Source organism: Colias eurytheme, chromosome 12 (assembly GCF_061535395.1).
Source record: "Colias eurytheme isolate Ceu_HAF_F1 chromosome 12, ilColEury1 Martin Lab GWU primary, whole genome shotgun sequence".
NCBI classification, from domain to species: Eukaryota; Metazoa; Arthropoda; class Insecta; order Lepidoptera; family Pieridae; genus Colias; species Colias eurytheme.
Window position 1 is genome coordinate 1,491,453 of NC_142991.1, and position 61,438 is coordinate 1,552,890.

Here is a 61,438-nt window from a genome sequence, read left to right on the forward strand (position 1 = left end):
ATAATAATACATATGAATATCAAAATTATACTTTAACGTTATGTACATACAGTTCATATTGCACTAATTAATTTAGTTGAAGAATACATGCGTCAATAATGTACATCTTACTCATATTATCTCCTAAATTATAATAATTATGGGTATATTTTTGAATATCCATTCATCATCGCTTCATACCACAGAATCAGACATAATCTCAAAAGAAGTAAATAAAACAATTATTAAAACACAACTTTCAATTAAATCAAAGTAAATAGGTTAAAAAAAGTTAATCGTTTTTTTAATAAATTAATGTAAAACTTTAATTTCGTGTCTAAATAAAAACTAGCAACACTTAACATTGGTAAAAATGTTGCAAATTGCAATATAACAAATAATTTATGATAGGAAGTTTTACCTATGTTAAATTAAATAATACATTGGGTGTGAAAACAGTATGGCGTTGTTCCAAATAAAGAATTTCGTTTTCCCTGTTTATTTCAAAAACACTAATATAAAACCGAATTACGAAAAAAAAAATATTTGATATCAGACCGCGCTTTCAACCACCACAATATTATATATTTACTTACACAATTTATTTTATGCTATCTAAGCATAATATTTTATTACCAAATCTATTGTAATAAACGCACATACAGAACAATTTCTCGATAAATATTTTCACTCTGCAGACACATGCATTTTCTCATTCAAAATTTTTTTTTTATTGGAACACCCATCGATATTTTGGCGCCAATCAAAGGCCAATCACGACGTAGAGACCATAGAGTAATAAACTTCTTTAACATACCACCTACTTGGTTATACATATTTTATATGTCTTATTTTTTAATATTATGTACAGTCACGGTCAAAAGAGGTTTTATTTTAATTTCAAAAAAAAAAAAACTTTTAGGAAAACGTATAATATAGTAAAATAAAAACGCTAATATTATCGTGACAAACTAAGAACCCTGGTCCCTTTCAACAGACTTTGTACGTTATATCACATTTTTTATAAAAAATATCGAAATGAACTAAAATGAAATGATTTCTAAAAATTTTTGAGACGAAACATAATGAAATGGATAAGTGCTACAACAATACAATAATTATATTTTCAAATAAAGTAAATCAATTACACAAAATAATTTATTTAATCTCTATATCTCGCTACCCTACACTCCAGAAAAATTTCTAATTCTGCCTCTTTTGACTATGACAAATTTTGGCAACAATATTAATACTACTCGTCGTACAATTTTCGAAAATATCACTAATTTGTTATTATCTTTAACAGTACATTATTATCCATTTATATACATGCAAATATTTCATACACGTCACGGCCATAAAGGAAAAGCATACAGATTAAAAATATAGCATGCAGTTCTCACTCAGATTTGTCAAGGATTTTATCGTGACGAAGACTCGATTGCACATAAGAATAGATATTTTTCGAGATAAAGAGATAATACACAGAAGTATGGATTAATGATAATCTTATCAACTGTGACAGTTATGCATTATTTTTAGAAACCGCCAAAAACAACGATTACTACGTCAGTCAAAGGCGTTTATTGATACAGCCAAGTCAATCAATTCAGTTGATTTTTCTATACTCATAGATGGACACGGGCTATAAAAAAACAATAATGTAACGCTTGAATTACTATTACTGCTATAGTTTTAATACTGGTCCTTGGACTAAATATGTCGCGATTCTATATTTTAATTTAACCTTTTACGTTTTAGTGGTCCGATTAGAAGCGATAAGCTGATAACGTTGTTTAATCTTTAGGCCCGATACAATTTACATTATTCACATAACACTTTACTATCTACCGGTGATCGCTTCTCGGTACTCAAGTTTATCGTATTCATGTTTTTGGTATCATGCCCATTATAGGTATCTATATGTTATTAATAATTGGTCATCTTATCTAGGTCCGGTTTGAAAGGCAAAGAAAATTCAAAAAATGTTAGTAAAAAGTAGAAATTCGCATAAATACGTCCTAAACTTAGATACAGATGGGTTATTCAATGACTTATTGCATTTAGAGACATTAAATGATAACTCAAACCATTCTTTATATTATGAAACTATTTAGATAAGCATTTCTTCAAACTCGTTACCATTTCTGAACGCATGATCGAAAAGTAATAAAAAATATTAAAACGAATCAATAAGAAAATGTTATCTGCAACAATTTAAAAGTAATTCGTAAAACCTTTCTTCATTATATTACGGCATACACATATTTATGTGGCGTCGCACTGTTTGCTTTGGAACAATTCCAACATATAAATACATAAAAAATATTTCTGAAATCAAACAACACGAGACAAAACGATTGTGGGTAACGAACTCGCTTTTTTATTCAATTGTTGGAATTCTTTTGTTTTTTTTCCAAATAGATCTCAGGAAAAATCTTATTTTTGATTTACGCAATTATTATTTACGCGAACATCTAAATAGTTTTCACTGTGAAATAGGGAATAAGTGAATTATTGTGTAGATACTTACAATTTTATTACTATTTCGATTTAGACGCATAGTTCTGTACGCATCTATACTTATGTTCTTTTGAAAATATTGCATACTATTAAAATAGACAATCTGTTACAATATTATGTTGTTAGTCGTTTTAAAGAAAACAACAATTCGCCGCATAACAAAAAAATCTCTGCTTACATAAACAAAAACAAATTGTCTATGGTGCCCATAGTCACACATCGACTCCTTTGTTCACGCATATACGTCACAGATTTAAAAACAAAACAAAAGCCATTTCACACGCGTAATACGTTTAGTTATGGCTCATTGAGTTCACGTGACCATGTTTATTACAAGAGTGAAATCGTAAAATGTTACTGAATTAACGAAATGCCTGCCCTTGCGTGTTCCGTTAGGGAAATGGCGGGTATTTTCATAACAGAGTATGTACTTGCGTTTGCGGCGCGCGTACATTTGTAAACATTTGTCGGTTGACATTTTTCGGTACGCGAAAACAATTTTTGGAGGAATGCAGACAATGATAACATTCATTATGTGATAGGATAGAAACAAATGTCATAAGTAAAGTTATTTTGTTTTTTTTTTTCTAACTCAAAACCGCCAACAAACAGTCAAACTTATGAAAATATTAAAACGCGAATTAATTAATAACACCGTTCACCACTAGAAAAAAACATTATGATCAATGAGAAGACAAAATCGAATGATTTCCTTTGTGATCAACACAAGGGACCTATCACAAGGTTTGCTTTTCAGTTTGCTTTAGCAAATTGTCACTTTTACAGCTTCGTTGTCATTTTAAAGTTAAAACTAATTTCAACTCGTATAAGCCACCCATATTTTTTATCTATAGTCCATCTTCATACCAAATCAGTGACTAGCCAGATTCTATTTACAAATTCCCAGATTATTACATTATTAGAATATTACTCAATGATAAAACTGAAATATTATTCAACATAGAGACTACAATAAAACGTCTACAAGTGGATACATAGCATAACAATCGATGTTCTTCAGATAAGAATATCCAAATCTTACAAATTTACGATTTTATTGACCCGTTGTGTCAGCCGTATTCGATGGAATAATTTATAGCTAATATTTTCGTTTCGCTTACTACGCAGAATTATTTTCAAACTACGACCGTATTTTCCTTTCAATGTATGTTGTTTGAATTGGGCCGATTTTAATAGCGATAACTAAGAATAAAATTTATTTTAGAGTAGCAAATATTATTTATCCAGCTTAGTGGCAATTAAGTCTTCGTCTAAAATTCCACACAAATACTAAGATTTTAAACCTTAAAACTGAGACATTAAATCGCATTGTTACTTGCAACTCATACGACAAACAATAATTGCATTGCACTCGCACATCATAACACATTAGACAGCTGACCAGCAGAACAGCCAAAGCCCAAAACTTAAAAAAAAAACTAAACGTCAAAAGTGACAGCTGTCATCCGAGCTCCAGCGTTTTCCCGCCACAGACTAAACATAATATCACAGTTCACACATATGTCTCTATCGGGGCGAAGCACCCCGGGGCGCGTCCCTAGCTGTCGGCGCTCTCCACCTCCGAGGTGTGGGCCGTGGGCTAGCTGGACGAGCTGCTGGACGTCGACAGCGTGTCCCTGCCGAGTTCGGCCGCCATGATGGCGATCGTGAGCTCCTTGCGCGCCTTCTGCACCACCCACACCATGAGCGTGATACCGATTAGTATCTGAAAATTGGAAGGATGACACGTTAGTTTTAAAACATAAATATTAAATAGCTAGGTAGCATCTTGATCTTATGTTTGTTTTACTTTACTTGTATACAATTCATCAAGTAAAGGACTATAAAAATCAGTCCAGTGTCTTTCAACATTTCCCCTATTTCCTAAACAAGATGTAAAGTGTAAACAAAATAACTACACTCAAAAATAATGATATGTGTTATGCAGCTTTCATGTAAGGTAATAATAATTTAAATATAATAGAAATTCAAATAATTAACACTGTATATAATTTAAAATGGACGACCCACTACAATTAATTTATTATTCCATTTTTATTAGTCCAGAAACATCTAGAGTTAACGATGACGCATTACAATTATATAGCAATATTTTTTAATTACGAAATCGTATAGCAGATAGTTTTATCCGTAAATCATCAGTGCAAATCGGTAACAATATCATCAGGGCACGACTGATAAGAGTTATCAGTTGGCAATACGAAGATATATCAAATGCGCATCGAAGGATACATTTGTACTACAAGACGATAACAACAATGTAAATCAGATTAATATTAAGTGATTTAAAACGAAATTTGATTTAATTACTAAGAATTCCAAGCCATGTAATAAAAAAGCATGATGAAATACAGCCAAAGATAACGCCTGTGTCGTTAACATTATTCCTATGAAAGGGTGTAAAAATTACTTATCACATTCACACCCTTTTTATCCTTTTTTGATGTTTTGATAATGTTAAGATTAACGACATTCCTACAAAAATATCAACCATGCTCTATGAATATTCTTTCTACATATTTCCACACTCCACCTGCCAGTATTTAATTAATGGTGTACCAGCTTGTTAATGAGGACTTCCTAAGACTCTATAATATTATGGTATTCATAATATAGTCATGCAGTTTAATAAAAGAGTAAAGGAAACAAGGCAAATATAGCCTTCGGTTGACAACTGCCAAAGGAGATTTGCCATGTCCGCTATAATCTTCTTTCTTATATATAAAAACTAGCGACCCGCCCCGGCTTCGCACGGGTGCAATGCTGATACTAAATACACTACAGAAAAACTGTGAACGTTGTATATAAAAACATTACGGCCCGCTCCGGCTTCGCACGGGTATAAAATAGATAGCCGGGCGGCCGGCCGGTACCGCCGCAAAGGCTACGTCCCGCAATTTTTAAATCTGTAATATCTTCGAAAATATTCACTTAAATCATACGGTGTAAAGGGCCATATAGATCTATATTAAATGAACAATGTATTCAAGGTATTTAATTGGTTAAGGATTAATGCTGTATTGGTTAAAATCGCATCGAAAATTTGCCATTATTTGTCGTAAAAAGTAAATGACAAAAAAAAGTTATTGTGGGTTATCCATAAGAGATAGACATATACCATCGCGGACTTTTCTTTAGACCTTTTCAATGTGTATAATATTTAGTACATTATTTTGATAAAACTCGTAGGCCTCAGCCTGCGTTTGCAATGTAAGCGGAAAAAATGTAATTTTTTACGACATCACATTAGAAACCTCAAAAATAACAGTACTTTTCCACTATTTAATGGATGTTATTATACATATAAACCTTCCTCTTGAATCACTCTATCTATTAAAAAAAACCGCATCAAAATCCGTTGAGTAGTTTCAAAGATTTAAGCGTACAAAGGGACATAGGGACATAGGGACATAGGGACAGGGAAAGCGACTTTGTTTTATACTATGTAGTGATGAATCACAAAATGTGTTGGTAAGCGCATAACTCGAGAACGGCTGAACCGATTTCGATAATTATTTTTTAATTTTTTATTATATTACTTGAAGTACGAGGATGGTTTTTATGTAGAGAAAACGTAAATATGTACCACGGGCGAAGCCGGGGCGGACCGCTAGTATAAATATATAGACACTATCTATTATTGATTGACAAGATTATGAGTAATGAGTAAAAAATACGTTTGTTATAATGTATTTTAGTATTAGACACTAACCAATACTCAAGAGAATTCTAAACATATTTTATCAACTGAAAAGGTATGGGTAATACCGTACGAGTCATTGACTCTCATTTATCGGTTTTTATCACACTACCAAAATGACCATGATCTTAAAAGTGTACATGAATGCCTCTCCCTTTTTGCCACGCTTCTGTTAGCTTCACCTGTATATTTATTTGTATGTAACCTTTAGACTCGATTTTGGCCCACGTTAAACGGCCAAATTTCATTCAAACTTACACTTAATAATTGCATGAGTTTAAGCGTGTCTATTTCTTTAACTATATCTATACTAATATTAAGCTGAAGAGTTTGTTTGTTTGTTTGAACACGCTAATCTGAGGAACTACTGGTCCGATTTGAAAAATTATTTCAGTGTTAGATAGCCCATTTATCGAGGAAGGCTAAGGGTTATATATCATCACGCTAAGACCAACAGAAACGAGCTACGTGGGTGAAACCGCGGGGCGCAGCTAGTTATTATATATCAACTCTTCAAAACTTGCTTGGTCTGATAAACAGAATATAATATGTATAGGTGACTTTCCAACTAACAACTTTCTAAGAACAAACCACTTGATAACATTAAAAGGACCTTAACGAATGACGTATAGTGGCTGGCACACTGATTGAATGCAAGACATTGACACCAATTGCTTTTTATTGTCGCATTTGCCTTTTGTATACAATTGAATTTGGCCAAACGGTTTATGTGTAGGTATGTAGTATGAACGGAAAACTCAATTGGTTCAGACGTTAGACATACTTACGTAAAATTCTTTCTGCTTTTTTTCGGATTTTTAGGGACTTTAATATTTTGTGTTCTTGACTCTTGTTTGATCTATTTTTTTAACTAAACTTTTCCTTTGAGGAATTTCTCTCTGCTGAATTTCTCTCTATATGAATCGAACATTTTTCGACTAATGAAGATAGAGCGTTAAAAATAGAAAAAGACTATTGAAATCTAAAAATAAAGTTGTAGTTAACGAAGTTATTTCTAGAGTTCAGTTCGTCAGAAATAGATTTTACATTAACATCGCAATTTCTTTTTAGGCATCAAAAATATTTCGAATTTTTATGAAAATCATAATATTAAACAGCAGTGTTATTAATTACTTAAAATCACAGGTATAAGCATTCCCCCATGGACAGAATTAGAGGCAATATTTTACTGTTTTTATTAGGGTATTAATTTTTATTATGTTGAAGTTGACCACACGCAAGCTTATTTTTCTTTGTTTTGTGAAAGTAGTGAGTACTGTGGGGAATTATAATTGTTCATACTTCGTACTAATGGGAAGTAAGTATTTGAATTTAAGGCGACCGAAAGAGAAAATACATTTAGAATTTGAGTCTTATTCAGTCTTAATTAATTTGAGTTATAGGTACATAAAAAGAAGATTACATAAAAAAAGAAACAAATTTAATAACCTTTTTATATTTTGACGTCAATGCAAAAAAACAATGAATAATTAAAGATCAATCATAAGATCAAGGATCCATTCCTCGTTATGCCAACAAACAAAAGCTAATTAATAAAAATAAACTGGTTTCAAGTCTGGTTTCCAAGACGGATCACCTAAAATTAGGATCGGAAATTGGCTTACTCTAAAATGCAGACTGGACCAGCGATTTAAATTATCCACAAAAAGCAATGGACATTTAATTGGAAGAAGCATCTGACGGCGTTAAACGCTGGTCGTATATAATTTATACCATCGCGGTTTATTGACTTAGCTATACTGTGCTATAAGCAGACGTTTATTAGATGATCCTAGAACCAAGAAACAGTTAGTCATTTTAGTATAGAAATCTAAAGGGAGAAAGGATCAGAACAGCATGAACTCCTACTGAAAATCACATTACGGGTATGCAGTATGCACCAAATATGTGGATATTTCTACTATAATTAAAAAATTATCATATATTACACCCTACCTATCAAATTGAAATTGTTTATGTAGACAATTGTGAAAGTATATATAGTTAGTGCAACAGACCAAACCCTAAAGAAAGGCTTCCCCTATCTTCATAATACTAGAGCATAGCACCTTATTGCTAAGTATTGCAAAGCTTATATAGGTACAATTCCCTGTTAAATCCAGACTTCACTTGAAATTGAGTTTATTCTAGTAACTGTCAACTCATATCTGGATGAAACAACTATTTAATGGCTGGGTTTATGACGTTGGCCTATAGTTGCAATAACACACCTGCAGATTAGTCAGATTAGATAAATTTTATTGCAGTAAGTATCGTCTTTATCATTACCTCTAATAATGGAGCTCCGATTTTCATGAGCTATTTTATTGTCATAGAAATGGCTGTATGGGTCATCAAGTAAGTAATACAAGGAGCCCATTAACATTCATAGCCAAGCGACCTTCTTCGGGTATAGGTATAGGGATGATTGATCTTGTGAAAATGGTAAGCTGATGAAGGATCTTCAGACCACTATTCATATTATCCGCCGCAATAGTACAGATAAAGATACAGGTATCTTTTAATATATACAATTCTGGTGTCGTGGTGTTTGTAGTTAAACTCCTCCGAAACAGCTTGACCGCTTCTCATGAAATTTTGAGTGCATATCGGGTAGGTCTGACACGGACGATTCATCTATTTTTCATACTCCTAAAAGGTAAGAGTAAGGCAGAACAATATTTGCCGGGACAACTAGTCATAATATAGAAACCGAGCTTGAAAATTAGGGTTATACTTTCACGCATTTAATAGCAAGACTATAAATAAGCCTTACCCTCATTTCTTCGTCCTTCAACATGTTGTATAAGTATAAATGATGAATATTAATGTATGTATTTATTTCTATACTAATACGAATTGCTAATTATAACCAAAGAAAACATAGAAATACTGTTACTGAACCTGAAGTTATAGACGGTTCGAGAGTGGAACTTTCTCAGTTCGAGTGAATCCATAAATAGAATTGCCTTTTGTTTTAAAATAGAAATGGACCCTGGATTCATTTAACTTCAATTTTATTATTTGCGAGATAAAATAAAATTGAATGGATTAATGTCTGAATTATTTAACGACAAAGCTATTGCTTTACTTCTTACTTTCTCACTTAGTATTCGTTTTTTATATCTTTTTACAAACTTTGATAATTTTTAAACTCTTGTGAGGCAGTCAGATCTTCAAGACACTGCTCAATATCAAAACCGGAACCTAATAAACTTATCCAGACTATAAATGCGATTTTGTATTATTTATGTGTCACGTTTCACTTCGCAACGAAGCTGTATTAGATTGACGTGATTCTATGGAAATTTTACGGTCAGTAAGTGCCTTAGTTTACTATTTATGCAAATATGCAAATCGAGGAAAGGCACTGGCAGAAGCATATTAAATATTAATAAATAATTAAAGACTTTTTTATCGATTTAAATTCTTTACTAGCCTTGCAACGCGGGTTCATCCCCGTCGTACATGATGTTATATAGCCAACAACCTTCCTCAATAAATGAACTACATATTTAAAATTTATATATTTTTTCAATTCGAATTAGTAGTTCCTGAGATTAGCGCGTTCAAACACTCAACCCTCAAGCATCATATTTGGTATAAATTCTTTATAGTATCAAGTACAGTTCCGTAGTAATACATCCGAGACCATACATTACAAACCAAAGTACCAATAAACGATATTATCTTTCATTAGCACTGCGGTTTAAGCTATTTTCAGCAAACCGCATTACATTGGGAACATTTCGCGGAAATCCGTATGAGAATAGCTTTTTGGGAAATTCTCACCTGAAAGGTTTTATTGTCGTCTCTGTATAACTAGGGCACACTTTGTGAGAATTTTAAACGGTTAAAGATTAATCTTCATACAGTATTGCACAAATTAATCCTATTAAAGTATTAACACTATAGCCTAAGCTTCAGTATCGATCGGAATAGATTTTACTGGCTAAGACCAGTCAAAGTAACGTTTTTATTCACCATATTCTATTTTTGGGCAATAACTTGAATATGATATGAAGTGAAACCTCGAGGGGTGCATTAATATACATTATTTCATATACGAATAGACAAAGACTGAGACAGTCTGTCTGTGATTCTAATGTAACTGTTTATCCATAAGATATATCATCTTTATTAATAACTTTTTGTCATTCTGTTTAGTGGGTCTTATCTCGACAAAAACACCTGAACAAGCTTTAGTGGGATTTTGGGTGATAAATGGCAAAGGTTACTTTTACTTCATCATGTCAAAATATCAACGAGATCATAAGTTGCAACAAAACACCAAAAAAGCTGCTTCTCACTACGCACGGACCCAGACCCGACTTTTAACCGTTATAGGTACTGTGATACTAATCACTACATAGTATAAAACAAAGTCGCTTTCCCTGTCCCTATGTCCCTATGTCCCTTTGTACGCTTAAATCTTTGAAACTACGCAACGGATTTTGATGCGGTTTTTTTTAATAGATAGAGTGATTCAAGAGGAAGGTTTATATGTATAATAACATCCATTAAATAGTGGAGAAGTACTGTTATTTTTGAGGTTTCTAATGTGATGTCGTAAAAAAATACATTTTCTCCGCTTACATTGCAAACGCAGGCTGAACCCTACGAGTTTTATCAAAATAATGTACTAAGTATTATACACATTGAAAAGTTCTAAAGAAAAGTCCGCGATGGTATATGTCTATCTCTTATGGATAACCCACAATTACTTTTTTTTGTCATTTACTTTTTACGACAAATAATGGCTAATTTTCGATGCGATTTTAACTAATACAGCATTAATCCTTAACCAATTAAATACCTTGAATACATTGTTCATTTAATATAGATCTATATGGCCCTTTACATCGTTTGATTTAAGTGAATATTTACGAAGATATTACAGATTTAAAAATTGCGGGACGTAGCGTTTGCGGCGGTACCGGCCGCGCGGCCGCCCGGCTATCGGGCGAGTCGAGCGGGCCGCTATGTTTTTAATTTTATATACAACGTTCACAGTTTTTCTGTAGTGTATTTTGTATCAGCATTGCACCCGTGCGAAGCCGGGGCGGGTCGCTAGTCACTAAATAAAACACAACCCTGTACCTGAAAAGCGAACACCACGTATCCCGTGACGTGCGACTCGTGCAGCACGTCGTGCATCGACCGCAATGTTGAGCCGAGGTACACGTTGATCACTTGCGCCGGGAGCAGACCCAGCAATGTAGCTATGTGGTAGCCGCAGCCGCGGACGTCGCTCACCTGGTGAGGAAAAATAAGGAATATTGAAGAATAATGTAAATATATTTTCTATTCTATTGTGCATTCAAAAATATTGATGTCATGTATAGTTTTGTATAACAGACTATCTATAATTCTAAACAAATTATGGGAGAATCAATTTCATTGGTCAGCTTTGGTTCGATGTCATTTAGGCAAAGTAGTGAATTAGATTGTATTAATACTAAAAATACTTTTATTATACATCGGTCGCATTTTTCTTAGAAAATTCATAAGTATTTGTAAACGAAATGTGACTAAATCTGCTACAAATTACTTTCCCTATTAAACTAAGTAACATTATCTTTATATCGCATATCGTGAAGACGAGGCAACTTTATATACTGTAGTGTTTAGTTTATCTGTTTACCTTTGTTATTATAATAATTATTAATTATTATCTGCATGCAAACACAGCAGAACCCATACTGTTTCAATCGAAATAAGCGTATCCAAAGATAGCGCAATCTTCGAGATAAAAACAAATCGAGGCAATTAATTACGACAATTTTCAGATAAACCAGATTTTTATGGATGAAACTTTTCAGTCGTGGTAATAAAGACGTTCACTTCATTGGCCGTAAATCTTAGCCTTGTGGCAAGGTGCCATGCAATAAAACACCAGGACAGACTGCCAATATTTACTTAATAATGTATTTTTTATGAAATCGTATAAGAAAATAACGTTAACTTTCATAATTCCTAGATAAACACCTACTGAAAATATAGTTTTCATCGGAAGTAATTTTATACAGCCCACGGATAAATAACTTCGGACAGACACAAAAACAAACAAGGTAATTAAGTATTTCAAAACAGTGTTACGACTTACGACTGAGATTTAAGAAATGTTTACGAACTACAAATTCAATGAATCAACACCATATCCCAGCACTGCAGGAACTTAAATGTTATTTGCCACCAAATAGTTTTCGTTAAAATATATTTTAAGACCCTTTTTGCTTATAATGCAAAATGGTTTCCGAAAACTTTCCACAAATACTTTTCTTGAGTAGTTTAAGGGCTCTGATGCACTCCGCCAAGTTTTGCCTCCGTTTTCACAAGTCAAGGTCTACTTTAAACTTTAAAGCCTACATTCAACGGCACTCATGCTCTTAATAATAGATCAGTTGATGATGCAACTTCTGAGGCTATCTAAAGATACCCTGTAGCATAGTATAAAGAGAGAAGTATGTTATCTTTGAACAAAAGTACATCGCGCCGTTTGTATGTACGCGGAGCGCTTGGCCACGCCCCCGTCCATGTACGTACGCACGCACACAACGCCGCTCGGTTCCTTCTCATGGACTGTACTCGTCCATGAGAAGGAACCGAGCCGTGTTCCTTCTCGGGCCGTGCCATTTCGGTGAGCGGTCGGTGTTTGATTATACAATTATTTGAAATATCAATGTGACAAGTGACAACCTTGCGCCTCGCGAGTTTAGGTACCGTGCGCTCCTAAACGCCGGGAGTTGGCCTACTTCTCTCTTTATACTATGCCTGTAGTGTGCACTCAGCGTGAAATGTTTATAGATTTTGAGATTGTACTCGTATGTGGGTGGTGCAAGACGAAATTTAAATGCGAGTAGTAACTGTAACTCATTTTCCGCTATTTATTGAAACGTCCATGTGGAAAATGTAAACAATTCTAAATTTAATTTGTTTTCCTGTGTTTCAAAAATTATTCCATCGCCGCGTCGGTTTAAGTTACCAAGATAAAAATAAATTGCGTTTGGTTGATTTCGGCGGTTTATATGTATTTACTTAATTGTGTAAAATATTTTGCTATTTGTTTGTGTTAAAAAATCAACCATAAAAATATTCTTTCAATTCTTTCTATAATAAAACATTTGTATCAGGACACAACCAAAACATATAATAGCACTTTTATCAGTCATATCATAATGAAGAAATTAATTAGAAATTAAAATCCTACCAATCAAACCAATGTACCCGCATTACGCAAACATTCCCTACATAGGAAGCAATCAAAGCAGTTAACATACCATCAAACTCGCGGTATCAAAACGCAAATATTTATAAACGTGATGCTTGTCCAATGGAAATGTCCAATATAACGCGGGTACACAAATAAAATGTTTATTTTACATCACTGCATACCGACCGACTCGTATAACGTACGTATGTTAAAAATACCGGACCAGTTTGTTTACTGCATTGATATCGAGTCTGTTTTAAACTGAGTTAAAAATGGACACTTAAATATCTGTACAGAAACACTAAAATCAGTGGACTTTCCGAAATAATACGGTAATAAACATATTCGTTATCTAATCCAAGGTTCAGTAATTGGACTTTAATTAAGATGAAAATAAATTCAATGAACTAAGTGGGACAGTAATTATACGAAAAAGGAAAAACTAGCGCAAGTTTAGCTTGAAGTGACCGCAGCATGTTTCTTGCATTACTGTATCACGATTCACGACCGTACATACATCAAATTAATTTGTAAGTAAAATAATGTACTAAATACAAAAAAATAATAATTCATTGCTTTTTAAATTGTTATACATAGTATCAAGTTTTGATTTATTTTACATTAAAAACTTTAGAATAACTTCTACCGTCTCGTAACATAGCGCACACCAGCCGTTTCTTTCTATAATCCTAACCGTAAGGCATCATTAGAGATCCAAATCAAAACGAGACAAACACGTCTTCAGTCCAGTCCCAGTGACATAATTGGGCATTACTCGAATCGCACAAACAAGGCCCCCGGGACGATTTAGGCAACCTATTTACGAAACCATGACCCACTTGCCTCTACGGGTATCACGTACTATCTCTGGCGCCAACAACGCTCAGACAATGCTAAATGAGCGACCGATAACGTTGTTTCACGTGCGAACTTTTTCTTGTTGACGCAGTGCAAGGCAGTTCAGAATGATATAAGTACCCAATCATATTATAAGCAAAAAGGTGATTAGGTTACCAATACAACATTCGATCTCAAAAAACGGCGCACTAACGCACATATGATTAGACGATAAAGTTGTTTATCGTGAGCGAAAAAGGGAAGATTGAAGTAACTATGTAGCTAATTAGTCACATTTCGACGTGCAACTCCCGGAGTGTCTTCTACAGTCTACTCTACTTCTAATCTACTTCTCACTCACTATACAATTGTGTACTTTTAACATTTGAACTACGTATCTATTGATCTACATTCACCTAGTCTATAGTTCTATACTCTATAGTTCTATACAATAGTGATGTTATGCTGAATAGTGTACCTAATTTTGTATAATTTAAGACATGGCTTTTGTCTGCGTGCTATTTTTATTCCTTTGTAATACTGTCCTATCTACATATTTGTGTTACTACATTATATGGATCGCGTAAATACCCAAGAATAACTATACTTCGGTATAGAGAAGACTACGTTAATCGCGATGATTAAGATTAATATGGCTGGTGAAAATACCGTCAAAATCATTACATAGGTAATAATAAATACCATAAAACAACAATAATTAGACACATCACAAAACTTATGATATTTTAACAGCCATATCAATTTAGTAGCCTTATCATCTAACTTCGTTCAATCAAATATTTTCAAATAATCCAATCAAATATTTTCAAGTAACCTAACCAAATATTTTATTCCGTTGCCACGCAACTTGCGCCTGAGCATTATCAATCGTGCCTACATATAATTTAGTGATATTGACACATTTATTAGCTGACACTAATATTAGGGGACTGTAACTGGTGTCATAATGTCACGAGGATATATGTAATATTATGTACATGCTTGTTTATTAGAGAGGATAAAATTGTTAACGCAAAATATTTCGTGGACATTGATTTATAGATTTATCATTATTGTTTTCTATTGCTTCTATTTAGTCTGGGATCTAGAGAAAGTGCAGGAAACTTTCTCAATAATAACAATTGCTCAATATAATAAGTACATATTTACTAAGTACAATTTCATGAGAATCGGTCCACCCGTTTCGGAGGAGTATGCAGACTAACATTGTGACACGAGAATTTTATATATAAGATACGTACCTAAATAGAACTTTTCCTTTTTTGAAGTCGGTTATAAAAGTGTTAATATATTTTCTATTTCAGTGTTACATATTTTAAAAATTTATGAGTTTTATAAATATAACGGTCGGGCTCGATATATCTATTAGTAACTGAATCATAAACTTCAGTTTTACATAAATATCAACGTGATGAAATATCGCATGTTTTACACTTTTATTAGCTTCACTTGTATGTTGGTATGTCTGTATGTAACCGATTTCTTTAGACTCGATTTTGACCTACTGATTAAATTCAAACTTTGTATACTTATCATGGATTGGTAACAATAGAATAATTTCATGAGTTTATGTTATTAAAGCGTGTTTTTTTTTATTTTTTTTTTTTGACCTACAAATTCTTTATTACTAGCTGTGCTCGGCGGTTTTACCCGCAGTGCTCCGCCCCTGTTGGTGTTAGCGAGATGATAATATAATATATCCTATAGCCTTCCTCGATAAATGGGCTATCTAAAGCTTTGGTCTGGTGATCATGACGCACAACGCTGAGGTATACGGTTTGCGTAGGGCATGCACCCGGGTTTACCCGGTTCCGAAAAACCCGGGTAAACCCGGGTTTTTTGATGATCTTGAGAACCGGGTCTGAATTATATGAAACCCGGTTCTCCCGGTTCCGACCGGTTTAATATTTTATTAAAATATAAAGTGTTATTTATATTTTGCTGCATTATTTTAACAAATTTATTCTATCTGGCAACGTCAGACTCACGTGCATCGCGAATTTTCGTGCCACGCCTCAAGCGTAGCTCTGATTGGTTGTCTAACCTTAGATGCTATAAGTTTCCTACCAAAAAAAATTTGGTGTATTACCAAAAAAAATGTGTGTGTGTGTACTAGTGTACACACGTAAGAACAGAAACTTCTTTATGACCTTATTTTTCAAAAAATAATTTACTATACTATGGAACTTTACAGAAATACGTCGAATCACGCGTGCGGTAGGGATAAGAAAAAGATGGCGCGTAACGGAAAAATGTGACACTAAATTTTTTCCAACCCCGATAAAGAAGTTAAACTTCAAAAAAAAATTAGGCTTCGAAAATGACAAAAATTAGGCTACTGAAACATTTTGATTAGATTTGTCGTGAATTTGAAAAACTGTTGATTTTACTGTTTCATATAATGATCCAGTCGTGTTTTTGTTTTTGGTGTCAAGCTGAAATTTATATCGAATACTCAAGTCTTCGGTCCCTTGATGCTGTGAAAAAGTCAAACTCACAAGCCAACGCATCAAAAGATACAGCCGTAAATGCTGAAAAATTTCGCAAATTTCGTCATTCGCATGGGACTCAAAACCTACAGGATACTCTCATACTCTCACACAGAGCCTTTAAATTTGGTAAAAGTAACGTCTTATATCACGCATAGATAAAGGAAAAATTGCTAGAAACATAAATTTTAAAGTTACAACATTATAAAAAATAGGTTTGTTCGGAGCCCTCGGAGCGCGTGTCCGACTCGCACTTGGCCGGTTTTTTGCTTTACAGTTTGCAGTTAATCAATAAGGTTTAAGTTTATATGTGATATTATGATAACAAGGTACTTTTATAAGACTGATAAATAAGGAGAAGTATTGAAATTTTGTTTCTTTATTAATTTAATAAAATAAGACACAAGCCGCGTAAAATAAAAGGCCCATCAGGTACTTTTACAGTCACTTTTGTTTAATTTCGTATTTTTTTCCGAGGTATTATAAAAGAACCGGGTAACCCGGTTCTACCCGGTTTTGAGCTCGATTTGGAACCGGGTTTCAGAAACTTGGAACCGGACTCGGTTCTGCATGCCCTAGGTTTGCGATGCCGGACACTCAATCATATGAAAAACGTCGACAATGTTCTCTTGTTCCGTCGCAGTATGCGTCAGCGGCGAAGGGCAAGCGCGGTGAGTGGGGAGGTGTACTCCCGCACAGCGCGGCGTCATTCTCGATTGAACGCTGCGGTGTGCGGGTATGCGTCACGGCATATATGAATGCGACAATATGAAAGTTTTCGTAGACAATAATAGAATTAGTTCGCAGCTATCCTTTTTTTGTATAAAAATAAAGACAAAAAACATAAAAGTTTGATAATTACAGCAAAATTGTTCATGTTCACGTCTACCTTGGTAGCTGCGGCAAAATCAACTGACCACCTCTCCGCAGGGAAGGTAAATGCTGCGTCGTGACGCTGCGTCGGGGCGCATACCTCAGCGTTGTGCGTCATGATCACCAGACCAAAGCTTTACACCGAAAGAATTTTTCAAATCGGACCAGTAGTTCTTGATATTAGCGCGTTCAAACAAACAAACAAACTCTTCAGCTTTATAATATTATAGTATAGATAGTATAGATTGTTCTGAATATAAAAATCTCTCCAATTATATTACTAGGTAACTAGGTAATAACAACATGACTCTCGAGCATGTATTTTTAACCTGTATAGTTTATTTATCTCTTTATGTGCAACTTTCCAACAAAACCTTAAACACCACTCTATACGTACTCAAGATTTTAATAGTCCCTCTGCATTTGCATCCAAATTATTGAGCTCATCAGCATTTCTTCTACTCAAGTTTTGCATAATGATGCACTCAACACAAAAGGTTCGTAGCTAATTAAAGCAATGTCTACAGTTCTACACCGTGTCCAATTTACTGAAGTGTCATAGACACGAGAGTTATATAAAAATAAAATACATTGTTTATTGTTATGAATAAATTTCCACTTTCCAAATCTAATCCACTGTTTTACTGAAACAAAGTTATAACTTATAAATATAATAAAAATCGAAACTCGCATTAAATACAACGTTATTACATAACATATTTATTTATATTAAAAGACAGGAAAACAGGTATTACATTGTCTAGTAAAAACATGCATCACTGCTTATTATCATTTTTACATATTATTACAATTTGATTTATTGCATCGTTTAGGTACGTACGTACTACGTACATTGTTATTTTCTCGTATTCCGAAAAAGGGAATTCCCATAGAAATCTAAATAACAAGACACTAGAAGTCGTAAGCGTGCGTGACCTTGTCGCCACTCAGGTGATTTGCACATCACCAGTGCATTCGTCACTGTTCAGTTGCTCTGGAGACGTATGAGTGTATACATGGTGTGTTTCAGCAATTCCCATTGCGGAAATTCTTCCACAAGTTGTAATTATACTTATAAAGGAATAATATTTCATCGGAAAATATTTTTTTTTTGAAATAATGCCGTTTTTCCTTAAAATTATAGAATATTTACAAGTATTACGAGTGTCACCATAGTAATCGAAATAACAATGAATGACACAGTCGACCATTCTTAATATCACGTTTGTTCGTATTGGAGCAAAAAGTCTCATATACTTAGCATGTTATTCTAAAATAAACCGTTAATTCGTGCGTTAGGATACATATTCAAAAGCTTAATTTAATAGATAAGTTAGTTTTCACTAAAATCAAGCTGTCCAATAAAAAGCATAGTTTACTTGTGTGTACTGTTTAGCTTTCGGTTTGAATGTGTTGATTTTGGCGACAGCGGTTTTCATACGAATTATGACATTATAGCACTTCTATGTGTCTTGTTATTTAGATTTCTATGGGAATTCCCTTTTGGCATATCGTATTACTTATTTTTTTCGTATTACAAAAAGGGGATTCCCGCTATCTCATTAGTCCACATTGATTTTAATTAATCTGCATTCGTTAATAGATAAGTCGCTTTTGGACTTTGGATTGTCAAATATTTGGGAACTAGTGTCATCCTCATTATAAATGTACCCTGTATTGATAAGCGTGAGTCCTTAGTCCGTTTTCTTATGGGCATGCTTGTATGGAAAGGTATACATTTTTGAGTAAAGCAATGAAATTTGGCTCGAATGTTGTACTCGTCCACCTAAGCCCAAATCGCCTGGTAGCCAGTGTCTAATCCCCGGCAGAAGGGAGGGAGGGGGGGTTATAGAACAGAGCGCCCGGCGCTCGGAAAAAAATTCTGGCGGATTCATTTGGCCCTTTGAGTCAAGTTTGGTGTCGTTATCAGGTAACTAGATGATGCCCGATTCATTCCCCATACCAGTTTTTTAGGGTTCCGTAGCAAAATATGACACAATCTTTAAAATAATAAACTTTTGGCAGTAGCAAAATCCAAACAAACCAGTATATTTTATATTTTTGTATGAAACTTGGTTTATAAAAAAATACTGTCTGAAAGGCCATTTCATGCAGATTATAAAAACATTATCATGTAACATATATCTTACCATTTTCAATGTGAAATAAATTATAGAAAGTACAGGAACGTTCGTCAGCGCAGCGTAGGGGACGGCTAATAGACCCGAAAAATAAGCAATAACATAAAACAAAAACCAGTCAAGTGCGAGTCTGACTCGCCCTGACTTATTTGTCCTACACCATGTTATCTTGTCTGGTAGGACCTGTTTAACTGATACACACACACTTTCGTCTTTATAATATTAGTGTGATTTTTAATCATCTTTAAATTATAAATGAAGTCAGGTAACATTGTTAAAAATAAAGATATATAATAATAGAACGTTTTTGTATTAATAATAATGACAACCACCTCCACAATTACATAATTCGGTACATTTGAGCTGGTGTATAAAACACTTCAATCTGGAATTGCAAGATTTCACGCACCGACATCTTATCAATTCAAAGCTTCTCTTGTCTTTTTATTTCAGATGGGCAAGGAATATTTTGATTTTTTTAGGTCCCTAAATATATACAGCCTGTAAAACTGCCCTTTAGGTGTGTTGTTTAAGGGCAGCTTCTGTGGGAGGCAAATTTTCGATTTGCCTGTCCGTTTTTGTTAAAAATTTGTTTGCGACCCTCATTTACTGTCACAGCGGGGTACAATGTGAAAAACAAACATTTACTTATAATAATTATAAAAAAATATAAGTTCTGGATAAGAGTATCCTTAAAATATCGTGACCGTCCTTAACTATCATGCATTGTAATCACAAACTTTTCAATTTCACTGTCTGCATATTTGCCACTGTAAAGTGCTTCGAATCCTCGTGTGCCATTCGGATATATGCCTTCCATACCTCAAATGCATATGTACCTATAGTTCTTTTAGACCTTCTAGCTTTGGAACACACGATATAGTAGTAGTAGCCAAAATAATGTTAAGAACAGTCGACAGATATGGCTAGTACAGAATATCATGTATTCCAAGCTAGAAGGTCTAAAAGAACTATAGGTACACATGCATTTGAGGTATGGAAGGCATATCCGAATGGCACACGAGGATTTGAAGCACTTTACAGTGGCAAATATGCAGACAGTGAAATTGAAAAGTTTGTGATTACAATGCATGATAGGTAAGGACGGTCACGATATTTTAAGGATACTCTTATCCAGAACTTATATTTTTTTATAATTATTATAAGTAAATGTTTGTTTTTCACATTGTACCCCGCTGTGACAGTAAATGAGGGTCGCAAACAAATTTTTAACAAAAACGGACAGGCAAATCGAAAATTAGCCTCCCACAGAAGCTGCCCTTAAACAACACACCTTAAGGGCAGTTTTACAGGCTGTATATATTTAGGGACCTAAAAAAATCAAAATATTCCTTGCCCATCTGAAATAAAAAGACAAGAGAAGCTTTGAATTGATAAGATGTCGGTGCGTGAAATCTTGCAATTCCAGATTGAAGTGTTTTATACACCAGCTCAAATGTACCGAATTATGTAATTGTGGAGGTGGTTGTCATTATTATTAATACAAAAACGTTCTATTATTATATATCTTTATTTTTAACAATGTTACCTGACTTCATTTATAATTTAAAGATGATTAAAAATCACACTAATATTATAAAGACGAAAGTGTGTGTGTATCAGTTAACCAGGTCCTACCAGACAAGATAACATGGTATAGGACAAATAAGTACGAAACACTCGATGGGCGAGTCAGACTCGCACTTGACTGGTTTTTGTTTTATGTTATTGCTTATTTTTCGGGTCTATTAGCCGTCCCCTACGCTGCGCTGACGAACGTTCCTGTACTTTCTATAATTTATTTCACATTGAAAATGGTAAGATATATGTTACATGATAATGTTTTTATAATCTGCATGAAATGGCCTTTCAGACAGTATTTTTTTATAAACCAAGTTTCATACAAAAATATAAAAATATACTGGTTTGTTTGGATTTTGCCACTGCCAAAAGTTTATTATTTTAAAGATTGTGTCATATTTTGCTACGGAACCCTAAAAAACTGGCATGGGGAATGAATCGGGCATCATCTAGTTACCTGATAACGACACCAAACTCGACTCAAAGGGCCAAATGAATCCGCCAGAATTTTTTTTCCGAGCGCCGGGCGCTCTGTTCTATAAGCCCCCCTCCCTCCCTTCTGCCGGGGAGTAGACACTGGCTACCAGGCGATTTGGGCTTAGGTGGACGAGTACAACATTCGTACCAAATGGCATTGCTTTACTCAAAAATGTATACCTTTTCCCATAAGAAAACGGACTACTTTCCCTTTTATGCGTATGATACGAATTTATAAACTTGTTTTTGTATAAAAATGTAGATTTGTAGAATGTACGTTTCATCTCAATAGTTACAATCTCAAAAGAAACCATATGACAGGTTACAAATATGGGCTAGGTACACAAATGCACTCCCTATTCCATCACCCTAAATTCATGGTAAACATTTGTTTAACATCGTTTAATCAACACGTCGCACAGTTGATAACGTATGTCCAAAAGTTTTCAGAGGAACAATACCACTCAATAAATGTTTACCATGAATATGAGGCTTTGACTGCAGTATGTTAAAAATGACAGCCTATATCGCGATCAACTGCACACCTAACCACCAAAGTTCTTCATAATTCAAGGCAATTGGCCCTATCATCAGTTGTTTGTTTTACAATCAATCACCCTTCGTTCCTCGTTCATCATACCTAATTTAAACGTTAAGGGGCCTGCGAACAACAAACGTTGGACAATTACACGGTACATTAATGGCAGGAAAATGCCAGACAATAATCTAAGACATGCGCTCATAAAACGCTGACGCAAACCAGTGTTTATATATGACATACTCTTAAGTTAACTATATTATTTGTAACCTGCACCTGCAAGTTAATCAAGGAAATACAGAGAATGGTTAAAATATACGCCACTTGTTTCATTGGTTGTTTCCGTGAGAAATTGTTGACTAGGAATTAGGATCCTGGAAATGGGCCTCTTTCTAAATAGACGCACTAAAAAAGTACGCGAGAATAGACCACTTCCTTACTATGTATTTCGATATCTCTGCTGCCCTAATTTTGATCTATATATGTATTACTAAGGTATTTACAATGACATTGTCCATTACACATGCATACAGCATATTATTCGTAGCATTCGGAACATTCCTTGACCTAAACCAAAACCTTGGTAGCGCCTTAGCCAAAACTCGGTAATTCGCAACCAAAACTAAAAATGCCGTTATCTCTCCCTAGTGATAGCATCGCCAGTCGTGACATGAATCGTTCCGTATAAATAATCTGACTATCGTTATACAAATAACAACTAACCTTGGCCTTGAATATGATGAATAGTGTTGAAGGATAAATATCCTTGATAAAGGTGCACGGTAGTTTTGAGACTTCCTTTTATTTGCATTAAAAGTTTCAACTGATGATTGGGTAGTATATGAGGCCTGTGAAGGCTTGCGTGGAAGACCCGACAATGATTCCAATAAACATTTATTTATGAACAAGCCTTTATATAGTAACGTAAAACCTAATAAGAAACCAACGGTAGCTACATTACTAACCAATAAGAAACCACAACCACTTAGAACCAATAATGAAAACTATATAGATGATAGATGAATCGCAGATATATAGGTCGAGATATAGGTATATATAACACTCAAGAAAATAATTCAATTTTAAAACAAGTGCGGTGAAAGAAGCACTTGAATGGTAACATAGAACTAGCAAATGACAGAGAAAGCTGCAAATTGCTCCCATGACAGAAGCCTTGCTCTTTAATAGATTGCGATGATGGATGACACGATTACTATGCAATATCGATGTTATGAGGTTATGTTTTGCGTCCCATATTCTGTTGCCTTGTCATTGCATTAATAACATTTTATATGGGGCAAACGTGCAAGTCATCTAGCAAGGGAATTAAACATTATCACTGACAACCCCAGAAGTATTTTGTTGAACCCCTGAAGTTTTCTAGCATGTGTTTGTATAAATTCTGTTCTTTATTGGCGATATCAATTAGTTCGAAAACCTTGAATGAGGAAGTCGATTCCAAAGCTGAGATAACTACATCTCCTACATAGCAACAATATTGGATCACCACAATTACATGGAACTTGAAAATATATTATCAGATTGCAAAGGCCTATCTTTCAATATCAGCAGGTACAAAAATAATCTGTTGCGATTATATAGAATCGTGGATAGATATAATACCTAGTATAAATTTGATCCTTTACTCGGTATTCTATCTTATCCGGTTATTATATGTATTATTATTTATTAGTCACTATATAGTATCATATATGCGGTATGTGTACATCAAATAATTTTTATCTTGTCAATATGAGGACATAACATAATACGTTATATATAATATTGTACATAATATCTACTCATATTATGAGTAGATAAATTAAAAACAATATTGGTCTAGAGTCGAGACTTTAGAAGCATAAGCACGTTAAGATTTGTATGGAATCGGATGTGTCAGTATTCATTATTCAAGAATAGTTAGTTACCTGTACATTATGCGCGCATAATTCTAAAACTAATTTTAAACAAAATTGGATACAGTATCCACATCTATGCATATGTTTACGAAGAAGTTTTATGTTGAAGTAGGTGATGACGATGAGTCTCCAACTTGTTAGACTGATACATAAAACACATTTGATAATGACTGACAAGCCTGAGCCAGTAATTATCGTATGTAAACGGAGGTTGCGATCTTCCAGTGTATTAGTGTAAGAAATACAAATAATCTTAAACATAGCAATAGGAATTCTAGAAAATAAAGATTTTTAACGAATTTTAAACGCGATTTATTCATTATAATATTATTAATTTATCCCGACGCACAGTCTCCTGGACATAATATACGTTCACAGGGAGACAGGACTTTAATTAATTGTTCTATAATTTTTGAATGTACAAAACGCCTAAAATAGAAAATAATTTGGAAAATCCAAAAGTGCACGCCTCATAATTTTTTTTAATAAATATTTATTAATTATTATTTTTGTTTATTTAATAACAATTAAACCACATCGAATCAGACCCTGAAAAATGAAAGGGTTCTATTCCTGAGCATACTCAAGCGTAAGAGAAAAAAAAAGACTCGATTAGTAAAGTATTTCGGTCGCTATCGTGTTAACAAGAAAAAGGATCCGCACATACAGACACACGGACGTCCAAGACAGAACTTTTTTAAACTGTTTTTTAACTAGTTTAAATAACAAAAATGACATCAAAAATATCATGAACGTTAAAAATAGTGTTTTTTCTTAATATGTGTGTGTATGTATTATCTTACAAGTGCAATGTATGATACATAAAGACATTTTAAGTTTGAAAAATCAGATGTTTTGCGCGAAGTGACAGTAGTACCCACCTCAACGCTTCGCTTATGAGGCGTGCAATAGGAATTCTCTACCAATATAGCACCATTGTATTGTTCAAGTGTGGGTATTTGTATACGTACGTGTGAGTATAATTAAAGCCTTTTATTAGTACGGCATTGCGTGCTTATAACAGTGCAAGCATATAATTTTAATGCTAATTTCTTTCCCCGAAGAGTTATATGCATTTCTACAAGGTTGCGGCGCCGTATATTTCTGTTCCAATTGGATTAAATGTTTTGTTTGAAACCAGTACGTAATCCTTTTAGCGCTTGAGTTCATAAAAAGGGGGCTTAGGTATGTTGGTATTTATGTTACCTACTTAAAAAAACATATGATGGAATCGCTAAGGTTCCTACTACTTTAAATACGAAAAGAAAATATTTAAACTTAAAATTGATAAAATACGTAATTCCGTACATGGGTCATTTTCAAAATATTTGTACGTCACGAAATTGTCAGTAAACTGTTTCGTTAGGAAATGTCAGGAAGTTGTAAAAGTAAGGCTGTATTCAGAATAAGGTAATATTACATATAAAAAAGTAAGAAGTCACTAGTTAAAAAAAAATATATTTTTAGTTACAAAATAATCAACAAACAATCAATTTTTATAATTCTCTGTTTGCTTTTCCTTTTCTTTTCTTCTATCATTAGCTTCTTTCCATTTTTGTCTTCGAGCTTCTTTTTCACTGTCATTAAGATCTGATATTTTTGTTTCACTTTCTCGAGGTGTTTTTTCCTTTTCTTTTCATATTTTTCAGGGTTTTGCTTTTTTAGTTTTTCAATGTATTTTTTTGCCGTTCGGCACCGGTTAGCGGCATTCTGAAACTAAAAAAAGCTGTTGGATATATGTATTTTAAATAAAAATAAAAACAAAAGTAAGCATCACTCGTGTGGGTGGAAAAGCGATCAACACTAAATGCAATAAGGCAAGCGTTATCCCATCAGAAACCACTTGTAAAATTGGAGGCCAAGACTCACTGATCCGCTTTCACTATAAAAAAGTTATCAGATCCCAGGAAAAGTCAAGTCCCTAAGCCCGACTTTACTAACCCTACATCATGGTTTAAAAAAGTATGGCCTGTAGTTACAAAAAAAATAATCTTGAGAGATTTATTGTTTTTCTCCTTTATTTTTATTCGTTACATTAATTTAACACACATTTTAATATCTTATTTTCATACTTTACACATGAGACCACAGCTTTACCGTCTACAATTTACTGACGTCAGTAAATGTCAAGAAATTGTTCGTCAGTAACATGTAAAAAATAACCTAAGAAATACTTTTACACAAAACATAATCACATTTACCATTAGATTGAAAGTGTAATCTATTACTCTAGTCATAATTTAAGTATATTAAAATTGCGGTAGGTGAATTCTTCAAAATGTACTTACTTTTGTTGAGAATACGTCGTTAGGAAATTGTAACTAAATTTTTTGCTCAGCACACTACAGGACTTCTTCCATGTCTGGACGACGAACAAAATGGCAGCGCGTTAATGTTACCTTACTTTTCGTGACATGACCAGTGTTGCCAATGATTAGAGTTAGATTCCTCTTCTTTGTGATATAAGAAGTTGTCAGTGTCACGAAATTGTAACGATTGATAGGGACATTTTTATAATATGTCATTCTTCGTTTATTTAAGGTAATTTAAATAGTTTAATCTATCAGATATACACTTCAAACATTGCTTTTTAATTATGATACAAAAAAATAGGAAGTTTCATACAAAAATTCTGATAAAAATATTGGTTTTCATTGTCGTCCACATAGGGGACAATAAAAAAATGTATGGAGCTTTTTTTGTTACTTTATTTTCACATTAAATTTATGTAAGAATTTGAATCGCAATTCATTGCTTTTTATCAGAAATGATATGCAGTATGCTTAAGTTTAGTCTGTAAAACGTTAACAATGATTTATTTCAGTCGTAACCATATTTTTTTCGAAGATTTTTTAGGGGGATAAACATTTTGTAGTAATGTACAATTATTTTGAAAACGACTCACATACCTACCTAACTACTTACATAATTTAATTTTTTTATTTAAAATTATTTATTTAATCTTCACAAAAAATACACAAGGTACTTCAAAACACAATAAAATTCTTTCTGTCTTTGTTTCCTCATTATCAATCAACAAAGATGAATTTCAATAAAATCAGTAGCATATCCATTGAGATTTACATAATATGGAGACGACACCGCCTACATCACTTATGTTCCGCTCAACATATGCCATATGGCGTATGTTGAGCGGTTTTTTTTAATGGTTTTAAAGTGAAACGCATCAAATATGCCTTCGTGTGTGTTACGATATTGCAAAAATAATACGGAAAAGTGCAAAGGAATAACTTTCATCGGTAAGTGTCTAACTAGATAATAATTTTTAAAACTTAGTTAGAGCAAAAAAATGGCGCACAGATTTTGTTCGTGTCTCCTCCATACGTAGTAATATTATCTCAATGAGCATATCAACAATACGACAGAATGTTTATAACAACAACACTGATTGCCATATGCATCAGTGAGCTTAATTACAACAAGCATTTACGACGCCCCATTTAAACTGATCAAGTAATTAACCTCTGCTACAATTACCCATTTACTCGTGTCAATTATAAACTCGAATTATTCTTTGTAATTCCCAAATCTTTAATTAAAAAATAACCATCATTTATTAAAAATGTTATTTTAATGTACACAACAATTTTATTGATAATTTATATTGGTAAAACTTTTTCATTTATAATATTTATTCTTAATAAGTAGGTACCCATTTTACTTTTTTATTTAACAATTAACATTGTGAAAGTATGTTGTATTTTTTTTACTAACTTTTAAAATATTATTGAATATATATTCTTATGTACTTCAATATGATTTCATAGTGCATACCTATCTTGTAATTGTGAATGGCTTTTAAGGAAAACTCACATTATAAAATTATTATAACATGAAACATGTTTAAATAGGTGTCCAATAAATAAATGAATATGTATTACATTTTTTATTATATCAAGTACTACCTATCCACCCATGTAGTCAGAGGAATTTCCCATTGAAAAAATATTTCAATGCAGTAGAAAGTAGTCTGTCTCACTTTACTCTCTACATTATCGTCTGACACAAAAAAAAATACATTAAAGAATCACTCTATTACAACATGAAAGAATGACAAACAAACAAACTTTCCTTTCATAATCTTAGTAAATATTGCCTCGGGAATAGTAAAAATTATATTAAGATGTTATATTTTATCATTTATGTACACAATATCAAATATGATGAATAATAATAACAAATGTAACTATGTTAAAGATTTTATCTTGTGTTATATTATAATATGTTGAACAATATTTATTTTGTCTATTAATGATGCAACAATAAACTGTTACTAATTATAACTTTCATTAATTGATAAATCTGAATATGTAATAATATATATTCATATAAATTAATTATTAAATGTTCATGTTGTAAAAAAATTTCAACAACCATTTTTAACTTTATTAGGAAACTGTGCCCGGCGGTTTCACCCGCGTTCGTCCACTCCTGTTGGTCTTAGCGTGATGATATTTAGCCTATAGCCTTCCTCGATAAATGGGCTATCTAACATCAAAAGAATTTTTCAAATCGGATCAGTAGTTCCTGAGGTTAGCGCGTTCAAACAAACAACTCTTCAGCTTTATAATATTAATATAGATTGCTTTACAGACATTTTAAATAATAAAAATCAAACTAATAAATAAAATATAAGATGCCCATTTCCATTTAAGATAATAATATGTCCTACAAAGAGATTCTTTTGTAAGAAAGTTATAGAAATTGAAATTACAGAACCAACTTATACTCAAATCTTTTCAAAGCCATGACATAAGAAAAAGCTTTTTATAAAAGAAATCTCATTGTTAATTCAAAATTTTGTCAATAATTGCCTGTAAAAATTTTATGTTTATCCTCAAAAGCAAACATATTATTTTTATCAAATCTCTGATTTGTTCTCAAAAACTGGTAATAAATCAAACAGTAATCTTATATGAAACACTATCAGTTTGAGGAAGATTTTTTGATTGATGTGAAACTTTAATAATGCTATGAAATCATTTGGTTTATATTTATCATATTCATGCATTCATCTTTATTATTATTAAAATAATAGGAAGAAATAAGGAGCTCTAAAAACTATGAATTCTATTGTTTTAAGTGAGTCCTGTAAATATAAAGTAAAGTTATACAAGACTAATATCTAATAAGAAAGTAGTAAAAAGTTAGAATAGAGATAGTAATTAAAATAATAATTAAATAAACTTAATATATGGGGATTATTTCATTTTCACATTAAACAATGTACAAGAGTAGAAAACAATAAAAGATTGTCCAATAGATAATACTATTGAGGCCTGTTAAAGGTCATTAAATAATTCAATTACTTATCAAGCACTATTAGAATGATATTAATTGGATTAAAAGAGACACTAGTAATCAAATGCTTATTTTGAATGTATGCATTATTATAACAATTTATAATATTGTAAATATTTTCACATGCCATTTAAATTTTAACACCTCATTCTGTGCTTTGTATTGGTTATCCCTAAGTCAATATGGAGATTCCTTTTGAGCCAAAAATAACAATAACAGTGGCAATAATAGTGTCACTACGATTTTTATAGCACATGCAATCAAAGCGACTTGTTTATCATTTTACAATCAATGTAGTGTTACGTACGCACATAGGTATTTGCGTTTAAAAACAATAGAGTATCAAAGTACTTACAGCGAATATCGTGTTCTGCAACCCAAATGGTATGGGCGTTAATCTCGCGAAAAACACTATCTTGAACGCTTGAGGACCTGAGATCACTTTGAGGAGAGCCCTCGCTGTATCGGACTTCAACAGTCGATCGAGAGGCAGATATGCTCTCAACATCTTGAGAGTAAAATGCGCCACGGCTACTCCGAAATTTGCACTCACTACGACGGTTCCTAAACCTTTCACGATACCGAACAAATAACCACTTGTTATTATCAACACTAAATATCCAATAGTCACTGGAAAACTAACTATTAAAAACAATCCCATAAATAGAAGGAATATTATTCTCGGATCCTGCGCGTCCACCCAATATAAAATTGTCTTTAAATACTCTTTGAAGAAGTATAATATTAAAACTAAACATGTTAATAGTATAATCGAAATAACAATGTTAACCAAGTAACTGTATGTGGTTCTATTATTTATTTTAGCCCAGAAACTTTTCTTTCGCGTTACCGCTGTCGGGTCGGCTTGGCCGTCTTCAATATTCACGATTTCCATTTTGAGCACGTTGTTCTATGATAATACTATGTTATTTATTTCATGAAGCACGTAAGGACAGCGAATAAAATAGAATATCATTCGCCATGGCCTAGTTTCACGACTGTTTATTTCAGCACGGGATAAAAATTTGAGATCGACCGTGAGCGTAACGTCCTCTGCCAACTCCGAGAATAATATTGAATAAAACGGGTTGACACTTGACAGATAACAAATCGACATTATTTAACGTCAAATGTATGTTTTGACATCCAGAGTTATGCCCAAAAATACCTATAAAATGTGCACATTATTTTAAAGGAAAAGCATTTCAAATGTTATAATATTTGTGTGGATGTAAAGGAAAATCAAGTTAAAATCAATAGGTATTACGCGACAAATTAGCATAATTATAAAATTATCCAACTAATAAAGACCAAAAAAGTATACCAAACTAGTGAATCATGCTTTAATCATGTAATAATAAAAAAAATTAAGCCTTGATTATACACTTTAATATACATAATGAGAAATTATCCCAAGATTATCCCGCTTTTAGCCAGACGCCACGCACATAACGACTTTGACAATCTGTCAAAGGCTCAATCTGTCTCGTGTCAAAATACTTATTTCTCGGTTCCTTGGACCACGGTGTGAAATCGAAAATTGGAGAAATAATATTTTCTCAACCTCTGCTGATGTAATACGCCAATCATCAGTAACGGCATAGCCGAATTAATTTAATTTCCTAACTATTTATTATTAATACCTAGTATTAAGTAGTTGAATAGTTCTCTACAAAAACTAACCATGCCACCGAAGAAAGCCAGTGGTGCTGGAGCCAGCAAGAAGACAGAACAAAAAAAGAAGGAGAAAGTTATTGAAGTAAGTACTATTTGTTGTTGATTTGTGTTGAATTTTGTTTCTCCTTTCTTATCGTTCCTGTTATACAGTTGTTACCTGGGGTATCCTAAAATGGGGGTATACAGCACAGGATACTATATGAAATTGAATCTATATACTTATATCTTATCTACTGAAATATAGGCTTTCATTCAGTTATAAAATTTACTAAATGGTCTGGCTGGATATTTCTACCCCGCACACTATGGGCTATGGCACTCAAATGTTTTTATAAATAGTGTTAAATCATTAGATAGATGTAATTAAAATTAATTTTTCAGGACAAGACCTTTGGTCTCAAAAACAAAAAAGGTGCAAAACAGCAAAAGTTTATTCAGCAAGTAGAAAAACAAGTAAAAAGTGGTGGTATTCACCCCGCGCAGCCTGTACAAGATAAAAAGAAGGAAAAGGAACAAAAACTGAAGGAGCAGAAGGAATTAGCAGCGCTATTCAAACCTGTACAGACTCAGAAAGTTGAGAAAGGTATGTGACCATATTTACCTTTTAAAAATAAAGTCTATTCTTATTGAAATCAAATATCTTTATTTTGCTCGCATGTGGTTAGATTAGCTTAGATTAGCTTAGATTAGATTAGATTAGCTCTTAGATTCTGTTAGATCTGATTTACAATATTCTATAAATATTATAGAAATCCCATAAATTCTGTATTTGTAAAAGCTGTACACAAGATTGTTTCTAAGATGAAACTGTTGTATGAATTTCACTTTATTCGTTAAATAATTTATTTAAATATCTCAAATGCAGTCCCTACCTATACTAAGTCAACTTCATTAATTCCTTTTTGCAGGTACTGACCCAAAATCAGTGGTATGTGCATTCTTCAAGCAAGGACAATGTGCAAAGGGTGATAGATGTAAATTCTCACACGACTTGACTATAGAAAGAAAGGTATATTATTTTATGTTCTTTTTTAAATTTATTTTGTAAAAGAACCCTCTTCTTCAAGTACACAAGGTAGTATGTGAATATAATCTTAACCTTTGGCTGACGTCCTGGTCTAAATGTAACTTTAACGCCGCAGTACCGTCTCATAGACGTTAAAAATTAAATTGAAATAAAATAATATAAATTAAACAATACTATACTGTAACGGTTTTACAAATTGATTCATACATGTTTTAGAACAATTAATTACAGATAAAATAAAACTACTGTCCTTAATTTAATAATAATCAACATTTATTCATGAATACACTATAATTGCTTAGGTAAATTTAGGAACTCTTTTTTTTTATAAATCTACTCATCAATCGACAAATGAACTTAAATAATCTTTACTTCTTTCTATTATAATTAAAAAATAACAAAAATAATTAGTCTTTCTTCAATAACAAAAAAAATGACAAGGCACATATTCGGTACATTTTCAACGTCGTAGTATACAGTCATTGCATATTTGAAGACAGCATGTAAGACACATTGGCTTTCTGCATTGATAACAATATTACTTTGTACTTCTTTTTAGGCGACTTGGACATATTGCAAACGTCTTCCGAGTTCCAGGTTCCAGATTAGCTTGGCTTTTAGCGACGGAGGAGGTTCAGGCATGTCGGTTGGTCCAATGCAGTGCCGGTGGAGAAGTTGATATTTCAACTGGGGTTCTTTCCCGTTTCCTTGGCATACTCCTAGCTAGCATAGGTGTTTGTGGCATACTCTTTGGTGCAGATTTCTTTTTTCTAGGCATTCTGCGAAATTGAATAAAATTAAAACCGATGTGACGTCAACGAGACCCTATGTGGCTACTTACGTAAACACAGAGGTGACGACCAAGAGACATGCTTAGTTTTTGTACATAAACACCGTACTTACGTCTGTGAGACGGCGATCGCTCCTGTGGGAACACCTGTGCACTCGGTGCGCTGGTGGCCGTGACTGGCGGCAACAAGATGGCGGGATGGAAAGGTAGCGGGAGGGATAACGCTGCACGTCACGTTATTTGAAAAATATTGTTATAATAAAAATAACGACGTCTGTGAGACGTATACCACGTCAGTTAAAGGTTAATATATATAAATCTCATGTTTGCAATCAATGGACTCCTAAACCACTTAACCGATTATAATAAAATTCGCACACCATGTGCAGTTCGATCCAACTTGAGAGATAGGATAGTTTAAACATGTAGGTACCACGGGCGAAGCCCGGGCGGACCGCTAGTGTCTATATAGGAATAGAAATTCATCTTACAAAACAACAAGATATATTGAAATTTTTTATAATGCTGATTTTACCTACATTCTGAACATACAAATGATATAGCCACATATTTTATTCGTTTTTTAAACCGTCTTTTAGGCCGAGAAGCGATCACTCTATGTGGATATGCGTGACGATGAAGACAACATGGATAACTGGGATGAAGACAAACTCAAGGAAGTGGTAGAGAAAAAACACGGAGAGGGCAACAAGCAGCGGCCTTCTACTGATATTGTATGTATATTTTTAATACTGTTGCTTTATTTAATATTGTGGGTACTTTTAAAAAAATATTCTAAACATATATTTATAACAAAAAATATTTCCTACAAGTAATATAAGTGAAGTCCCATGTCCCCTAGTGGGGTAAGGGGGCAGATGCAATATACATCTGTTTCACTGATCGATTTTCTTTAGGGACAAGTAGGTGATCAGCCTTCTGTGTCCTACCAGACCGAGACATTTTTTTTCTTCGTCTCCACCAGGAATCGAACCCAGGACCCCTTGGTTTTACGCTCACGCGTCAACCACTGTACCGAGGAGGCCGTCAAAAGTAATATGAAACCAGTTTATTTTTGTAATGTTAACTAGAATTGTGGGTATGTGAAAAAGTTGACAGTTGATGTTATTTCCTCTACATAATTTGATAATTATCAGCTGTATTTCAGTTATGTATGTCTTCATATATCTATGTTTCTTTATAGGGCTTAAAAATAAAAATAAAATTTCTTAATAAAAATTTTTTATTCCACAGATTTGCAAGCATTTCATTGATGCCGTCGAGAAATCGAAATACGGTTGGTTCTGGGAATGTCCAGCGGGCACCAAATGTATATACAGACACGCTTTACCTCCCGGCTTTGTGCTCAAACGGGACAAGAAGAAAATGGAAGAGAAGAAGAATGAGATATCTCTTGTCGATTTAATAGAAAGAGAGAGAGCGGCTCTTGGACCAAATCAAACTAAGATCACGCTGGAAACCTTCTTGGCGTGGAAGAAGAAGAAGATTAAAGAGAAACAGGTATATAGAAGGAGTTTTTGTTAAGATTTACTCTATAGAATTTCAATTTGCCATGTAGGGTAGTTTTTAACAGCTTAAAAGAGATAAAAACATAGTGTGTTTTGATCTTTACAGATTAAAATATTCCGTATACTGTATTAATTCATAAAGTCGAATGTTAATTGTATAGTCTAATATTTTCAATTTTGTATATTGCTGTTTTTTAATCGACGATGGTTGATCCAGCGTACTATTAATGCTACCAGACCATTTGATCAACTTCAAAGTACGTTGGACGATGCCGAAGATTGATGATTGATAGTAAATTTTCAAATTGCTCCTATAGTTTTATAGCCTACTAGCAGTCCGCCCCGGCTTCGCCCGTGGTACATATTTAGTATCCTATGTCCTTCTCCTGGCTCTAAACTACCTCCCTGCCAATTTTCAGCTAAATCGGTTCAGCCGTTCTTGAGTTATAAGTGGAGTAACTAACACGACTTTCTTTTATATGTATAGATTCAATTCAAGTAATTTTTCAAATTGCTCCTATAGTTTCATAGCCTATTCAAGCAAAAAATAGTATTGTTTAACAAATTAATATTAATTTCACAGGAACTACTCAACAAAGTGGAGGAACAACGCCGCAGTGACTACAAAGCGGGTCGAGCGGTTGGTCTTTCTGGACGAGAGATGTTCTCGTTTGACCCAGCGATGGCTGCTGATGCTGATGATGATGGGGACGAGGCGTTCGATCTTGGGAAGTTCCATGAGGATGAGGAGAAGGAGGAATATAGGAATATCGAGCTGGAGCTCATCGGGATGGAGGCTTGCGAGGTATGATATTAAAAGCTATTGTGAAATTTTGAGTAGATGGATTGTTTAGTATTGTTTGTATTTAAGGAAAATATTTGTTGAGCACTTCAAGCATAAATTTTGCATCATACAGCATATACATTTCTTATATATCATATATTTCTGGTAACAGCCTGAAATTTGGAGGTAATAACTCTGCACCATGTTGAGGCTTTATTAATAAGGTTACCATAATATAAAATAAAATATTGTCATGGCTGTAATAAAAAAAAGACGTGTGGCACTCGGGGACTGCCGCGGTAAAGCTATTGCATGCTATGCCTTCAAGCCACATCTCCGCGCCCGTCGGAGTGGGGAGCGTGAGGTTTTTCGTTACTAAATTTCTGGATTCGGTCCCCGCGCTCAAGGCCCGCGATAGAAGCTATGCAATAGCTTAACAAGAAAATAAATAGGTACTGAATATTAAAATGAAAGATCAAAAAAGTTAAAGCAGCTCTGTAATATAAGTTACACCACATGGCACATGCACGTTTGAATCAATAACTTTAATGAAAATGTAAAATTCCAGGTGGATGATTCAGGCACGAAAGCGACTGACGATAGGTTAGAAAAGCTAGGTAAAGATTTAGAAAATGGTGATGAAAAGCCACAAGAAGAAAATATGGGGGCTGTGCCAATTAATGAGAACCTCTTTCTCGCTGAGGACCTGGACGAGGAGCTAGAAAACCTGGACCTTGATGATTAACCTGTACAGATATTGTAATAAACTTGGTTTATAATGTGGGTGACTTTTATTTGGGTATTTTTGTACTGTGGTTGGTTAAAGTATGTACAAAGAGAAAGATTTAAGAGAGAAATATTTATAGAAATGAGAATACTAAATTTAACATGCATGGTCAATGGAATGATAGTATACAGAACATAGCTCAATGGCCTAAATTAAATCCGTTGTCGATGCTAAACTCGTATCGATGTTACAAGTAATTCAGGTAGGTGCAGTTTATTTATTATTGGTGTATAGCCAACTTTCTAATTATATTCTTAAAAAATACCTTTAGGCTTCTGTCGATATTGCATACGATAGCCATTTTCAAGCCTTATCACTTATTAGGATACCTATTCAAGGAGAAATTAAAACCAAATATAGTTTCGTAACAATAATTTTATTAATATACTTTAATACTAACAATATAGATTACGAAAAATAGTTTTCTTTTAAATATAAGCTTAATTTATAAAAGTGTAAAACAACAAACAACGTTTATAAAACTTTTAAAATTTATAGTTTAATAAAATATATTATTGTTTCCTTATTAAATAAATAACAATGTAAATATGGCAACATTTTCCTTAATATTAAGTGACTGTTTTCTACTTCTTGATAGTAAGCCATTCCGCGGGGTTCTCAATCGTTATTTTGTCGATTTGAGCTTGAGAGAAGCCTTTAGCTATCATTCGTGGTAGAATGTTATTAATTATATGGCAATATCCGTGACCTCCGAAATCAATCTGAAAAATAAATAGTAAATTGTTATAACCCGAGCATATAGAGAATAGATCTGAAGATGGCGTCCGCCCGCATGCGTTCTCGCTCACGCGTTGCAAAAAAACGCACTCCGAGTTATAGTTGCTTTTATTGATATTGTTGTTTTTGTTGAGTTTGTTATATTGTTTGCGTTATAATTGATTGCTATTTATTTTCGTTATTTTTTTTTACAAACTTTAAAAACAAATGGATGAACTCTCTATCTGCTCGGGTTATATAAGTAAAAACCTGTTCGCCGTGTTATGGTAAACTAATTATACCTATTTACTTAGTTCAGAAATGCCAGGACGCTTCAGTTCAGAAATGACAGGACGCATCATGTGCGTTTTAATTACCTCAATGAGCGTAACTCGTACATTATTTAAGGTACAACAAAAATAAACATAAGTACATACCAATCTATGTTTAGTGTGCACATCATGAGACATCAAGATTCTATTTTCCTTGCCATCATCAACCAATCCTTTAATCATGTTCATCCTTTGAGCATCCGAAGGCATATCAGTAGGAACATGTAATTGGTAGTATGACACTTCCACGCCGAATAAATCAAACTGGCAATATGTACCAAGTTCGGAAAACTCTGCGAGCTTGTCGAAATCAAGGAGCGTACCTGTAAAATGTAAGAGATTAATAAAATTAGTCATTTTAAAATGTAACCTATCTTACCAGAGAATGTTTCAGAATTATGGTCTTTAGAAATATGAATCAATAAAATCCAATATAGTTAGTTAATTTTTATTTAATTTAATTATTTCGTTAGATTCCCACTTTAGAGACTTAATATACTTACTAAAAACTATTAATTCAAACAAAATAGGTGCCTTTATACATTCGTTACGAAAATATATCTCTCTTTATTTTTTTATTTTTTTCAACTAGCAAACTTACGATCCAAATGAGACATGACAACTTTATCAATTTTCCCGCCAGATTCTGAGTAAATGCGGATAATTTCGAACGGCGCTTCCGGTTCTCTATGCGGGTGGAAACTAACACCGCAACCAATTTGTGCTTGAAGTTCTCCTGCTGCTTTTATTGCTTTTCTTTCGAAATCTGGAAGTATAAAATACGATTGAATAAAGTAGGTATGTAGAACATCTTTTTTTTGTTGATTCGTAAAAAAAATTAACAAACAGCCAAACAGCAATAACTTTTTTTGCATGAATTACTGAAATCGAAATTTTTTCAATAATCTGAATTTTCTTTATCAATATGTGACGCTTTCTGTAACTTTTGACTAACCTACTATATTTTTCATATTTTTATAAGAAAACATTAGGAAATGTTACAATTTTTTACAGCATAGTCAACTTCATAAGTGTTTACCTTTAATCGGCCAAACACTAGCAATCTCTCCCATAAAGCCAGTTTTTACTGTAGGATAGTCAACACAGCCTTCAGTCATCTCTTTCAGCATATGATTATACATATCTTCTGCAGTACTCCCCATAGTACTGTTGTTTTGCACATCAGCTATATAATAACCTGTACCAGCTACTATATGAACTTTGCTTTTTTCTGATAACTGCTTATAGAAATCAATGTCTCGTTTAATACCCTCTGTTGTGTTCTCAACTATTGTTCCTGTAGTGTGAAAATAGAGGTTGGTACTTACTACTTACTTACTTGAACTGGACAATTACCTTAAATTATCCAGCGATTACTCTGTTTATTCTAGAGAAGGTAATATAAATTTAGTTTTAATTATAATTTTATAACAATTCTAACACTATACTATGATATAAAGCCTTATCTATACTATACTAATATTAAAAAGCTGAAGAGTTTGTTTGTTTGTTTGAACGCGCTGGTCTCAGAAATTACTAGTCCAATTTGAAAAATTCGGGTTATGCGGGTGAAACCGCGCGGCACAGCTAGTTGATAATAAAGAACTAAATTTAATGGGAAGAAAAATAACTATACTTAGAAATGTAAAAAACTAAAAACTATGATTTACCTCCACCATACTTCTTATAAGCCAGTACATCATTTAACACTGCTTCCTTTGCCTTTAAATCATTGAATATTAAATTATTTTTAGAGCTATATGGATACTGCCTATGAAACCCCACATTTTCGAGACTAAAGCCAGTCTGAAATTTATCTGCAATTTCTTTTGGTGGCTCTTTATAGAAATGGGTGAACTCCATTGAAAGATGTTCATGTGTTAGAGTTCTGCCTAATGCACTGGGGTGTACATCCCCTAAAACTGAAAGAATACATACAGTATTAAATCAAAGCGAAATTAAAATATTCTGTAACATTTAATTCAATGAATAATATAAAAAAAACACTTAAATTGAAATGTGCATTTATTTTTAATTAATAGCATACTATAAATAGATAGAGTTCAATTTAAGTTTTGAACTTACCTGTTTGAATTATGGCACTCATTTTCTTGTTATTTATGATCAAAAAGCAATACGAATGAAAAATAAGATCGTTCCTAAGGAAGATGTTCTTCTGGGACTTACGAGATATAATTTTATCAGCTTGATAATAAAATCCCTGCAATATATCATTTGTTTATCTATTTAAATTATTTTACTCATAACTGATAGCAACTTGTTTTCCTATTATTTACATTATAACAAGCCTTGATTTCACAATTATTATTGTTTACATTGTTTACAGATGCCAACGCCAGCTGATCTATTTGACAATTGACAATATACTATCAGTGCAAATGTCAGAGTGATAAGACAGCTTTTTTATTCCAGAAAATTATGCATATGTCGGCCGTAGAAATTGGACACAAATGTTACATAAAGGTTACATATGTAATGTTTTCGAGTATTTTCATCAATATGAAGGATTCAAATTACCTATACGAAAAGATGAAACAAATTAGGTAACTTGCAATGTTAAGTATAAATAATAAATATGTAAATAAATTAGCCCACTAATCCCAGATAAACATATACTCACTGTGTCATAACCACAGCCCATAACTTACTAAAAAGTATACGCAAATGCCATGGTAACGTATAATTTGTTATAATCATACTATCGAAACAATAATAAGAGTTATTTCAGGATTAAAGTGATCTATTCAAAATGCCTATAATGGTTAAGGATTATACGTGGACACAAACTTTAAACACAGTCAATGTAAGGATTCCTCTGGACCCGGTGTACAGAAAAAGAGTTGATCTTTTTACCACCGATAAATACATAAAGGCGCATTTCAATCCATTTTTGTTTGAAGTGTTTTTGCAGCATGATATAGATAGTGCTAAAAGTAAATGTACACTACAAGACAACCTAATCATTTTTGATTTAAAAAAAAAAGAAGAACTTGATTGGGACGTGTTAGAAAAGACACTAAGCAAAAATGAAAAAGCGAAACTGCGTGAAGAAATTTTACTGGAATGTCAAGAAAAAGCTAAAGCAGCATCTGAGGAAAGGGCTATAAAGAAAAGTCAATTAGATAGATTTACTGTTCAACAAGCGATGGACATCGATAACAAGCAGCATAATCTGATGGATTCCCGAAGAGATGCGGAACGAAATAAAGCGATGGACGATTTGGAAAATTGGAGGCTCAACAACATTACAGACAACTTTCAGCAATGTAAAATTGAAAATTGTGCAAATAATACAAACAGAGGTGTATCAATAGTCGAGTTGCCTGATGAAGATGTCGTCCCAAAAGTCGAGAAAAAACCAGTAAAAAAACCAAGTCGACCGATCGTCAAAATACCGGTTAAAACTCCAGTCAAGTCTGAATACATTGAAAAGAAGAAAGACGAAGTAGCTAAACGTATATTACCAAAATTACGCGAGTCGGGACAAGTAGAGATTAAACATACGCCGAGGACGTTTCCTACGCCGAGTAGGGAATCGACCGCTCAAGAGGAAGAAGCTTGGTTGAAGAATATTACACAAGCTAGAAGAGCTATTGGTATATTATATTATCATACTTAAATATGTTGGTGAACAATTGTTAACTGTTAATGAATAATCGAGTAATGGCGCCGTTTCATTAGTCGATAGGGCCCGCATGCGGGGTGCGAGAGATTTCTGGAACGCGTGCCATAGGGCCAGCATTCGGGGAACCGTTTTCATTAGTCGATAGGGCCCGCATGCGGGGTGTAGGGAGAACCTCCATTTTACGTCGCCAGTTATTAACAAGAGTGGCACTGAAACAGACGTTCTTGTCATGGATCAACAATTAATGTTATGTGGAGCAATTTTTAGTGCCTGTGTCTTATTGAAGAAGAAACTATTAGCCTCACTGAAGAAAAAGAAAAAAAGGTTTTGGGTGCGAACTTTACTAAAAAATAGAAAGAGGCATGGCGCGTCAGAAACATTGTGTAAGGAGTTACAATTGGATTTGACTTAAGACCCGCAAGCTGTATATTGACCGATGAATTTCATTGGTCGATATCACGGTCGGTATTAAGCATGCGGGGAACTTGCTTTCATTGGTTGTTAACTCGCCTGCGGGGACTCCCCGTATGCTGTATACCGAACGAGTTAACGACTAATGAAACGGCGCCATAAAGTATTTAACACGTTAGTTGCTGCGATATTAATACAAAACGTGTCGCGTCTACCGACCGGCTAGGCGGATTTCGTGCACAGGCATATTGTATTTAATTCATTAAAATATATCCTATATTTCAGTATGATCAACTTTCAACAGGTTTCGTTTCCGAAGATTTACGTCCCGAAGAACAAGATCCGCAGTGGTGTAAGGAAAAAGGAGATGAGTTCTTTCGCAACGGCAACTATCTGGGCGCGATTAGCGCGTACACACACGGCATCACGTTGTCCGATAAACTACCAACTTTGTACGCAAATAGAGCGGCTACACACTTCGCTTTGGGAAACTTTAATAAATGTGTAAGTTTTAATTATTCCTAGACAATCTCTCTCTCTTAATTGGAGGACATGCAGGCGCTGTCGGATGAATAACTAAATGGTGTAGTATTCTTTTATGATTTCAAACGTGATTGTATTCATTATTTTATTGACGATAATATCTCAATCTGCCCGTGACTACGTTCGCTAAAGTTTTTAATGTTTAAAAGTTCGAATACTAACTTGATTGTACATAAAGCTTAACGCAATACACATTACAGGTGACAGATTGTTCTTCAGCTTTAGATTTGATGAAACCGGCATGCGAAGGAAACAGGCGCAGTCGGGCCAAATGCATCGCACGTAGAGCCGCCGGTCTAGCTCGATTAGGATACCTCAATAAAGCTATCGACGAGATGAAAGCCGCCTCTAAACTATTACCAGATGACGAAAACATCAAAAAGGATATCTATGATATGGAAAGAGCATGGGAACAAAACCCAGACTCAGATTAAACACCAAAATAAATCTAACACTAAATCAAGAGTTTTATTTCTAGTTTTGCATTTTGCATTAACATAAATAAATTGCAACAGTTTATAGAAATTATTTTACAATTCGTACAATATTACTTCTCGTCAGTTATCTTTACTGTCTGTTTAGATAACCCAAGGTTGTTAAGTAGAGCTTGCGGTGAAGGATCCCTTCCACGGAACCTTCTGAAAACTTCGCTCGGATGACAGCTACCACCTACTGACAGGAAACTATCTTTGTATCTCTTTCCAATGGCCAAAACATCTTGGTCACCTTCTCTTGCTTCCTCAAAAGCGCTGTAAATATCCGCTGCAATCATTTTCGACCACAAATGGCAATAATACGCGGCACCCCATTCTTCCGAAAATATACTCGTGAAGGACAGAAGATGAGAATCATATTTGTCAAATGGCATTGCATTGTATTTCGGCCATAATTCTCTTACCAGGTCGCGCCAGAAAGTAGTCTTTGAATATAACTCTAAATCTAACCGAGACTTGTACAATTCCTTGCATAAATTGTAACCAGTCATGTGACTTCTGACTTTTTGTAAATTCTGTATTATTTCATCAGGCAGTGGTTCTTCAGTGTGATAGTGTCCACTGATAGCTCGAATAGTATGTGGGTCATAGAGCCAATGCGTCATTACGTGACCACACACTTCTGCTGCATCCCATTCTACATTAGACAACCCCGCAACTTCAGAATAATTAGCTTTCGTCAGCAAATGACGTAAAGAATGCCCAAACCTTTGGAATAAAGCACCTACCTCTTTGAAAGTCAAAAGAGATTGTTGCTTGTCAGTAGGTGCTTGGAAGTTGAATATTAAGGCTGATAAAGGATTTGTTGATGTCAAAGCACATTTGTTGCGGATCGAAACATGCCAACCAGCGTCGTCGTATACGCGAATCTTTTCATCCTGTCGCGCATATGGATCCAAGTATAGCCCGGCGATAGGAGTGTTACTGGATTCATCATATATATCGTAAAATTTAACATCCTTATGCCACGTGTGTACATTCGATCGCTCGACAATTTGTATTTTAAATAATGTACTGCACAAGTTGAACAAGCTGGTGATAACCCTAGGAAGAGGGAAGTATTCGCGTATTTTGTTTTCATCGAAATTGTATAAAGACCACTTCTGTTTCCTCTGCCAATAAGGAATATCCCAATGCTCTAATTTCTTATCGAAGCCTCTTTCATTTGCAAAGTTTTGTAATGATTCAAGTTCGACATCTTGCATCGGACGCGCATTTTCCAGTAACATATCTAAGCAGTTGTAAACATTTTCGATGGACCCGGCCATTTTAGTTTCCATGCTCATATCGGCGTATGTATCATATCCTAACATCTTAGCTTGTTCTGACCGATAGCCACGTATTTGCTGCACATGGGTACTGGTTTCAAAATCTTTATTTGCATATCCAGAGCAACGTTGGACATGAGCCTGCCATGCATTCCATCGTAACGTCGGATCAGGACAGTACTCCATAAATGGTTCGTAAATATGTGGCTGTAATGTGATCTTCCACGGCCCTTTGCTAGCATTGTTATTCACTGACATTATTTTTGCCAGGCTTTCTGGGAACTCCTTAGCCAACTGCTCATCATTGATGAAACTACTGAAGACTTTAGTAGCCATATTAACCTTATCGCGGAACAACTGTCTTTCTTTTTGTAGTAAGTTTAGAATGTTGTCTAATTTCTCACGTTTCAATCCTTTAACATCAAGTCCGTTTAGTTTACCTTCTAGAATATACTTATCTAACAACCTTTGCTCTTCATCAGTTAATTTTTTGAGACGGTTTTTCTCATTAATTGCGGCATTGTAAATGGGTACACTGTTAAACTTTGTTGATCTAGCTTTATGGGCTCTTTGGTGAATTTGTATATAGGATTTAGTGGGCATAAGTGAGCTGTTACCCAAGTATAAAGTTTTAGCCACACCCCATGTTAATTCTAGTTGATTGTCAAGTTTCTCTAAAGGTTGAAAGATTTCAGTAAATGCGTTTTTGCAATCATTGCAAGACTCTTCAATACTTTGTACTCCACTCTCATACTCCAAACTGAGTTTACTGATAGCAGCAATACATTTTTCAATTGTTATGTCATTGAATTCGGGTAACCCATTTTCAGTAAGTAGAACATTATTATCTGAATCTTCACCAATTTCGGGAATTCTGTAAATAAATTATAATGAATGTACAAGAGGTATTTACAAAATATAAGTCAAATAAGAATAAAAAATATTGGATTTCAATCTAGATAAAAATGTAACTTGAAGTGCCAGTGTTGAATCAGAAACCACCAACTCAATGAGTAAATTCTTTTGAAATTTGATTGATTTTAATAATCTATAATTGTATGAAATATATAAATAACTTAGACATTTCTTCAAAGTAAATAAAGAAGAAGTTGTGTCCTGGTAAACCTGGGCAAATATTAATATGAAATATTATGCAAAAATTTTATGAACATTGGTTATACTATTCTTATCTTTATTTTGATTTTAACAGGTTACCTTTTGTATAGTTATGTGAATTTCTAAAAGATACAAGATAGTCATTTCTTGAATTATAATTGCATATCTATCTATTAAAAACTAGAATTATAATAAATATAAACTGTAAAACTTACAATACAACGTATCCAGAATTGCGTTTGTTTTGTAGAAAAGGTCGTTTTAAATATCGTGTGACAATATTACTGCGTAGAAAAGATGCCATAATGTAATATTTTTTCGTATTCGTTGTAACATAAAATGAATTTTATTTCATATTTTATAATTTTTTAATTAAAATTGCCGATTACAATTCGGACATATGATATTGACAAATGACATTCGGGAATGACAACTGGTCGATGGCGCAATAGACAACACAAAAGAGCTGTGCTATTTGCATAGAGTATTAATAGTAATATATATTGGAAAGCTATTTGTGTGTACCGTAGTGTGTACAGCCCCCCTAGACAAGTGGCTTTCTATTAGCGTAAAGTTCAATAGAATAGATTATGAAATATGAATGTATGAGATTGACGTAAGCAATCGTCGTCGCCGTCGTAATCAAACGTCAATCTCATACATTCATAATCTATTCTATTGAACTTTACGCTAATAGAAAGCCACTTGTCTAGGGGGGCAGGTTTATTTATTGTTAAAAATAAACCTTGCCTATTAACTTAATAGGCAAGGTAATAAGGTCCGGTATGTGGTAACACTTTGATACTTTGTTTTTAAATTGTAATATTGTGTTCAAATTACTAAAATATTTTGCTTTCTCGGTGCAGTTGAATTATGTTTTATATGATCAAAGTGGTATCTTTCATTTAGATTCATAACACACTCAACCTCACTGAAGATATCACAGCAATATTTTCAAACATTCAATGAATTCAACATTAATTCCTTTTGATTTTAATAAAATGATAAAGGGTTATGTAGTAAAATAAAACGCCATCTTTTAAGTTTCAAAATTTTAAGTTGTAAATTTTAATGTTTGCTTACGTTAAAAATTCTATCTTCATTTAACTAAAATGAATTCCACAGCATCTAGATCTTTTTCAGTATTTACATTTTCATTTAAAGGCATATTGACCATTTGACATGAACACAGAGCATTACAATGTTTGCAGGGACTTTCATTTTCTTCCTCATCTATAGGTTCTTTGACTGGTGGATTACAACAGAAATCTGTATCAAGGCCCATTCTCTCTCCATCTTCTAAAGTTTGTGGAAGATGCTGGTTCAGCGTTTCTGGAAGAAGTAAGCTTGCTATTCCACCAGCTACCAGTAACGCTCCCATGATGATCAAGGGTAAGACCATAATATCAGAGCCCTGAAACGTTATTATTGTAATTAATAATACTGTAGTGTCATAATATTATGGCTGGTGTAAAATTACTTATCAATTTAATTTACTCGAATCCTATCAAATTTATTTTATACATTGCTAAAAGTGTGCAATAAATAATAATTAAAAAAAATTGGTTGTCTGTAAAGTCGGTTTACTGACGATAGTTGAACGTGACAACGTCCGATTGTGCTTCTTTGTCGCTCGTTCCGCGCTTTCGCTTGCACTTCAAGCCTTACATGGAACGCCTCAGAGCGAGGTAACGCCGCATGAGTCATGTTTTTTCGCTCTATCGAATTATAAGACGTTGTCACGTCAAAAATGTTTTCTAAGAATATGTCTAAATGCTTCTTACCAAATAATTAACAAGTGGTATAAATATAGGTCCCAACATGCCCAAAACAGAACTTAAGCTCATGCCCAGCCCTCTCACTACTGTCGGGTATAGTTCGGAAGCCATAAGCGGTAACACTACAAATGACGAAGAAATACCCATCTTTCCCACGCAGTACAAAGCAAGTGTTACATTTTCCTCTGAAATAAATCATATTTAGAAATATATTAGTAAGGCGAAAATGATAATTTTTCACGTGATTGAAAAACTTTTCGTTTTTTTTTCGAATAACAAATTATGAATGAAATACATTAATGTTTAATTTGTTGCGTTTACCATGTTGCACTAAGAATGTGGTCAAACATGCGATTCCGCCAACCACCATACTCATACACAACGTCCATCTTCTTCCTAGACGTTCCATAGACGGCCATAAAAATAAATATGTTGGCAACTCTACGATTCCCGCCAGAAAAAAGTTTAAAAATTCATCTCCTCCCAAAACCGGTGCGTAATATGACAAGCCGACGTACACACTTGTGTTTGTGAACCAAATAAATGTGATAATAATTGTTTTCTTTCGTAGATTCGGTGTTCTAAATAAATCTAGAATGCCATATTTTCGAGATTTTTCTTTTTCGAGATCTTGTTTCAGTTTGTCAGATTCGTATTTACGCCGAAGGTGGACCATGTAGTTCTTTGGCAAAGATTTTCCGTTAATTCTGAAACATTATTATGGTAGTAGGTAAGTAATTAAAGCATTTTAACAACTATAATTTATGTAATAGTCATTTTGAAACATATAGACCGTACTAGTTATACATATTTCAAATTTTAGTTTAACGAAGTATTTGGGTAGCTGGTCGGCGTAGTAATAGTAGTAGTGACTTAGTTTGTTTAACAAATTTATGGTTCTAGAAAACAAAACATACATAGTTATTACAAGAAATTTACTATTAGGGAAGTAATGTAATCCAAATCAGCACCTGGCCATTTTCTTTAAGATAACTTCAGCTTTTTCAAATTGTCCCCTTGCGAGTAGCCATCTTGGACTTTCTGGCATTGGCCAAATATATAGAAAGAAGCATATAAAAGGCAGCGTCGTAGCCAAAGCTAGGTGCCGCCAGTTTCTAACGAGGTAGACCACACCAGCCAAGAGGATCAGCCCCATGGAGTACGCTATATTTGAGAGTATTGTGCAGAGGGTTCGACATTTTGGTCCCACTAATTCAATGGCTAAAAAGGAAAGTTTTATTTTTATAATAAAGTTCATCAGAATGGAGATATGAACTTGTAAACTGTACAGGATTTTATAATGTAACTGCAGTTAAAATAAAAGTTTTATGAATTAGTCGTTCGAATAAGCAAATTATTTTCATCAACTAACTTAGCTTTTTCAAGATTTTGGAAATAATTCACCACTGGAAAACGACAAATAAATAAATATACGAACCCAAAACATACGGAGTGGCCATTATTGCCGGTACAGTAAATCCCACACCAAATCTGTACACAATCCAAACATAATAATTCTGCGCGAACGCAGTAGCCACGCCAAATATACATTCGATTACAAGATATATGAAGAAGGACGGCTTTCGACCGATTGTGTCTTGAAGATAGCCAAATATATAATTGCCTATGATACCACCAACTGCTAGGAGTACGAGACCAAGTGTGGGAAAAAAGTTCTTGTTGCAAACTAGATTCCACTGAAAAGAAAATGAAAAGCTTTAAAAACATTCTTATAGAGTTCTTAGTAAAAGTAACGTTCGTAAAACGTTCAATAAGATAATAGTAGAGAATGCGAAACAACTGTGGTGCATTTTTTTAATGGAGAAATAGAACACAAGTAAAAAGTGTTCAAAGATTGGTTGCCAGTTGGACACCAGCTATGTATTTCATAATCATAATTTACCTGCTAAAAAACTCTACTCACTTCTGTAACCACAGTGCTTTGATAAACCACGTTTTCGTACATCCATCCGTTCCTACAAGGTACAATTTCGGCAGTTTCTCCATCCATGGCTGCGTCTTCGAGTGTCGTGTATCGGTTTAAAATGTCGGTGTAGTTCAAATCGTACATATTGCATTGGGAATATTCTTGAACACCGTTACGAAGTTCTAATGGTATACTGAAATAAATGCAATAATAGAATCAATTGAAATACATATATACATAATATAGCTCTATAATAACGCCCATGTCTCCCTTTTGTGTGAATTTTATAGGCTTTTTATTAATTACGTCATTACATTAAATATACTATATAGTACCTATATAATATAAGAGAAATAACACATCACAAGAAGCAATAGTACCTACATACAAGGATTTCAAAACAATCTTTCTAAATCTGATTAGAACTGTAATTATTCAATCAATCAGAACAATGAGAATATCCGGACGTGTATCAATGTAGGGCTTTTAAATTAGAATTCATGAGTAACGAATGAGGTGCCTATTTTTTACAACACTGTTCTATATACTTAGACCTAGAAGATATTTTAATAAAATTCGAAATATTTCCCAGACCTTCCTTGCTCTGCGTTTTACATGCCACGATCCTTGATAAGTGTAAAAAGTTTGAATTAAATCTGTCCGTTTAAATTCGGTACAAAATAGAGCCTAGGAGTTGGTTACAGAAAGTATGTTAAGCGTTAAATGCGTGTTAAAATACAGAAAGATACGACATGTTTACAAAAACATTACGTAATTTGTATCTCTTATCACTAAGTAGGTACCTCAAATTCTTCACAACTCCTACATCGTAACCCTCCAGTTCCGGTATCTTGCACCAGTGCTTCACGTCACCAGCCATGAAGAGCTGTGCATATGCATGGAAGCCGCATGGTATTACAGCTGGCAGTAACACCAGGTAGATCACCAGTTTCTGATAGCGACCAAATTCGCCTACGTCTTGTAAGATTGCGTCAAAGTCCATCTGTTGAAGCGAATTTAGTAAAGTTCCTAGATTTGCGGTCGTGAAATTGAAAATGTTATTTTTAGGGTCATGGCTACGTTTTACAGGAAAATCAAAACAATATCTTGTAATTTTGTACTGAATTGATTTTTTTCAACTATTTCTCATCGAGTCGTGTATGTAGGTATGGGAATACTGATACACGACTCGAAGAACCGGATTCGTGGTATCTTTTCATGCGTTTGAGTATTAGAGAAAAGAAGAATATAATGAGTGTGGCGGAATGCGAATGCAAAGTCAAAATTGTGCGGCATTTGCCGTTAAAGTGTAATGTAGAAGAGAATTTAAGTTTTTCTTTTCAAGAAACACCCTCTAAGTTCTTTACTAAGTTTCATATGAAACGTATTTTCTAAAACTACCTTACTCTATTTCAATTGTACATACCTTACTGAATAAACTGAATGATTAAAGAGCGTATGGTCAATACATCCAAGTTGAGGGACGTGGTCACAACTAGTCAGCCTGGACCGGACAACTAGCATCGTAATGACCCTAGATACACGGGACCCTTTGCGCTCTCATGTTATACTGTATACAGGGTGTTCTAAAATAGACTGTCTGAAAATTTTACAGCTGTTGTATGTTATATCTTGGCTTATTATTTGTATAATGCTCTCATTTTACTTTTAACTAAGTATACATGTTACAGTTAAAACTGTTTTCCGTTAAAACTCGTTAACCCTAGTTGAAACCCTTTGTTACAATTTGATTACGTTCATGTTAGGTTTACTCTGAAGAACAAAAAAGCGACTGGAGGGATAAAGCGACTTTCACTCAAACAGAAACCATTGAGGATCAAAATAAAAGCTCTGAAAAAAATAAATTCTACTTTTTCAGGCTTCTTCTTAGTTCGTTACATTATTTATACTTATTGACTGGTTACCTATATAATTTTTGAAGATCATCGATAACTGGCGTTACTGGTTATCACATTTTTGCAGCAATAAGTTATATTTCTGTAGATACACTAAGCCAGTTTTTATTTTTAAAGGTGGAAATAGTCCATTTTGCAATAATAACTTATTTCTTCCGTATTTATTATAAACAAAAGCCTGTCAATAACATCACCCAATATTGCTTATGGGATGCGCGTGCGCAATTATCTCATTCGCATTGCGCAGTCAGTCAATTCGATTAGTGACATAATTGAGCAGCGAAAGGACAACTGACCCCTCGGTCCAAGGTTACAATACAGGAATACATTGTTAATGAGGCTAAATAAAGATTTCTTAATTATGTAAGTAAAAGCATTTAAAAAAATTAAATAAACAGTTGAAAAAAACTTTAAAAGCTCACAAGTTTTGTCAATAGATATTAAATTCACATTTCACATAAGTTTACAGGATTTTTGTACCTATTGTAGATATATTTTGTTTATTTTTATTTATTTTATAATCTAAATTTTACTAATATTTGAAGCTTGATCTGGCTACGAATTTCGACTTGTACGGAACCAAATATTTAACGACAATCATCGAGATAGTATGTACTACGTAGTACATATATACCTATCTCGATGACGACAATAGAATTTGTGTTTCATTCTGGGAACTTACTTCTTACTTCTTCCAAAGAATAAAATAAAGCTTTATTTATTCAGTTAATAGGTAGGTAAGTCGTCAAATTTTATTTAAAAGTTAATTTTTTTTCATATACAAGAGGATGATAAAAAAAAACAAGTATTTATCAAAAACATTTATGTATTACATTCAGTACATCAGTAACAATGAAAAATCAATCCTTTATTTCATATCTTATGGCACATTTTCCTATACCACTCCGGATCATTTTTGGCGGCGGTTTCTGGGCGGCCATCTTTGTAGCGATAGTGGAATTCGGACACACCACGGCCTGGAGTACCGTTGACAATAAACTTGCAGAACCTTTCTACCATTCGAGCCTCCCATTCTTCAGATACGTAGTGGACTGATTCGTATTCTACTAGTACCTGTTAATTATGGATGAAATATTATTAATTATTTGGGTATTTATTGCACACAGACTTTTTTGAGATCTTAAAATAGACGATAATTATTACCACATAAAGGAATTTCAAGACATATTCTTATAATTTATGCAATATATTCTGGTAAGTTCGCATTTTGGTAAATCATTTTTGAATATATTGAAATATTTTGAAATTGAATACTCAATGTTATGCTTATAGGAAAAATTATGGCAACCCTGCACGAGCAAACAATTTTTTTAAATACTTAATCTGTATTTTCACCAAAACATTATACTCAATATCTCCCATCTAACGCCTAGCGAAAGCGTAGTCCAGGGCTACATGAAAAAAAAAAGATTGAAGATTAACAATTTGTATTTTCACCTGAACGGTATACTCATTTTCTCCCGCCTTGCAAGTAAAAGCATAATCCTTCGGTGCGATGCCATTTTCCCCATGTTGGTACAGTTGTAAGTCTACCCATTCTATCGCGTGAACTTCACCGTTTGGTAAGGATACTACACCAGCTTCAAATCTGTAAATATTGTAAATAAACAATTAATTGGTCGTATTTTTAACGATACAATTAAAAGCCAATTTCATTATGTACATGTGTTTTTCTCGCAAAAGAATGGATTTTTTAACATAGAGGCTCGAGAAGTGATTTGGGATGGATACATTACATATATCTTACTTTACGTTCAAACAATTTTTCCAAAAAAGGAGTCTTTTTACAAAACCTAGTTACCGAAGATATTAAAACAATGCTTATTTTTGTTGTTATCATTATTAACCAAAAAAAAAAGTACCTGGACGCAGTGCAGGGTTGGCAGATCACGCCCACGCTGAGACTGACGCCATTTTGTAGAAAAATGTGGTGAAAAGCGTATCTGTGCATTAGCGACCAGTCGCGGGTGTGTCCTGTGAATTATATTATTATTATTAACTTGTTTAGAATTAAATAAGTATATTCTTTGTTTAAAAAAAACACAATCTTTAAAAACGTGTGTCGATGTGTTTCGAATTTTTCGAACACGGGTTGATTTTGATGGAATGGTTATTGGCAGATAGCTTCTTCCTCACGATCAAAATTACTTGTTTTAAAGAATATGATTTTTTATAAACGGCTACAAATTGAAATTCTATTTAAATTTACTTACCAAAGCTGTGATCCCGGAAGGATGGTAGAGTCAATTCAAAGTTTTCATTTTCGATGCTGAATTTGCACTTCAGAGTTCCAAACTGTTCGTAGTGTGATTGATGTGCCCTGGATTAGTAATTAATTAGATAATATAATATATTATTTACTATCTAGTCTCTACTATATTATGTATACCTCAAAACCCTATAAAATAAAAATAAAAAAACAGTTCGTAAACCTATTTGCATGTCAAAGTAATATTATAGAGGAAAAAGAAGTTGGCGCCAAAATGTTGTTCTCTTTGCTGTGAAAAATATGATCTGAATGACTACTGCATTGTATACAACAAAGTCTCTTTCCACCATCTGTATTTCTGTATGCTTAGATCAATATATTTTGACGGTTTTTTTATTATATGGAGAGGCATGTACAGTCACGAGCAATAATATATGCCTAGGGGGCGATGTGCAAAAATATCTGTCACTAGAACTAATTCAATAATATCTGTCTGCCCGTATACAGCAAAAATATCTGACATTCGTAGGCAGCATAATAAAGTGGCATCAAAATTATGTGACGAAAATGTTACAGCAAATAATTGTGACAACCTCTCACGGCATAAATATGTGACATCAACTAGGAAGCAATAATATCTGACACAATTTCATATTTCTATATTTTGCATAGATTCCACACTAAAAGCATAAATATGTGACATCAACTAGGAAGCAATAATATCTGACACAATTTCATATTTCTATATGTTGCATCGATTCCTCACAAAAAGCATAAATATGTGACATCAAATAAGAAGCAATAATATCTGACACAATTTCATATTTCTGTATTTTGCATCGATTCCTCACACAAAGCATAAATATGTGACACCAACTAGGTGGCAATAATATCTGACACAATTTTATATTTCTGTATTTTGCGTTGATTCCACACTAAAAGCATAAAATATATGTGACATCAACTAGGAAGCAATAATATCTGACACAATTTTATTTTCAATTTAATATTGAATTAATACAAAATAAATAAATTTTATTTTAACTACGTTGTTTTAAAACAATATTACCATATTAATTAATATGTGCCGTCGTTGTATACTACATATTGTATGTCTAGATATTATATCCTACTAGCTTAACACCCGCGGCTTCGCCCGCGTTTTCAAAGAAAAACCCGCATAGTTTCCGTTCCTGTGGGATTTTCAGGATAAAAGCTCTCATAAGCGTTAATCCAAGTTACCTTCTATGTGTGTGCTAAATTCCATTTTCTCTTTTTTATGTGAAAGAGTAACAAACATCCTTACTTGATACTCACGAACTTTCGCATTTATAATTAATATTAGAAGGATATCATATCATGACAAAATTAAAGTATTATATACTTATATGAATGCCCACTTGGGTAGATCTATTTTATTTGAAGGTTCAGTGTAACCTTCATGTATTATTTAGAAATTGTTTTGTCACATGTTTTGTTATATTTGACGTTAGCGGCGTTTGACACGATTGCTCCGTTATTCATTTTCATTTACTTATAATTAGCCTATAATATTGCTATTATTTTATTGAATATCGAAAATTATGGCAAGTTATCATATTATCGTAGTTTTATTAAAAAAAATATTTACAAAATATATTGTGTCTTTTGTTCATATTCTTACCCCAGCAAAATACATAACACTAATTCAATAAATAACGGTTTGCCTTTTTAAAATCCTATCCTATCTTATCCTACTAGTCCTACTATAATCCTACTTCCTATCCTACTAATCTAGTATTATTAATGCGAAAGTTTGTGAGGATGTGTATGTGTGTGTTTGTTACTCTTTCACGCAAATACTACTGAACCGATTACAATAAAATTTAGCAGACAAATAAAGGGTAACTTGGGTTAACACTTAGGATAGGTTTTATCCCAAAATTCCCACGGGATCGGGAACTATGCGGTATTTCTGTGAAAACGCAGGCGAAGCCGCGGGCGGAAAGCTAGTGTCACATATTTATGCTTTTTGTGAGGAATCAATTAGGTATATTTTACAATACAGAAATATAAAATCGTGTCAGATATTATTGCCTCCTAGGTGACGTCACATATTTATGCTTCGAGAGGTTGTCACAATTATTTGCTGTAACATTTTCGTCACATAATTTTGATGTCACTTTATTATGCTGCCTACTAATGTCAGATATTTTTGCTGTATACGGGCAGGCAGATATTATTGAACCCGTTCTTATGACAGATATTATTGCTAATCTGCAAATGGTAATATATTTATGCTTCTGACTGTACATATATAATGTGTTTTAGACCAAGCGGACGAAAGCGGAGCGAAATGTATACTACATTTCGCTCCGCTTTCGTCAGTATCATATTATGTGTGAATATTATCTTATAATAAACTGAAAACTGTATCTAAATAGGTAATACATATATTATTTCAACTCACGTTTTCAGGCCTTGGAAGTACTCCTTGCTCCACTTCTCTCTAGCTATCGATCTGATGACGGCTGGCGGATGCAAGTCGGTGTCATAGTCAAAGTAGTTGCTGGTGGCTGACCATTCGCCTGTGAATTCCACGTCTACTACCTTTTCTGGGTCATTTTGGTACCTAAAAATAGAGATATAAAGAAACAAACCATTTATACACACAAACAATAATAGATAGTATAAATTATAAAAAGTAACATAAAATTAATGTATCTATGATTGCGTAAGGATGCCAAAGAGAGGGGATATGAAATATTGCTGTGTAAAATGATTAAAGCCTACCTGTAGGTATATTATGTAAATAGTTTGCTTATAATTAAACGTGTCCAAGTAATGAAATGTTCCTCCTCATATGTTTATGAAGGTACATACATCTTTTGAATTTAATATATAAGTTTTATTATAGGTTCCATGAAATTATTTGTTTACATGAAATTATTTGTTCACATATGTTTTTCCGTATCATCAACGATCCATTGATGTCTGATTCTCATGAAAATAAAATTTCAAGGGGAGAAAGGTTATAAGCAAAATTAACATACCACATCTGCCCTTTGTAGGACAATGTCCATTTCTTCATCGGCTCTACTTGAGTTATTTTAATACCTTCAGCACCAAATTCACCAATTTCTGCCCCAAACAGGACCGTGTCGGGAATCTTCTTACTACAGAGCAGACCTTTTTCAGGCAACTGAAATATAATATTTATCGTATTATTTTTGTAAGTAGTACAAAAAAAGCATCATACTTACCTAAGTTAACTAAAGTATTTTTATTTTCTGATATTTTTTATCGTTTTCTATTTTTTATTCGTTCTGTATGTTTGTATGTGTGTGTGGAAATAAATATTTTCTGCCATTCTAATATTGTTTTCTTTTCCTTTTAATGACCGAATATATTCCTTCCAAATCCCAAGTACCTACTTGGAGTTATTTTTTTTAATGTATTGCTGAAACTTACCCCAATATAAAATAAGCCGTTACACATGCCCATAGGTCGGCGTTCGCACCCCATAACAACATAGATGCCTTTGTCTGAGTCATCTTTCCTTGATGAGATGAAGAATACTGCGTCGAATGCCTGCAAAAATAATGTGTAAATGAAGCCATCTTATATTGATTTTATAGTATTTCTATTGATAAATAACTAACCAAATAATTATTCTCTATTATATATTTTCTCTATTCGAAATAGCTAATTATTCTCAGTGGAGCTTGGATATAAAAAGTCGGCAAGAATTATTGTGAAATGCGACTTCATAAGAAACAAGCGACTTCACTGTAAGTAAGTAATGTAATTAAATAAAATTGGAGTGTCTGTTTTTAATATTGAAATTATGGATTTTTACTAAATGCTCATATTCAAGAAATGTCTCTATTTAATCTACCTAACTACACTTAACTAATCTACTTAGTTAATCTTGTTATTATTATAACAATAAACAGTAAATAATATGTCAATCGACCGCAAGAAGTTCAATGTGGTTTTAAGTAGATAGGTATGTACCTACATCTTGTGGTTACGACATATAAGATCACTGTTAATTATGTTACTCTAAAAGTCATTATGTTACCGGTACTCACTACTCAGGTACCGGCAATGCAGGTGTGCTTTGTCGGTTCTATGGTAGAGCTACGGGAGTGGCACAAGGCCCCAGATCGTAAGGGGCCCCAAAATGCAAAAACTAAAAGGTTACATCGACGTAGACACTTTATTAAACATGGCGCATTTTATTCATCCTGTTAGTTAATATCTATATCTATATATATTGCACGCCTCATAAGCGAAGCGTTGAGGTGGGTACTACTGTCACTTCGCGCAAAACATCTGATTTTTCAAACTTAAAATGTCTTTATGTATCATACATTGCACTTGTAAGATAATATATACACACACATATTAAGAAAAAACACTATTTTTAACGTTCATGATATTTTTGATGTCATTTTTGTTATTTAAACTAGTTAAAAAACAGTTTAAAAAAGTTCTGTCTTGGACGTCCGTGTGTCTGTATGTGCGGATCCTTTTTCTTGTTAACACGATAGCGACCGAAATACTTTACTAATCGAGTCTTTTTTTTTCTCTTACGCTTGAGTAAGCTCAGGAATAGAACCCTTTCATTTTTCAGGGTCTGATTCGATGTGGTTTAATTGTTATTAAATAAACAAAAATAATAATTAATAAATATTTATTAAAAAAAATTATGAGGCGTGCACTTTTGGATTTTCCAAATTATTTTCTATTATCTACTATTGGAAAAGTTATGAAATTGAAATCACTTAATACTAAGGAGGTTAGATATTATGATAAATATTATTTAACTTTCGCTTCTACCCTCAATGGATATCTACGGACGACAGTGCTTACCTACCTACTCGTCAATATAAATAAATAAATAAATCAATCAATTTAAATAAAATAATTACAATGTAAATATTATTTGTTTTGTCTTACCTTAGCGTGGTCACTTAGAGGTTGCGCTCGGTCCATTTCAGCCGGATTTGCTATAGCTTTGACGCCCTGCCCCGCTCGCCCGTCACGGCCTGCTGCCTTGTATTTATTGGCATACTGTAAAAGATTAAATGCTATAGGTATAATAATATATAATTGTGTGTGCTTTTCAGTTATTTACCTTTTTTCAATAGAGCGCATAATAAATTATACTTACCTGTATCTGTTATAACAAGGAAACAATTAACTAACATTATTATATCTTCACTTAAAAATCTATAAAAATTAATTGTCAATTAATTATGGAAGTAATTTATTCAAATTAAAGTAACTAAGTAATATTTAACAGTTATCACAAGATATTCAAAAATATAAATCTAATATAAATAATATTACTTAGTCTTAGCCAATAGCTATCTATTCAATTCGATTTAATTAAAATGAAATATTTTTATAAGGACCTAACCCTTAATGACATAGTAAATTATCTAATATTTACTTTGAATACTTCTTCACATAATCGGTTTAATGTTGGTTTAATGACTCAAAACGTAATCTTTTAATTCAAGTCATATTATCATCTACAATGTCACTAAGCCCACTTCATCACTATTTTCGTTAAAAGCCTTTATAAGACACTAGCTTTCCGCCCGCGGATTCGCCCGCGTTTTCAAAGAAAAACCCGTTCCCGTAGGATTTCCGGGATAAAACCTATCCTATGTCCTTTCTCGGGTATCAAAATATCTCTATACCAAATTACATGCAAATTGGTTCAGTAGTTAAGGCGTGATTGAGTAACAGACAGACAGACAGAGTTACTTTCGCATTTATAATATTAGTATATTAGTATATATGGATTTCTATAAATTTTTAAATTTTCCATGCCTTTGCCGGGCAATCATTTAACAATTTTTTCGTGAAATATCAGCAAACATCTTCACAATTTTTTGGCTATTATTATTTTATACTAGCGGTCCGCCCCGGCTTCGCCCGTGGTACATATTTACGTTTTCTCTCCATAAGAACCATCCTCGTACTTCAAGGAATATAATAAAAAAATAATTATCGAAATCGGTTCAGCCGTTCTCGAGTTATGCGCTTACCAACACACTTTGCGATTCATTTTTATATATAAGAAGATTATCATTTTTCAATTCAACAAAAAATACATCCCCAAAAAAATATAAGTACTCAGTGCCATACAGTTTAAAAATGACACCGCAATTTTTCACAAATTTAAAATCTCTCGAAAATAATAAAAAACAAACTTACTTTTCTAAAATAGTACAAACACGAAAACACAGCATATTTCAAATAGTACCACTTTCCCGGCACTGAATACACCCCAAATATGGGTTTAGAATCCTCTTTAAACAGAATATATATTACAATTATAATAAAAATAGCGATCGCTATCAAGAAAGCCATGTTGAAGACTAGACGACACTGCGGTTTCATTAATTAGAGATAGCGATACAGTATCGGCAGGGTCGGATTTAAGAAATAAGGCCCCATTTAGTGCCTTTGTCTTCAACATTATAAGTTATAACATACCTGTGAATAAATTGAAATCATTGTCAATATCAACATGACTGTGGAATGTACCAACCCGCACTTGGTCAGCTCGATAAAACCATTCTATGGGGCCTTTTAAAGGTAGGACACATTTTCTCATGATGATGGAACATATTTTTGTTAACAAAAATATTTTATCAGTATTTCGTCAGTGTTTTGTACTTAAGCTAATTCAATACAATAACATATACATATTGTATAAATGATTTACCTATAGCAATAGGCGTGTTACACAAAACATTGAGAAGAATAACTCAAAACATTGAGAAGAATAATTTGGGGCCCTGACTAGATTATTTAACAAGACTTTTTTGATAAACTCCAACTCTGTATGATAAAGCTATTGACAATTGGTGTGTAATAATAACAATTGAATTTTTTATTATAACTGCTTATCGTTCAAGTTAAATAAACAAACTCATACCTATACTAAGTCTGTGAAATGGTGTTAAAGACAATTCATTTAGATTTCTGATGTATGAAACTTTATGTTCTATGCTTTACTCGTCTGGTAAAATTTAGAAAGTAGACCATAATCTGTCTTTTTTTAAGTCTTTGAATGAAATGTTTTTGTGAATGTAGCCATCATCACCTTTGTAACTTTTATGAGACTTATCAATATTATTTTATATAGATAGAAAACAAATAAAAATACTTATTAGTTAGGTACGTTTAATTAATAATTTATTTCTATGAAATGACTTTCAAAGTGTGTCTATTTGTTAAAAATACTATAGAAATGACGTAAAAATAATATCAATTTATTCCTAACCTGCCTTAATAATCATAATTTCATTTTAATTCAGGTGTGATAAGCGTGTTATTTGCATGAAAGTAAATACTAATTTACTTAGTAGACGATAACATTGAATAAACACGGATAGTGCAATTGTAGGGCTTCTAGATTATTCTACAATATATTAGCTTTTAGAACTTAAGTCGAATTCCCAGATTTGATTACTGGATATTAAAAAAAATCGTATAAAATAGGTAAAACTTCAAAAATTTTGACCATGAATTATAAAATATAAGTAAAGCAATTTACATGAATTAAGACCGGACCGAACTAAAGTTTTAACTTACCTTTGAATATTTTTTTTTTCCATAAAATTTCAAAGATTCGAGAATATTCCGTGATTTCGCTAATTTAAAATTTGCTTTTTTAGCCGTCAAAAGGATGGTACAGGCTACAGCAGCCATTTAAATATTGTTTTAAAGGGAATTTTCTTGAAAGTTGTTGGCTCGAATGTTCTGAATTATATCTGTAGTGCTGATTATACAGTTTATTTATGAAAATGTCGATGTTCAGAAGAGTCGAGTTATGTTGGAGTCAGAAATCTGCTCTAGCCACATGTAGATATAAATACATTTAAGTAGGTTTTATAAATAAACTATACCTAAGGATATTTAAATATAACTAGATAGCATATTATAGGACTTTAAGATAAGTATTAGCATTGCTTATTCAATTAAATAGACCTATATATTTATATTTAGTTTCAAAGTTAATGAACAATAAGCAAAACATAGTGTATGAAGCAGAAATTCCTTCAGCATTAGATTATGTTGATAAGGAATTTTTGAAACGTTTAGGGATACTCGTAAAAATAACAGAGTACCTAGAGACAATTGATGGATATATTTAGTTTAAAAAACAAAAACTTTTTTTTTATTAAGTAATAATGATTCCTTAAATGTGTCAAGTAACTACTCAAAGGTGCATATTATTAACTGCGATAAGGGTCCCTAAATTCAAATGCTTGTAGTTTGTGGTAAAATCGGAAGCGGTAAGAAGGCAGTATTGATTAAATAAAACTGGCCAAGTGTAAATCGGACTCGCACACCAAGGGTTCCGTATGATTAAGACCAAAACAGATTCACTACTTCTTGGACACCCTGTACATTATAGGTAGAATTACTAGCGTCTAGCACAGAATATATAATAGTTACTAGGTAGTAAGCTTTTGACTGTGCTTTCTGACTGCTGAATCTAGTTAGTTCAGGCGAAGCCAGCTATTGGAATAGTAGATAGGTATGGTTTAAATTAGGGATGTAACGATACATGATTTTGCCGATACGATACCGATACCGATATTTGTAGTAATGTATCGGCGATACCGATACCGATACCGATATCGATGGCTTGGTAGAAAAATAAATAGTGAATTATGCATAAAAAGTTACCAACATTTAACAGAGACAACTGTTAATCGTATTCTTTTAAATAAAAATGCCAAATCAAAAAACAGCAAAACCATTTATTTTAGTATTATTATTTTACGAAGTCAGTTAAACTTTAAGTAATACACATACAAT

General features: G+C 33.4%; 7 protein-coding genes across 9 annotated transcripts; 2 read left to right on the forward strand and 5 right to left on the reverse strand.

Moving 5' to 3' along the window:
* Nucleotides 1-3,100: 3,100 nt before the first annotated feature.
* Nucleotides 3,101-30,695, reverse strand: LOC149903795 (transmembrane protein 64). The gene is made up of 3 exons (XM_090107935.1): nucleotides 29,990-30,695; nucleotides 11,324-11,479; nucleotides 3,101-4,228 (listed from the first exon to the last, which is right to left on the reverse strand). The coding sequence occupies exons 1-3, from the start codon at nucleotides 30,527-30,529 to the stop codon at nucleotides 4,103-4,105; spliced, it is 822 nt and encodes a 273-aa protein (XP_089964061.1). The 5' UTR covers nucleotides 30,530-30,695; the 3' UTR covers nucleotides 3,101-4,102.
* Nucleotides 30,696-31,294: 599 nt separating this feature from the next.
* LOC149903796 (zinc finger CCCH domain-containing protein 15 homolog) lies at nucleotides 31,295-36,222 on the forward strand. The gene is made up of 7 exons (XM_090108160.1): nucleotides 31,295-31,393; nucleotides 31,693-31,894; nucleotides 32,220-32,320; nucleotides 33,728-33,862; nucleotides 34,383-34,649; nucleotides 35,241-35,462; nucleotides 36,010-36,222. Exons 1-7 carry the CDS (start codon nucleotides 31,319-31,321, stop codon nucleotides 36,184-36,186), a joined length of 1,179 nt encoding a protein of 392 aa, XP_089964286.1. The 5' UTR covers nucleotides 31,295-31,318; the 3' UTR covers nucleotides 36,187-36,222.
* Nucleotides 36,223-36,620: 398 nt separating this feature from the next.
* Nucleotides 36,621-39,626, reverse strand: LOC149903797 (phosphotriesterase-related protein). The gene is made up of 6 exons (XM_090107842.1): nucleotides 39,363-39,626; nucleotides 38,948-39,199; nucleotides 38,317-38,574; nucleotides 37,879-38,043; nucleotides 37,383-37,600; nucleotides 36,621-36,950 (listed from the first exon to the last, which is right to left on the reverse strand). The coding sequence occupies exons 1-6, from the start codon at nucleotides 39,382-39,384 to the stop codon at nucleotides 36,813-36,815; spliced, it is 1,053 nt and encodes a 350-aa protein (XP_089963968.1). The 5' UTR covers nucleotides 39,385-39,626; the 3' UTR covers nucleotides 36,621-36,812.
* A 149-nt stretch (nucleotides 39,627-39,775) lies between these two features.
* On the forward strand, nucleotides 39,776-42,324 carry LOC149903798 (dynein axonemal assembly factor 4-like). 3 transcript variants are annotated; one of them, XM_090107703.1, is made up of 4 exons: nucleotides 39,776-39,841; nucleotides 40,027-40,894; nucleotides 41,639-41,838; nucleotides 42,078-42,324. In XM_090107703.1, the coding sequence occupies exons 2-4, from the start codon at nucleotides 40,048-40,050 to the stop codon at nucleotides 42,309-42,311; spliced, it is 1,281 nt and encodes a 426-aa protein (XP_089963829.1). In that variant the 5' UTR covers nucleotides 39,776-39,841; nucleotides 40,027-40,047; the 3' UTR covers nucleotides 42,312-42,324. The 3 variants fall into 3 exon arrangements, with proteins under 3 accessions (XP_089963829.1, XP_089963828.1, XP_089963827.1); XM_090107702.1 differs by lacking the exon at nucleotides 39,776-39,841 and adding an exon at nucleotides 39,928-39,970; XM_090107701.1 differs by lacking the exon at nucleotides 39,776-39,841 and having other exon boundaries at nucleotides 39,953-40,894.
* LOC149903799 (uncharacterized) lies at nucleotides 42,321-45,186 on the reverse strand. Its single transcript, XM_090107700.1, has 2 exons — nucleotides 44,971-45,186; nucleotides 42,321-44,513 (listed from the first exon to the last, which is right to left on the reverse strand). Exons 1-2 carry the CDS (start codon nucleotides 45,057-45,059, stop codon nucleotides 42,425-42,427), a joined length of 2,178 nt encoding a protein of 725 aa, XP_089963826.1. The 5' UTR covers nucleotides 45,060-45,186; the 3' UTR covers nucleotides 42,321-42,424.
* Nucleotides 45,187-45,834: 648 nt separating this feature from the next.
* Nucleotides 45,835-49,948, reverse strand: Balat (Beta-alanine transporter). The gene is made up of 8 exons (XM_090107809.1): nucleotides 49,887-49,948; nucleotides 49,264-49,463; nucleotides 48,458-48,653; nucleotides 47,972-48,230; nucleotides 47,505-47,754; nucleotides 46,855-47,240; nucleotides 46,540-46,718; nucleotides 45,835-46,169 (listed from the first exon to the last, which is right to left on the reverse strand). Exons 2-8 carry the CDS (start codon nucleotides 49,461-49,463, stop codon nucleotides 45,855-45,857), a joined length of 1,785 nt encoding a protein of 594 aa, XP_089963935.1. The 5' UTR covers nucleotides 49,887-49,948; the 3' UTR covers nucleotides 45,835-45,854.
* Nucleotides 49,949-51,206: 1,258 nt separating this feature from the next.
* On the reverse strand, nucleotides 51,207-58,975 carry LOC149903801 (uncharacterized). The gene is made up of 9 exons (XM_090107810.1): nucleotides 58,820-58,975; nucleotides 57,551-57,664; nucleotides 56,057-56,176; nucleotides 55,639-55,787; nucleotides 55,056-55,217; nucleotides 52,611-52,717; nucleotides 52,260-52,371; nucleotides 51,835-51,985; nucleotides 51,207-51,450 (listed from the first exon to the last, which is right to left on the reverse strand). Exons 1-9 carry the CDS (start codon nucleotides 58,973-58,975, stop codon nucleotides 51,250-51,252), a joined length of 1,272 nt encoding a protein of 423 aa, XP_089963936.1. The 3' UTR covers nucleotides 51,207-51,249.
* Between the last annotated feature and the right edge of the window lie 2,463 nt (nucleotides 58,976-61,438).

Excerpts from the sequence above, each read along its gene's own strand:
- LOC149903795 (XM_090107935.1), bottom strand. The coding sequence starts at position 30,529 with ATGGAAATCGTGAATATTGAAGACGGCCAAGCCGACCCGACAGCGGTA. Across the intron at positions 11,480-29,989 it reads TGCAGAACACGATATTCGCT|GTGAGCGACGTCCGCGGCTG; the intron begins GTAAGTACTTTG and ends TTTCCTCACCAG. Across the intron at positions 4,229-11,323 it reads ACGTGGTGTTCGCTTTTCAG|ATACTAATCGGTATCACGCT; the intron begins GTACAGGGTTGT and ends TCCAATTTTCAG.
- LOC149903796 (XM_090108160.1), top strand. The coding sequence starts at position 31,319 with ATGCCACCGAAGAAAGCCAGTGGTGCTGGAGCCAGCAAGAAGACAGAA. Across the intron at positions 31,394-31,692 it reads AGAAGGAGAAAGTTATTGAA|GACAAGACCTTTGGTCTCAA; the intron begins GTAAGTACTATT and ends TTAATTTTTCAG. Across the intron at positions 35,463-36,009 it reads TCGGGATGGAGGCTTGCGAG|GTGGATGATTCAGGCACGAA; the intron begins GTATGATATTAA and ends GTAAAATTCCAG.
- LOC149903797 (XM_090107842.1), bottom strand. The coding sequence starts at position 39,384 with ATGAGTGCCATAATTCAAACAG. Across the intron at positions 38,044-38,316 it reads TAGTGTTTGGCCGATTAAAG|ATTTCGAAAGAAAAGCAATA; the intron begins GTAAACACTTAT and ends TTATACTTCCAG. Across the intron at positions 36,951-37,382 it reads TGCACACTAAACATAGATTG|ATTGATTTCGGAGGTCACGG; the intron begins GTATGTACTTAT and ends TTTATTTTTCAG.
- LOC149903798 (XM_090107703.1), top strand. The coding sequence starts at position 40,048 with ATGCCTATAATGGTTAAGGATTATACGTGGACACAAACTTTAAACACA. Across the intron at positions 40,895-41,638 it reads ACAAGCTAGAAGAGCTATTG|GTTTCGTTTCCGAAGATTTA; the intron begins GTATATTATATT and ends AACTTTCAACAG. Across the intron at positions 41,839-42,077 it reads TGGGAAACTTTAATAAATGT|GTGACAGATTGTTCTTCAGC; the intron begins GTAAGTTTTAAT and ends TACACATTACAG.
- LOC149903799 (XM_090107700.1), bottom strand. The coding sequence starts at position 45,059 with ATGGCATCTTTTCTACGCAGTAATATTGTCACACGATATTTAAAACGA. Across the intron at positions 44,514-44,970 it reads AATTCTGGATACGTTGTATT|AATTCCCGAAATTGGTGAAG; the intron begins GTAAGTTTTACA and ends ATTTATTTACAG.
- Balat (XM_090107809.1), bottom strand. The coding sequence starts at position 49,463 with ATGGACTTTGACGCAATCTTACAAGACGTAGGCGAATTTGGTCGCTAT. Across the intron at positions 47,755-47,971 it reads GGCCACTCCGTATGTTTTGG|CCATTGAATTAGTGGGACCA; the intron begins GTTCGTATATTT and ends TTTCCTTTTTAG. Across the intron at positions 46,719-46,854 it reads CACATTCTTAGTGCAACATG|AGGAAAATGTAACACTTGCT; the intron begins GTAAACGCAACA and ends GATTTATTTCAG.
- LOC149903801 (XM_090107810.1), bottom strand. The coding sequence starts at position 58,975 with ATGGCTTTCTTGATAGCGATCGCTATTTTTATTATAATTGTAATATAT. Across the intron at positions 56,177-57,550 it reads CTCTAAGTGACCACGCTAAG|GCATTCGACGCAGTATTCTT; the intron begins GTAAGACAAAAC and ends TTATTTTTGCAG. Across the intron at positions 51,451-51,834 it reads AAAATGAGTATACCGTTCAG|GTACTAGTAGAATACGAATC; the intron begins GTGAAAATACAA and ends CATAATTAACAG.